Source organism: Cyprinus carpio, chromosome A21 (genome assembly GCF_018340385.1).
Source record: "Cyprinus carpio isolate SPL01 chromosome A21, ASM1834038v1, whole genome shotgun sequence".
In the NCBI taxonomy this organism is placed as follows: Eukaryota; Metazoa; Chordata; class Actinopteri; order Cypriniformes; family Cyprinidae; genus Cyprinus; species Cyprinus carpio.
The window spans coordinates 21,745,051-21,816,482 of record NC_056592.1 but is presented as its reverse complement, the minus strand read 5'-3'; the positions used below and the strand labels follow the sequence as shown (position 1 = coordinate 21,816,482).

At 40.8% G+C, this 71,432-nt stretch overlaps 4 protein-coding genes across 6 annotated transcripts; 3 read left to right on the top strand and 1 right to left on the bottom strand.

Annotated features, from left to right (window-relative positions):
* Positions 1-3,075: 3,075 nt before the first annotated feature.
* Positions 3,076-5,641, bottom strand: irf1b (interferon regulatory factor 1b). 2 transcript variants are annotated; one of them, XM_019071133.2, is made up of 9 exons: positions 5,488-5,640; positions 4,970-5,060; positions 4,782-4,881; positions 4,494-4,702; positions 4,325-4,406; positions 4,130-4,237; positions 4,013-4,041; positions 3,739-3,868; positions 3,076-3,647 (listed from the first exon to the last, which is right to left on the bottom strand). In XM_019071133.2, the coding sequence occupies exons 2-9, from the start codon at positions 5,054-5,056 to the stop codon at positions 3,526-3,528; spliced, it is 867 nt and encodes a 288-aa protein (XP_018926678.1). In that variant the 5' UTR covers positions 5,057-5,060; positions 5,488-5,640; the 3' UTR covers positions 3,076-3,525. The 2 variants fall into 2 exon arrangements, with proteins under 2 accessions (XP_018926678.1, XP_018926679.1); XM_019071134.2 differs by lacking the exon at positions 3,739-3,868 and having other exon boundaries at positions 5,488-5,641.
* Positions 5,642-10,420: 4,779 nt separating this feature from the next.
* LOC109078244 (long-chain-fatty-acid--CoA ligase 6-like) lies at positions 10,421-36,967 on the top strand. The gene is made up of 21 exons (XM_042711323.1): positions 10,421-10,898; positions 19,576-19,796; positions 21,142-21,256; positions 21,722-21,786; positions 22,231-22,332; positions 22,419-22,518; positions 22,995-23,173; positions 23,586-23,618; positions 23,919-23,970; positions 26,715-26,788; positions 26,878-26,955; positions 28,210-28,344; positions 30,381-30,515; positions 30,592-30,687; positions 30,767-30,839; positions 32,479-32,567; positions 33,506-33,622; positions 33,925-34,068; positions 34,147-34,248; positions 34,336-34,407; positions 35,498-36,967. The coding sequence occupies exons 1-21, from the start codon at positions 10,853-10,855 to the stop codon at positions 35,636-35,638; spliced, it is 2,169 nt and encodes a 722-aa protein (XP_042567257.1). The 5' UTR covers positions 10,421-10,852; the 3' UTR covers positions 35,639-36,967.
* A 9,294-nt stretch (positions 36,968-46,261) lies between these two features.
* On the top strand, positions 46,262-60,201 carry LOC109059189 (polypeptide N-acetylgalactosaminyltransferase 10-like). 2 transcript variants are annotated; one of them, XM_042711322.1, is made up of 12 exons: positions 46,266-46,583; positions 49,158-49,242; positions 49,318-49,456; positions 51,958-52,124; positions 53,052-53,237; positions 53,396-53,579; positions 55,413-55,530; positions 56,327-56,434; positions 57,513-57,734; positions 58,068-58,184; positions 58,401-58,550; positions 59,811-60,201. In XM_042711322.1, exons 1-12 carry the CDS (start codon positions 46,437-46,439, stop codon positions 59,976-59,978), a joined length of 1,791 nt encoding a protein of 596 aa, XP_042567256.1. In that variant the 5' UTR covers positions 46,266-46,436; the 3' UTR covers positions 59,979-60,201. The 2 variants fall into 2 exon arrangements, 1 of the variants encoding a protein (XP_042567256.1); XR_006153062.1 differs by lacking the exon at positions 59,811-60,201 and having other exon boundaries at positions 46,262-46,583; positions 58,068-58,262; positions 58,401-58,542.
* A 1,996-nt stretch (positions 60,202-62,197) lies between these two features.
* Positions 62,198-71,199, top strand: LOC109053827 (histone deacetylase complex subunit SAP30L). Its single transcript, XM_019071132.2, has 4 exons — positions 62,198-62,694; positions 62,962-63,084; positions 68,989-69,087; positions 70,555-71,199. Exons 1-4 carry the CDS (start codon positions 62,509-62,511, stop codon positions 70,681-70,683), a joined length of 537 nt encoding a protein of 178 aa, XP_018926677.1. The 5' UTR covers positions 62,198-62,508; the 3' UTR covers positions 70,684-71,199.
* The last annotated feature ends 233 nt before the right edge of the window (positions 71,200-71,432 follow it).

Here is a 71,432-nt window from a genome sequence, read left to right as displayed (position 1 = left end):
AAGTTTGAGTCGTGTCTGATAACTGAATATGCTTTAGTTTGTTTTTGGATGAGCTAGGAGAATTTTTCTTGTAACCCTCCTAAACAACATGTGATGATGTTCTGTTTGGTTGGAAATTCTTAATTATTGTCCTGATGGTGGAAATGGGAATTTTCACTGCTCTAGCTCTTTTCTTAAAGCCACTTCACCAATTTGTGAAGCTCAATTATCTTTTGCTGCACATCAGAAATATATTCTTTGGTTTTTCTCATTGTGATGGATGATTCAGGGAATTTGGGCTTTGTTTTCCCTCATATTTATATTTCTGTGAAACAGGAAGCCTTGGCTCGATAATTTCATGTTCATAATCACCCTGGAGTGCCCAAAATTGTGAATATGAATGGGAATATACTTCTGAGATATATTACTCATAAGAATTTCTAGGGGTGCCAATAATTGTGCCCAATGTGTATTAGAGAAAAACTTTCATTTCATAATGATATTTCCCCCCATTTTAAATTCTTATTATCCAATGAAAGGTTGGATTTTTGTGAATTTTTAAAAATAAAAGATCAAAAGGATTAACAATGCAGATTAATTTTCACTGCCTTCTTTGATCATATTTACCAAGGGTGTCGATATTTTTGGCCATGACTGTATTTATTACAGACGGAATCCCGTTTATCGTTAGAATGTACATCAAGTAATCAAGCCAACAGCCCTCGTCTTTTTGTCATAGCCTACTTCGGTTTAACAACTTTAAAACAGTTTCATTTGATAACTTGTGTAAGCTATATATGAATACATATGTACTCTTTATGAATGTTTTGTTGCTGTTTGTTTTTTTCTTTACAATTTTAATTATACAAATATGAATTGCATTTATCTTATGATCATGTTACATATTTTTTTATGAAAATTGTTAAAGTTGTACTTTTTTTCCCCCATCCAGTTCAGCAAATGGTCAAAAAGGGTTACATAATGTACTTTTATGAGACGCTTTTATCCAAAGCGACTTACAGTCTATACATTTCTGTTATTTATTCACCAGCATGTGTGTTCCCAGCGAATTGAACCCATGACCTTTCATCTGTTAACATAGTGCTCTACCACCGAGCCACAGGAACACTTGAAGCATCAGGAACACTAATGTACTGTATGTAACATGTTGGCTGGCTTACTGGAAAAATGCATCATCTTTTGAATTTAAGTCTGTTATCTGTATAATGAGCCTGAAACTATCATATGGCACAAAACAATTAGAACAGTGTGTAGACACCTGCTGAAATCCCTCTCACGTCTTCTCCATATACACATTTGTGATTAAACATTTATCACCAAATACCTTGCTCTATTTATTGTATTCATAAATTAAAAATGCCCCACAAGTGACTTTTATCTTATCTATTACATTTACAGTCAACAAACTCATTACTGTGGGGTTGATTATTTTAGTCACTTGTATCTAAAATGTAAACTTTTGAATTATGTAAGCATGTACTGTAGAATAGGACTAAAACATTCTGAAATTAAAGCATGGTTTTAATTTACCCTTTGTGAATTAATTAAAAAGACTAACAATAACAGTAACATTTATTTAATATTAAAGTCTGGTTGAAGTTATGTAAGCTACCAACTAAACAAACAATGAGTGATGACACAGAATTATCACAACATGAACTTTATTATGCCACCAAAGGTGCATTTATACCAGTTATCAACAGTTTTACAGACTCTCAAAGTAAAACTTCTGTGATCCGCAGAGCACTAATTATTTTAGTGACACTTTAACACGGAATGGGAAACTCATGAATATTCATGTAGGCTCCACCCAGTGTCACAGGAACTCTCAGACACTGAATATTTCAGATCACCTGACTGACCCCTATTAGCATAGCTCCGCCCTCAGTGGCTTTGACACCATGTGTTATAGAATAAAGCATTGTAGAAATAAAGGTGACTTCTATGTCATTTTTGTTGAAATGTAAATATCATGTGTTTAAATCTGTTTATATTTACACATTTGCTAAGATTTGCAATTTAATAAATTTTTTTTAAATATACTAACTTTAAATGTAATATTGCATAAAAACTACAGTTACAGTTCTAATCAAGTGCGTTACATTAGCTTTAGTGTTAGTCACACATCAGAATAAGTGCACTTCTTAAAAGCATGACACAAGATTATTAAAACAATGATTTCAAAATGCTTTAATAAAAAGTACTTTAATGAAAAACTTAAAAGTGCACTTTTTAAGTGTCCATGAAACTGAGTTCACTAAGTGGCATTTTATTTCATTAATATTACGTTTGTCTGCAAGTATTTTTTAAAAAAATATACTTTAAAGATATGAAGTACACGGCAGTGTACGGAAGTGCACATTCAGTGTAATTAAGCACACTTCTTTTCACAAGGTGAGGCCAGATCAAATATGGCGACGTGTCAATAACATCAAGCCTCATCGGTTCTTGCGAGTCACATGACTTACTGTCACTTCAGAAGATTAAACCACAGCAGTTACATAAATGACTTTACAATAGCTTTATGTCCTTTGTGACGCTAGCAGCTAAACACAGTCAAAATATTTTATTTTGTGTTGATATGAGGGTGTGTAAATGATGACAAGATTGTCATTTTGGGTGAACTAATCCTTAAAAGGGAAAATTATGGCTGCTTTCTGTCTGCACTGCAAAAAGTGACTTGATCTATTTCTGTCTGATTTAACCCATAAAGCTGATTTCGTTTGCATTGATTTGTGTATTTAGATTGATTCAGTAATGTTAAATAATATTTTCTTGACTTGAATAAAACCAGTTAATTTAGATGTAACCAATTTTATGTTTGCAACTATTTTTATAACTGTGATTATACCACTATGCTTTATATTATGAATTAGTTTTCATTTTAACTTTAGTAAACATTTACATTCAGGCTATCCCCTTTTAACCAGTATGTGTGTTCCCTGGGAACTGAACCCACGACCTTCTGCGCTGTCAACACAATGCTCTACCACTAAAAATAGCTGAAATAAGTTTAATTTAAATGAATGAGCCAAAAGATCCCTCTCAAGAAACCATAACACCAACAACAGCAAATAAATGCATTTTGTTTTTTATTACAAATAAATATTTACAGTATTTACAGTGAAGAACCCCTTCCCATTCTCAGACTAACAGCTTCAGCTGATTCATGTGTTATATGAATAAATTGTTAAGAAACCCCTGACATGATGAGCACATAACGGAATCGGTCCAATTCACATTACATGAGATTACATGGTCACAAAACTGTACAACTGGAAAGAAAGATTCGCTTCTGGAAGATCCTTCTGTGAAAGCACATCACACTTTACACAAACCAGGTCGCTTCTGACCACGACGAAGCTCAGTGAATCCCTTGAGGATAGCGAGAGTCAAACAGCAGAATCCAGACACATGAACGATCGAGACTGAGGTACGAGGTTGAGTGGAGGTTGGAATGAAGTCCATTGTCCATGAGTGAGAAGATGTGCGTGAGACAGAGTCCGAGGAGCGAGACGAGCGCTCTCAGAGAGGACACATGGTCTGTGGCATGGAGCTGCTGTTCCACAGCTCTGTGTAGGTGCAGAGAGAGTCTTCACGCAGGTCTGGGGTCAGTTCAGTGTAGAGCCGAAACTCCAGCTCTTCTCCTGGAGCAACATGACAGAAACAAACACTTGAGTTTCTGCTCATTTCAGAAAAGCGTTTGTGGCTCGTCTAAACAGCTCACGCAACAGTTACCTGAGCTTTCACTCCATTGGCTCTCTGGACTCAGAGATTCTGTTGTGGCTACTTCATTGGCCAGGAACCCCTTTCCACAGAAATTGTTCTGCAGCCACTGCGTACTTTCTCGTTCCAATTGCCGTGTGAGCTGCAAGAGCAAAACACAGAACTTGTAAGCGACTGGGTTTTGCTTGTTCTTTTATTTCAGTTTATCAGCAATGAGCCAATATCAGAACGGGGTATTCCTGTCAATGAAAAAGCACAAAAGACAAAGAGCAACTCTGAAACTCACCTCAAAGATAGCTTCGTTCTCCTCCAAGTCTGAGGGGGGAGAGATGGAGAAAACACACAGTGAGTACCAGCCGTGTTATGAAGAAACTTTCTAAAGTGAGACGTGAGCTTCTGTTACCTGTCGAATGCACCGGTGACACCTGGAACTTGCTGATGTACAGTTCTTCTGGACAGTTTGCGATTTCCACCTCATATGCGGGGGTGTCATTGGAGGGGCTGACGGTGCCTCAGGAAAAAGGAAACACGTGATGAATATCACCTCGGTGGTGAACATCTCACCTAGTGCCTAGTCTGGTCAAATCTAAAAACTCACTTAGATTGACGGTGCTGTCGATGGTGTTCTCCTGAGTCATTTCTGTGTGCATCTCGTGAGCATCAGTCTCCTCCGTCTTGACCTGAAGGACACACACACACACGTCTTTAATGCTACAGTCCAGATGTACAGATTGGATTTGCACCTGCGCTCCAGACTCCAGACTTACCTTGCGTTTGCGGCTGTCGCGGCTCTTGCATCTCTTGACTTTCTTCTTGGTGACGGCGGGAAGCATGCGGTAGACTCTCACCGCACCGCAGCCTTTGTTGATGCTCTTGTCCTTCACCTCTTCGATGTCGGGGAGCGAGTTCATGGCACAGCGGAAATTGGCTTTCCAGGTTTTGGGGTCAGGTGCGGTAAATCCCTCCTTGTATTTACCTGAGGAACACAAGAGCAGTTTCAGCACATCTGCAGTGTGATTGTGATCTCAGTCGCGTGCGCTCGAGCGATCGCTCACCTGTGTGAATGGCCCACTGCTTGAACAGACAGGCGTCTTTGTCCACCTCCCAGCCGTGCCGAGCCGCGTGTTTCCACGGGATGGAGAACATCTTCTCTTCCTGAAAGCATTGCAGATCCATTAGAACACTGCTGCGGTGTCCAGATGCTTATCTGGATAGTTGTGAGTAGATGATCATATTTCTTTACCTTGTTGACCCACACGAGTCCAGCGATGGTGTTGGAGTCGATTCTGCTCTCCAGCCAGGGTCGCATGCGCATTCTGGACACAGGCATGTTGCTGTAGAAGGAGATAGAAGCTGGTTTATTTTCTGCCAAGCGCTCTGTGCATCTGGTGGGAGGCGCTTTGAAAAGTTCATGACCAGGAAACAGGCGGTTTGTTTTTCTTCTCAGACAGATTTTTACTATGCAAAATTCTCAAGCTTTACTAAATATTTATTTTATCATGTGTTCATGTGGTTTGCTCAGTCAGTTTTACAGCTAAGAAAAAGTACACGAAAGCAAATTTAAAAGTAACTTTTGATGCCGTTGTTGTTTTGCAACATAACTTGCATTAATTACTAGCAATCGAAATAATCAGCGTATCACGTTATTTATTTAACCAGTAAATCAACACTCGTCTAAAAGTGCAGCGAACCATGTCTGAGCATAAATGCAATAATAATATTAAATGCAATAAAACGTTTCATATTATCCTAGGCACTTACAGTATAGTCCGATGTTGTATCCAAATCAGAAAACTGCAAAAAGAGTATGTCCTGTAAAAGGCGTCAATCCACTCTCAGAACTACAGCTGAAGTTCTGTCTAGATCAGCTCGAGCTTACTGTACAGAAGAAGCGCGCGACAGACAGTATATATAAGCGCTGGCGCATGCGCACACAGAGCAGGCGCTCTACAACTTCACCAGGCTGATTTCCGAGAAATCATGCTGTTATGAGATACAAGGGCTACGTGCGGAAGACATTTCAGTTTGGATAAACAGACATACACACACCCTCAACATGGCACCACAGAATATCACCTACACATGAACATATATTCATGTTTAATCCCACAAACAAAAATAATAAAAAGTTGACAGAATTAACCGCTAATACTACTACTACTACTACTGCTGATCATCATCATCATTGTTGTTGTTGTTAATTATACCATTCACTTCACAAATATACGGCGAATTCAGGCAAACTGGGAGACTTTAACCCGTGCCGCTTAACCTGAATTAACCCTGTTTGGGGATATGCATAATATATATATCTCGTTAATGTAAAGCTATGAGACACCAGCAGCAATGTTTAGTTCATGAAAGCATCTACCCACTGTGAATGTAAATACAACGAATGTGTCTTCCTTCTACAGATGAGTTATTTGAGTGTGTTATGAATACAGTATAAAGGGTACAGTGTCAGGGTTCGGTCCATCAGAGAGGTCAGCAGTTTTCCGGGAAATGTGCGCGGGCTGCAGCGCCAGAGGGCGCACTCGGGCGGAAGCGCTTTACTGTAAGAGCCGCAGTTTCAAAGAAACACTCGGCTGATGTCAGTCCTGGATTATTATACATGAGCTTTGGCATGTTAGGTTTCGTGATTTGTAATTATGCCCAAGGGGGGAGTGTGTTGTTTGCAGACAGAAGCAGGACGAGTTAAACCCAGCGCGCCGCGGGGGTCTCGAGAGGTTAACAACATGCTTTAAAAGTGTGCGTTTGTGTCCGCGCAGAACCGCTGTCCGAGTCTAATGAGTACAGACTGACCACAAGGACGAGCTCATGAGAGAACGCAGAGACGCGTCCAGTAACGCGACGCGAGCGTCATGATGTAATCGCGCTGGCAGCAGGAGGCGTGTCGCGCGCGGAGGCGGTGTTTTCCTGCGGAGTTTCTGCTCCGTGTATTCCTGGGTTTTCCCAAGGATCGTCCAGCGATATTCCCCTCGAAGCCCGAGCCTCCGGCACATCGACGGTCTTAAAGCCCGTCAGCTCGAGACCAGCGCTGATGACGCGACGCACGAGTCCAGAATGCGTCCTTGGGGCAGAACAGACACTTTTAAGTTTTAATAGAGCTGGGTTATCTGGTGTTTATTTTTCAGTTGTAATGCACTCTTCAATATCATACCGTTTATTTTAAGTCAGGCACCTTCACCAACTCTTCTGCAAGAACAGAAGAACAGTGCAGGCAGAGATGGGCACAAATACATCAAGTTACACAAATTACAAATGCTTGCTCATCATATGTATTTACTTTAAAATACAAAATACTGATGTGATAAATGCATTTAAAATCATTTGAAGTGTAAGAGACAGTGCAATTACATTGAGCAATACTGGAGTTAGATAAAGAGAAGCGCTTCCCCTCCTTGAACAACTTATGAACAACATACACTACACTCTATCTGAAGATGCCACTGTTACATACAAGTGAGCAGAATAATACAATAACTGGCAGAAGAACTGGAGAAATTCCAGACAGAGAATGAGATCATTGTTTAAAGAAAGAGTATAAAAGTGTGATTTGTGAGTGAGACGGTCAGATGTTCTGAAGGCATCTTGGCTTTGTTGTTTTGACCAGTGAAGTCTGATTTTGGCACCTAGAACTCTTTGACATGAGATATCTCATAAAGAGAGAAGTCTTCCAAAAAAAAAAAAAAAAAAAAAAAAAAATTGTTGTAATTACATTATATTACACTTATATAAAAACCCATAGTCAGACTAAAATGACTTTTTAATGATTACATTCATGCAATGGCAGTATATTATTCATCATTTATTATTTTCCCTCATTCTTCCTCTTCCCCTTTCCTTCTTAATAATACTACCACACACACACACACAAACACACACACACACACACAAACACTCACACACACACACACACACACACACACACACACACACACACACACACACACACACACACACACACACACACACACACACACACACACACACACACACACACACACACAGGGTTAGGTTGACTCCTAACCCTAAGGTTGTGGGTTCGAGTCTCGGCCCGGCAAATCCATCAACTGAGGTGTCCTTGAGCAAGGCACCAAAGCATAAATGATACCCACTGCTCCGGGTGTGTGTTCACGGTGTGTGTGTGTGTTCACAGCTGTGTGTGTGCACTTTGGATGGGTTAAATGCAGAGCATGAATTCTGAGTATGGGTCGCCATACTTGGCTGTATGTCACATCACTTTCACTTTTTTTTTTTTTTTTTTTTTTACACAGTGTGCAGTCTGACTGTTTATGTGACAGTTTCTGGTCCCCATTGACTTTCATAGTATTTTTTTCCATGTTTTTTAAGTCAGTGGTGTTAGATCATGCCTCCACACCAGAAATATCAGATCCAGCCCCGGACGCCAGATCCTGTCTGAAAATATTTGTTTTGTCTGGTAACAAAACAACTAGTCAGCAGTCTTCAAGAAGATGACTGAGCAAAGCCAGAGAAGAGCACTAGAGCAGAAGCAGCAGACGAAGTGATGATGATAAAAAAAAAAGCAGCAGAGTTTAATGAATAATCTTAGTTGTGTATGTGTCAGTCCTCAGACTTCATCTGAACAGCACAAATCCAACAAGTGTTATTATACCACAGGCAATAGCAGTGGAGTATTACTGCTTCCCATAAACCTTGAGTTTCCATAACCATTCTCTCTTATCTCTTATTCATGAAGACAAACAGCCCTTGAAACCACACAACCATAAGATTAAACAGTGGAAGCAAAACACAGTTTGCATTTGAGGTTCCTCGGATCCTTCAGTGGTCACCAGCAAGTGTTTGATTAACCACATTCTGCAAAAGATCTTCTTCTGTGTTCAGCAGATAAAGAAAGTCATACGGTTTTGGAACAGCTTGAGGATGAGTAAACGATGACACAGTTTTCATTTCTGTGTGAACCATCCTTTTAACAGTAACACGTTAGATTAGAGCACACATTCTTTATGAATTCATATTTTCTCCTCAGTAAACTCTTAATTTGCTGCTCAGTGATATGTTTAGGTGTGGGGTGGGTTAAGGGATCTAGAATATGGTCATGTGTTTATATGTGCTTTATAAGTACTAAACACCCTATGTGCTTGTAATATGCATGTTAATAAGTAACTAGTTAATGGGGAATAGTGTTCCTTATAATCTAAAGTTTTACCTTTAACTGTTTCTTCTGTCTTCTCCAGATGTTAACTGATGGACTGGAGTGCTGTGGATTACTTGTGGATTATTGTGATGTTTTTATCAGCTGTTTGGACTCTCATTCTGACGGCACCCATTCACTGCAGAGCATCCATTGCTGAAACACTGATGCAGTGCTACATTTCTACAAACCTGATGAAGACACACACTCATCCTGATCTCAGATGAACTGAGGATGAGCACATTTTCAACACGTTCATTTTTGGGTGAACTATTAGCATTGTTTACATTGTTATATGCTTTCATGTTTTTGTAATGAAAAAGCTTTAGGTTTTGATCCTAAAGGGTTGATTAGATTTTTGATGAAGCTAATCGATTTTCATTTTAGAAACATGTTTGAAACTGTTTAAATTTCAGATCCTTTATTGATAAAATAAAGAGGTTTTCTGAACCATTTCTGCATGAGAATGAGACAGAGATTGATCGGTGGCCTTCTCACACGCACACACACACACACACACACACACACACACACACACACTAACTTCTTATCAGGTTTCACACATTACTGTGTCTATAGATCTCCACTGTATTGTTCTGTATGACCTTTGATTTTTGATATAGTTGATGAAGCTTTTGGACTCAAGCAGAATTGCCCTTCCATGTTAACTGATTAATGTTTAATAATCTGTTAATAATCTAATATTTTATTGTAGTCTAGGTGAAGCAGTTTTCCACATTGTACGATTTTCATTTTAGAAACGTGTTTGAAACTGTTTAAATTTCAGATCCTTTATTTATAGATTTTCTGGGCCATTTCTGCATGAGAATGAGAAATGGCTCAGAAGCGTTCACACACACACACACACACACACACACACACACACATGCACACACTCACACTCACACACTAAACTTATCAGGTTTCACACTTTATTGTGTCTATAGATCTCCACTTTATTGTTCTGTATGACCTGCTGTCATTATAAAGTAAAACACAGCAAAAGGAACGCTCGAGGAATTTGTCCCAGGAAAAGGCCTGAACTGGAATGGCACTAGTTTATCAAGCATTATTAGTTGCACATGATGGACTGGCGTTCCTAATCAGGAAACAACAGTGTTTATGTGTCAGTAGGCTGTATGAAGGAGGGCGGAGCGGCTTGAGTAAATCTCCGCTGGCCATCTGCTTTGACAGCTCGGTGACATTGGATTGAGTGACAAATCCACAGCAGCTGCGTCACTGTCCAGCCTGCCCTTCCCTCAGACACAGGCCTTCATCTTCCAGATCCATCTGATCTTACACAACAAGGGAGGAGAAGTGTCTCAGCACTAGTATGTAATGCATCCTAACATGCATGAAATACACGACTGGAGACTTTGAGCTTTGAACGCGTCACGTGATCCGTTCTGGATGGATGTGCAGAAGGAGAGCGATTCAAGGTTAAACCGGGGGAGGAGGAGCATGCGTGTCACGTGACGCGCTATTCCTCTGGGAATTGGTGGATGGCTGATGGAGCAAAAGATAGACTGAGCGTCATAAGATAACACTTCATTCCCCCCCAAAACAAACAAACAAACTCAGATGTAAATCATAACCTCGTATTATTCCGTTTCTGGTAGCTACAAAAATAGTCTGTGAAAATTAATCTAAAACTAAAGATGTGATTTGTCATAAATGTGATTATCTTACAAGAATCAAAGCTGGTTTTATAAGTGGCTATGTTCGCACATGACGTTAGGAATCATCCAGCAGCATCTGCAGCCCTCATAGGTGCTCCCTCCTCCTCTTCCTCCTCATCACGGTGAGGGAGGAGACAGCAGACCTGTCGCTCATCCGCTCTCTCTCCGGCCGGTGAAGCAGCAGCATCTCTCCGTCGCCTGTGCGTCTCAGCTCGGCTCCATGCAGGACAGATGAACGCTGCGACATCTCTCTCTCTCTCATGACTGAGACATGCTCGCCTTCGCTTTAGTCGCTGGCTCTGTCTGGGTTGTACTAGGTGAGTTCTCCTCATGCTCGTTCTGCAGCGGAATATCACTCGGTCTGATGACGAAACACAGGCTGAAAGAGTCGGACATTATGAGATGCTCATTAATGAAAATCATTTGCGGGTCTCGACGCATTAAGGACCTCGGCAGCGTGACTTATCGGTCATGTCTTTAATATAACCTGTAGAAACGCAGTTCTGTTGATATTCGCCTCTGATTTAACGTTCACGAGCGTTTTCGTGTAGAGGAGGCGCGTGAGTTGCTGACGGGGATGGTTTTGCGTTATGCGGCACACAGAGCTGAAAATCTCGTGCGTCGCGTTACAGCGTGTGAATGACTTTCTGTGCGCTCGAGTGATGTGGGACAGTGACTCGGGACACTTTGAGTCGTATATATGAGTTCTGCATTTTGTGGGGCATGGTTTAAAACGGCTGGTTTGCCGGTATCCTGCTTCATTGAACTACGCAGAGGCCGGTGACGTCACGGCGAGCGCCGCACCTGATTGGCAGGAGCTGTCCAGCGAGGGGTTCTGAAACGTCACTGCATCCGGCCGAGTGGAAAGCGCACTGCTTAGGGCACTGCACAGCTCACTTTACTACGCTCTCTGCAGCCTGTTTCAGGTTTCAGTGTTTGCAGAATCCATGACATGCTCTGCTACAGGAACTTCTCACAATAATTTCTCCCTTTTATGAGTTTCAGTTCAAAGTGGTCAATACGTGCAGGGTTGCACCTTCTGATCTTACTTAAAACTTTTAAAGGGAAGATGTTCTTTACAGTGTAACCTTCACCTCATGCATTTTTCATAGCCATGTGCTATCGAACAGCACATGGACACCCAAAGCTCACCGTGTCCAACCCGAGTCCTCAGCTGCCATGTGCTGCGTATGAATTATGCATTGAGTCCGGTTGGACCTAATCTTTCACCCCGTCCTCTATAATTTAAAGATTTAGACTTACTATGTGACACACTGCAGTAACTTGAAGTTGCTACCTTTTAAAGGAATAATTCGTCCAAAAAAAAAGAGAGAATTTGTCATCATTTATTCTTCCTGAAGTTGTTATAAAGTTTCTTTACTCTGCTGAACACAAAAGAAGATATGTTAAAGGATGTTGGTAACCAAACAGTTGATGGTAGCCATTGACTGCCATAGTATGGAAGAAATGCTGTGAAAGTCAATGGCTACCAGCAAGTGTTTGGTTACCAACATTCTTCAACACATTTTTAACTTGAATAAAACCAGTTAACTTAGAAGTTACCATTTTTCAGTGCAGGTTTGATAGACAGCTTTGCATTGACTTTAATTAGTGTACAGGACAAGCAAACTTGCAAGATCTCAATCCATATTAGATCAGTAAGCATACTGAAAGAAATAAAAAACATTATCCAGTATCATAAGAGATTTATCTTTAATCACAAGACAACCGAAAGTAAGTCTTGGGAATCTCTCACAGTCTGTTGCTCAATCGTCACTTCTGCTTTACAGCAGGGCACAGAAAGCTGGCCATTTATAGGAACTTTAGAGAAGCACTGAGATCCTCTTTTGGCAGCAGTCACGTGTGTCTACATGTCGGACGGTTTAACCACAGCACATCTCACTGGGTTTTGCGGAGTGTTGAATAGGGAAGATTGATTTTTATGATTGTGTGGACAACAGAAATGCTGCTTAGTGAGCAGAATAAACCTGCTGAGTGAATAGGGCGTCTCGTGCAGCACATGCCAGCTGGGTTAGTTGGTTAGGGCTTGTGTGAGGCTGGAAGCGCTAGTCGTTTTGATTACTCTCACGCTGGTAATGATGTGCACTTCTGGTTTCATTCAATGTGGTTTAATATGAATATGAATTAGTGTTCCTGTGGCTCAATGGTAGAGCATTGCATTCGCAGCGCTAAAGGTTATGGGTACCATTCCCAGGGAACACACATACTGGTTAACAATGGTTACATTGAGAAAAATCAAGGCAACAACTGCATGTGTTGCCCTATAGAGCTGTTTGTACCTGATTTAACCAATACATTGAGTTGTGTTTGTATAAATGAGTGTATTTAGATTCAGCGATGTAGATGTGTATAAATGTGCATGGCAGAGTGTGTTTGATTTTTAATGTGTTCTGTATCTCTCAGCCGGTGTGTCTGTGAGCTGTAAGCTAAGACTGTGTATCATGTAGTCAAGGGTAGACAGAGAGCAGTGGATTATGGGATGGAGGGAGGGGTTGAGCGGAGCCGCATCTGCTGAGGGTGGTGTGATACGGTGGCCGCGAGGTTCAGCGTTTTGATAATCACAGCCTGACTAACAGCACACCGCGAGCGGCTGGCCAGTGTGTGTGTGACACTGCGCTGCTTCTCTCATTAAATGAACGATCAGTGATTCTCAACTGGTTTTGCATCAGTTTTACAACACAAACTCAAAAATGTGAAGGAAACAAAAAATGCCCTTAGATTCAGTAACTGTGGTGCATTAATATTAACAGCTCAAACCCATCAGTGTGCATGTGTGTGTGTGTGTGTGTGTGTGTGTATGAGAGAGAGAGCATGTGTGTGTGTGTGTGTGTATGTATGAGAGAGAGAGCATGTGTGTGTGTGTGTGTGTGTGTGTGTGAAAGTGGCAACCTGTTTCTAACCCATGAAAATGACTTTTGTTGGTGTAAATTAGTGCATTAGGTTGATTGAGTGATGCTAATAAAACTAGCTCCTTTAGATGTTAGTATTTTAGGTTCATATTTCTGTCAGCGTACAGTTATGTCTCATTAGTTAACCTAAACTAGTAGTGAGCAATATATTTTTACAGTACTTGTTCATAATATTTGTTAATGTTATTTAATAAAATTGTGAAGTGTTTGTTCATGCTATAGTTCACATTAAAATGGTATTAGGAAATGTTGCAGTTAACGTTAACTGAGATTCATAAATGCTGTAGAAGTATTTTAACTAATGAAACCTTATTGTCTTAAGTCTTATCTAATTATTAATTGTGCAATTACACTGATCTAAGTTTTTATGAGTTAAATCAGGTAGAAAAAATAGTTCTTTAAGGCAACAGTGCAGAGGAAGAAATATCTTCAGGAAGTCAGTACATGTGAGGAGGGAAAGGTGGACAGACTTTAAATAGCCAGTGGAAAGCAAGGGTTACTCCTGTCCATCTGTTTTCTGGACTAATAGGCCGTAATCTCCTGTGACAGCGCAAGCTAATTGCTAGTGATGCCTTTGTGGGGTGGGGTGGGGAGGCGGAGCCTTTCTCTCCTGATCCCGCCTTCAAGATGCACAGCAGCCAATCGTCACTGTTCACAAGCTATATGAGGATCTGAACGTCCATTTGTGTGACATACATGAAGAAGGTCATCTAAAGACTAGAGCTCAGATACAATGCATGTGACGGTACTTGAACAAATTCATAAAATAATAAAGTTTTATCACCCAGAGGGAGACACAGTGCTATTAAATGACAACACAAACACAGTAGATTCTTGAAAAGATTCGATCAGTCAGTCTGTTTGTTATTATTCAGCTTGGCCTGGCTGTTCCAGCTGATTGTGGGATTAATTATCCAGTGTCAAGTGTTTAATAGTAGTCTTCTCTCAGTGTCATTGCTTTGGTAGTGTGTCTCTCTCACACTGGACTTTAGACCAACTCTCATTTGTTACAGCCAAATTGATTCTTTCTCAAATTATATTTATATTTAAACAAACAAACAAAAAAAAAAACATCTTTTCCCAAAGATAAAATACAGTCATGCAAAAAAAAGATGACCATACCATACTTAATCATTGTAGACTTTTAGACTTTAATTTCACCAGAAATAAATCTAAATTAGCTATAAAATGAAAGTAGAATTTTTCACTGGAGATAAAACTGCATGAGAAACACTACTGTTACAGTATGTAATGCCATACAGATCCTCATCATAAATGTTCAAATGCAGTCTTTGAATATGCATCAACTACATGAAATGGTTGGTCAGAATAAGAATATATTATCTTGAATATCCTGCAGACGGTCTATATTTAGTGCTGATGATCCCCTGATAATCTAGAGTGTATAAATGAACACTTGTGCATTAGGAGACCGTCTGCAAGTCCATGCATCAGATAATGTCTGTCGATTCCCAGGAGACATTAGTCAGTCTAGATCAGTGTTTCCCAAACCTCTCCATGAAGTACCCCCAGCACTGCACATTTGAAGGTCTTCCTCATCTATCACAACTGATTCAACTCATCAGCTCATTAGTGGAGACTGCAGGACCAGAAGTGGCTGTGTCAGATATAGGAAGACATACAAAACATGCAGTGCTGGGGGACCACTGGTAAGTGGTTTGTGAATAAGTCTGCCAACATAACTACAGTATTACAGTGGTTTGTTTCTTATGTGCAGTTATTTATGAGTGCATTTGAAGTACATTGAGTAAATTCAATCACCGTCATGAAGAAGCTTAAAATATATAGACTTTAAAAGGCTTCACAAATGAAACATCAGCAGTTCTGTTTCTGGAAACAACCAAAAGAGCCATATGTATTAGTGACAAGTATAAGCATTACTGGTAACACTTTAGTTTAGGGACCAAATATCACTATTATACATGCATATTACTAACATATTGGCTGTTTATTAGTACTTATTAAGCACATATTAATGCATGACCATATTCCAAGATCCCTGAACCCGACCCAAAACCTAAACACATCACTATAAGCAGCCATCAGGAGTTTATTGAGGGAAAACTCTTAGTGAATATGTGTTCCCTCATCTAAAGTGCACTTGTCTTTTTCTCCTCTGTTGTGTATAAACAACACTTATTATGGAGATGGCGTTTTAAGATGAAGACGGTCTCCTGAGATTCCTCAAATGAGAAATGAATTCTAGGATGAATTAGGCAAGACAAATGATAAATATGCTTTAAGAATTAAAATAGTTAAGTGTCATTACAAATCTGTTATTTTATCCAGTATTTGTGTGAACTGAGCAAAAGTCTGTCTGTGTAGAACCTTGAGAAAAAAGAAGTGCTCTTAACTGCACCGAATGAGTGCTTGTAGTGTAAATCTTAACAGTATATTCTTAAAAACTGTACTTGCACTTAATATAATATAAATGAAATAAAAGGCCTCGAGTGCCTTAAAGAGAGACTCTATCATGTTCACTTTTAAAATGTGCACTTAACAATAATGTAAAATTTACTTTAAAGTACAATTTAAATCATTATGGTTAAATAATCTTTAGTCGTGCTTTAAAGAAGTGCACATGTGTTGCTAAAGCACACGTTTTCACGAATCACACGGGGAGCACGGGAACAGAGGAGCGAGGAGTAAAGTAAACCCAAAGTCTGTAATGCAAACAAAACAGAGAACAAAGGAACACGAGACACACTGAGAACATGAAATGACGTTTAACAACGAGGGGCAAACTTTAACAGGAAAAAAACAAACATGGGCGTAAACATTAAACTGGAGCAGGTGGGGGAGACATGGAACAGATTCTGACACATGTAGAGTTCTTGAAAATAAATAAACTTTAAATTCAAAAAATTCAATCTATTTAAATTCATGACAAATATTTGATATTAAAGTGAATATTTTTTAAATGTACTAAATTGCAGCTTCATCATTACAAATGTGTCAATTTATTTAAATTCATGACAAATAGGTTTCAGTAGGAATGACATTAAAGTGTATTTTAGCTTGTAAGTACATTCAGCAGCACTTGAGCCATTTAAAAAAAAAATACACAAAGATGTGCTTAAGTCCTACTTAAGTGGGTCAAAAACAGTCTTAAGTTCAACTAATCGCATTTGAGATGAATTTCAACTAAAACAGATTTTCATTCATTGTAAACTAAGCCCATCACAACTGAGTTCTGAGGCAAGATGAGTGCCGTCTTATAAGCGTCTGGACTTCACTGGGTCTCAGAACGCAGCTCCATTCATCCATTGCTCTTCTAGACACTTGAAATCATTTCATTCACTCCATTTATCAAAGAAAAGATCTCAGCTAATGTGTGAAAACAATCTGCTGTATGAAAATCTGCAGTAGAAGCACATGTAGAGCTCTGTGTTTTTAGATCCAGCAGTGATTGGTCAAATCAGACAGAGCGGACGTCTGAATCCTCCACGAGTTACTCTGATCATACTCTCAAAAGTCCCCAGATTCACAGCAGTGTTTATGTGATAGATACTGTATATTCAGAGATTGTGGACTCGCGGGTCACAGAGATGACAGCTAGAAATCGAGTTCATGTTGAATTAACATCAAGACGTTTTTAGGAGTGTTTAGAAATCAAGTCCACAAATGAAGCACAGAATCAATGCAATTCAAGTTTATTTGTATAGGGCTTTTTATGATACAAATCATTGCAAAGCAACTTTACAGAAAAATAAGTTTCTACAATATTAAGTAGTAGCTTATCAGTGATGACTGTCAGTTTATGTGCATACGGCAGAAATGTTCAGAAAAATCAATTAAAGACGTAATCAAACAGACAATGAACGCTATTAACAGCAATTATTACAGTTTTTTACAGACGCTAGGACACATTTCTCAATACTTAGGTCACTTTTGCAAAACTCTTCACACAGTTCTCCTAACCAACTTTCAGCTTGGCAAAGCAGTTCATTTCACATTCAAAATGCACTACAACTACCAAAACACTTTATTCAGGTCTCAAATCAACTCATTCTTCCAGAACACTAGCAAAGATTGACAGACGACAAACACACTTTGTCTCCCACAAAACAATGACCTAAAAAACACTAACAACATGTAGCATTATACAGTGTTTTCTTGTGTAAAACAAGGACACATCTCTGTTTATAATTCACTGCAATATATGTTACTGGAATGAATCAGACATGATGCAGAATGGACAGAAGTTTGTTAATTTTTTTTTTTTTTGCACTGAGTAATTCCAAAATACAAGAATTTGTATACACACCATCCACTGATACAGACACAATAGTAATGCTAATCTACTCGGTCTTCTCCATTTGGCCACAGGTTCTCATCCACATCACATCTTATGTCATCTAGAGCAATACACCTAGGAGAGAATCTTCTGGCATGCCTGATCCATCCCTGGCGATCTTCTGCTGATATGTCCAGGCATCCAGCATTCATTGCGTCCAGGAGGGACATTTGATCATGTGGATGGTCATATTTATAATTGTTTTTATAGCATTTAATTTTAAGATTTAAAATATATTTCATTAAAATATTACTGTAGAAATGTAGCAGATTGCTGTCTTATTCAGTTTTGTATTATGTTATTGTTTTGAACATCAGTTTAACAGTTTTGGAAACAGTATGTAAGCATGTGCAAATTGGCCCATATGTACAAAGAGTTTTGGCAGTTGTTGTGTCTGAGTGAGAAAAGAATTCATGAAATTTGAGAGATGTAGTCATTGAATGCATTTTGTGCCAAAGCAATGATAATTGATCCTCAGTTTAGCCCACATAGACTTCTGTTGTGCTCACTGTGTGAAGAGTTCTGCAAAAGTGACCGAAGTATTGAGAAATGTGTCCTAGCGTCTGTAAAAACTGTATATGATGCAATCAAACTTATAGCAAAATTTGGTAGTTCTGTATGTTGTTTTGGGGTTAGCATCATCTGAGGTGCTCTGGATCAGTGGAGCTCAGACTGGGTTAATCAGTGTTTAGACACTGTTCAGAGATCAGCAGACACACAGATCTTCTGTGCTGTGAGTGGGTTTGCATGAGTTCATCATGCTGAGATTGAAATGATTTCACTGGCTGCAGATTAAACTCTGGATAGATGCCACATAAAGCACGAGATACAGTCAGATTCAGCACGTCGTCACGAGACTCTCGGAGAACAGCTCTTTATACTTCATTTTTATACTAAATTACACTGTAAGAAGTGGCCAATTGTTTTTTGCAAACAAAATATTGTTGTTATAAATGAATGTATTTAATAATATTTTGGACTCGAATAAAACCAGTTCATTTCATTGTTACCCTTCTTTCAGTGTATAGGGTATATATAATTATATATACACTATATACTGTTTTGGGGGCAATAAGATTTAAATTAATTTATTAATTTTGTTCATTTATTTATACCGACAACACTAATAATTGTGGGTTAAATCAGCCCAGCTGACAAAAATATGCTCAAAGAAAGTTTTGCTAACAAACTTTATTCAAAAATGTCCAGTTTATTTTATGTATTTAGAATGTTCTGGTTACACAAACATTAGATGAATATTCCATTCTAATATTTTTAAATGTTATGAGAATGTTACATCTGAATGTTATTTAAAAATGTTTCCTCTCAATATTATGAGGACATAAAACAAATATTAAAAATATTATAAGAGTATTTCATAAACATAATTGTAAGAATATTTTATCCTAACATTTACATAACTTAAAAAAAAAAAAAAAAAAAAAAGTTCCCTGTTAGCTGGGAGGGAGAAATAGCTGTGTGAGGTGAGAGCTGCAGGTTAACATTTTATAGAGTGAAGAGGACCTTAGTGAGAACAGGATGTGGGCGTCGGTTAGTGTGAGTGTGTGGGTGGGTGAGTGAGTGTGTGTGTGTGTATGTGTGTGTGTGTGTGTGTGTGTGTTTGTGTGTGTACACATTCAGGCGCATTCTGTGACTCTGGGCTTTCAGATTTATCTTTACACACACATGATCATGCATGTTGGATCTGGTCTAATCTGTGTGTGTGTGTGTGTGTGTGTGTGTCAGAGCTCAGCTCCACGTTTATGGAGAAGATGCAGTCTCGGGATCTGCTGCTGGGTCTTCAGCTGCCTGAGCTGGATGATCTGGGTCAGTTCCTCCGCTCTCTGCCCACCTCCACACTGCTGGGTCTGGGCGCCCTGACCGCTGTACTGGCCTACTGGATCTCCACTCGACCGCGGCCCATCACGCCACCCTGCGACCTCCGGCTCCAGTCACAGGAAGTGCAGGTAGGCCACAGATCAGGTGTTCAGCGCTGACCAATCAAATGTGTGACGATAATCATCCTGCCAGTCAATCAGACAAACCTCTGGCTCTCGAGCAGGGGCCCGGGACCCTCTGAGGAGCCGCAAGGCTTTACATTCTAACAAGACAAAACAAGGTTTAAATAAATTTTACTTCAGCTAGTTGCCAATGAAACATTTCTCATTTGAATTTAGTTAAACTTGATGTACTAAAATTACTAAAAAAAAAAAAAAACACCTAATAAAAATTTGTTTAAAAATTTAACTAAAAACAAACACTGACCTAACCCTAACCCTAACTGAAAACATAAATAAAAACTAATTCAATATATTAACTATAGTTATATCTAAATGATACTAAAATAATACTGGTAAAAAAATAATAAAACTAGAAAAGTAATGTTAATTCATTAGTAATAGAAAGTGTAAACCATGTAGAACATACAGTTACTGGGGTTATGAAATGTAATTATTTCTAATTATTATAAATATTTTATTGATTTCTTTTGATATATTGCATAGTTTCTGTAAATAAAAAGTCTGAAAATGAGCAGCTTTGACATTATAGCAGAAATATTATAAATATATATATTTTTTGTTTTTGACGGTAAATAGCTTTGGAGTCATAAAGCTTGAGAAGCGCTGATCTAAAGGCTTCTGCTCACATGACCAATACTTAGTTATTAATCGTGATGAAGTGTTCATCACACGCTCCTCCTTCACTAGTGTGCAAAAGTGTCCCATGATGCACCTGATGAATGTGCAGTGAGCAGAGCTGATATAAACTTACACCGAAGAGAGTTTTCATGAGTGTCACATATATGTGACTTAGTTTTCAACATTACGCTTTTATCACTTCAATGATAAATCCTCAAATTAAATGTGAGTTCAGGTTCACGCTGTCTTGTGATGATCTGTCCTTTGTGTTCAAATCTGGCTCAGACCTGAGATTTTTGCATAAGCAAAACATTTGTGGCAGCTGGCCTAAAAACAATATGATCATCACCATATATATATATATATATATATGTATATAAAATCCAATACTCTCTTTTCAAATGCGATTCAGGGGAAGATAATATTTCCTGCAATGTAGTCCTTTTGAAAGCTCTCCACATGCAGCAAGGGTTTGGTTTTAAACAATGGCATTATGGTCGCAGATAAAAGCCCTGAAGCTTTCTTAACACGAATGCAAACACGAATGCAAACACGAATGCAAACATGAATGCAAACATGAATGCAAACAAGTACTACACAACCAGTCCAACAATGCATCTTTCATACGGTTAATGAAATGGGATTTAGAGAAGAGCGTCCTTCTCTTTTCCAGATGGAAGATGGCGCTCGAAGGTCCATGATGGGCGACAGCTCCACGCTGCTCTCGCACTACCACGAGGACGCCAAGACCATGTACGAGGTGTTTCAGCGAGGTCTGCACATCACCGGTGAGCGTCGAATGCACGTACTGCCACATGATTTATACTGGTGCATGGCATACGCCACACGTGTGAACCCTGAGTCGTGCAAATCACGTGATGAACAAACAGCAGACAGATGTCGTGATTGAGCGACTGTCCACATTTGGACACACCATTGACTTTATCTGAGCAGTTGAGTTATACACAGAGGTGTGTTAAAACATGTTTGGCATAAATTAATATAGTTATTAATAATGCTCTAGAATTTCAATCACTTACAGTATAAAAAAACTGTTGTTGTAATGATATTTCACAGTATAGTATTTTTGATCGTGTAAAAACAGCTTTGGTGAAAACACTAAAATAATCGTAATCATTCCAATCTTTTGGTTGGTAATGATCTGCATGAGAAGAGAGATGTAGACGTGTTTGAGATGATCTTCAGACTGGATGAGTGTGAAGATCTGACGTCTCTCTGGTGTTTCTGAGCAGGTGACGGACCCTTTTTAGGCTCCAGACTCCCCAATCAACCCTACAAATGGCTGTCCTACAGAGAGGTGAGTGTCAGTCCCATCACAAGTAGACGAGCGAGACACATTCCCCCGTTTACACCCGCTGTTTCTCTTACCAACACGGGTGCGTGGATGGGCTTCTTCTCATCTTTTGTTCTAATATTGCGAAATAATCTCTCACAATTTATTCATGTGAAAGGAGACAACAGAAAGCACTACGGAGAGCAGCAGCTCTGAAAGCCTGCGCTTTGACTGCAAACAGAACATTGAAATTTTTACATTTTATTTACCTTCAAACCAAACTTACGATTTCAGATTCAGGGAACAGTAATTAAACGACACTAACTAATAATGCAATTACATCAGAAGTAACTGTGAATAAGTAATCATTTACTTTTTCAAGGGAACAGTAATTAAACGACAGTAATGGATGGCTTGGTAATGCACTCCACTGATGCGGATGGTTGCATGTGTATGTGCGTCCTGCAGGTGTCCAGCAGGGCGGAGCACTTGGGCTCTGGTTTGCTGTCTCAGGGATGTCAGCCCAATCCGGATCAGTTCATCGGGGTGTTTGCTCAGAACAGGCCTGAGGTAAAACACCAAACACCGAAACATGAAGCTGCCAGAAGCAGTGAACAGAAACTCATGAGCTCCTCCTTCTTCTTCATGGTTTGCAGTGGATCATCTCTGAGCTGGCGTGCTACACGTACTCCATGGTGGTGGTGCCGCTGTATGACACTCTGGGACCCGACGCCATCCGCTATATCATCAACACAGGTGAGGCTCCACCGTCACCCCATACATTCATTTCTGAACTCCTCCCAATAAAGATAACAAAAGTCAAAACACAATAACCATCACATCACCACAAAACAAGATCAATTCAAGTCAAGTCACTTTTATTGTCACATCACCACAGCACATGTGCCTTGGTGAGTGAAATTCTTGGATTTTTTAAAAAGCTTGTGTCTATCGTGGACAGTTATACAAACAACATCCAACCACTAGGACAACAAAATAACAAGTAAAACAAACGAAAAACTGCAAAGTCTACTCGGAGCTCGCAACACTCTTGCCACAAAATCTGAATGGGCCAATTCTTAATAAAACGAATAAAGTACATAACGTGAAGAACTTTTAAATATTACAAATAACCTCTATCTATAACACGGATGTTGAAGGTTCTTTGTGGAACCATACAGATGTCAATAATGTTGCTGTCCCTCTTTGACGGTGAACATTTGATTTTTCAGCTGAGATCTCCACAGTGATCTGTGATAAAGCACAGAAAGCCGCGGTGCTCCTGGAGAACGTCCAGCGAGGAGAGACGCCGGGTCTGAAGATGATCATCCTCATGGATGCCTTTGACACTCAGCTCCTGGAAGAAGCTCAGAAATGCAGCGTTCACATCCGGGCCCTCAGAGATGTGGAGGTGAGATGTGTTCAGCTTCACTGTACTGAAAAGAGCGTGCAGGAAAGTCACCTAAAGATCACAGAAAAGACAGAAAGGATGGGTTTTGGAGATCCTTTAATGGTTGGTAAGGAATGAGCTGGTTCTCCCATAATGCATCTCACGCTGAGTCCAGCAGAAGGATGTGGCTGATGGTTGAGGGAGGGTTGTTTTCCTCAGTAGTTTATCTGACGATCGCTCTGAGACAACATTCCTGAATGCAGTCTGATGGCAACAGGCCTGGGCTTGTTCCATCGGCTCTTTATAATTAACGGCATTCACATTAAACACGCTGGAGAAAACATGAAAATGCAGAATGAATCATGTGGGCCTATTTTGAGGCTTGACTAACGTCTCAGGAAGTTGTTTGTTGATGTCTTGATGTTGTTTTTAGGCTCTGGGTCGAGAGCACTACAGGAAACCTGTGGTAAGTGTGCAACTAGTGTCTCACCGGCACTTTTTAATCACAGAACACATTGTGCTTGTCAAAGCTGACACACGTTTGAGAGATGTGAGACTGCAAGCAATAAATTCCTTGGAAAATTTCTTCAAAAAACATCCTTTAAAATGTGATATATATAAAACCATACACTGTATAAAGGGGCAGCCTACGATTTCTACCTGATTTAACCCCCAGCGTTAACAGACCATTGCATAGTGAATAGTGTTTCAGTGTTTAAATCTGTGCAGTTCACTGAGATGGACGTGTGTTCATATGTTCCTGTAGCCTCCCGGAGCAGATGATCTGTCCATCGTCTGCTTCACCAGCGGAACCACAGGTGAGCTCTGTTCTCTTCTGTCACACTGGAAAACCTGTACATGTTCCCTGAAAGAGCCGGTTTAACCCACTTAAATGAGTTTTGTTGGTGTAAATGAATGTTTTTAGGGTAATTCAAATGCTAAATGTTATTTCTGACTTGAATTAACCAGTTCATTTAGATGTCTCTAACATGCTTTAACCCAGTTCTGCATATGATGCTAGAACATATATTTTGCTTTGAAAAGATATAAAGGATATTTTTATCTTTTTTTTCTTATGAATGTATGCGAGCAGGAACACATACAGTATCAGTGTTTTGTTGTGTTTGTATGCTGTCACAAATTTCCACCAAATCTTGCTGCTTTAAATTTTTTAAGTATAATTGAATTGGCTGTAAAGTCATTTCAACTCATTTTTTAAATCTTCTTTACTGTTTGTTTGGGATATGATAGCAGAATCCTGAATTTCCCACAATGCAATGGGCCTGACTTGACTTACATTTCCAGTGCAGTGAATGAACTTGAGATTTTAACATCTCCTCTTTGATTTCTGAAATCCAATTTTTATTTTGAGTTGTTTATGAGAGGTTCATAATAGGTAGTTAATAAATACTTAGCTGGTATTTGATAGTCCAGTTAGCCACTGCTGGCAAATGCTACGTATCTATCAGCACATATATATATATATATGAATGCATACTCACAATATCAGTCAAATAAAACAGAATGTAGTACAAGTCCGAAATGAGCAGCTCCTTCAGGGGAGTGTGAGTAGATCACCTGCTGTACGCACACACACAGCACATGCACAGCTGGAAGTGTGTGTGTGTGTGTGTGTGTGTGTGTATGGCACACTCCTCAAATAGTTCATAATCCTCACACATATAACTGTCCATTCTCATGCTTCTCTCAGGAGTCCTGATGCTCCCTTCCTCCCTTCCTGTCATTGTGTTTATCTCAAGAGTGCTAAAGAATTCAGAGTATTTTCAGAAGACCTGAAGGGAGTGAATGAGGAAGAATTACTGATCTCTCACTTCTGTCTGAATGTAATTCCACACTTTTAAAACAAAACGTTCAGTGTTGAAGATGTTGAAGCTCAATGAAATACATTTTTGAACCTAAAAATATATTTAGTTCTGTCATGACTCTAGAAGGGATTGGCATGGTTATGTACATAACAATGTTAATGTATTTGGTCTTGGCGGAATAGATCTGCTACACTGCTGCTATGGCAGAGCAAGTACCGAGACTTTCTACTGCCAATACATCCACAACATACTGCTGTGAGCTTGTAAGAAATATTGCTGCTGCAAATATAACATACATACAAAGCAGGAATACAAAACATAGAAGGAACAATACATGCCAAAACAAGAACAAAACACCTCCCAACAAGCAGATCTATCGCCAAGACACATATACTGCTGCCGCTCCGCAGAGCCATGTGAACCACGTGTATTACTATCTATGTGAGCCTGGGCTACCACGGCGACTGGCTTAACAGTAGTTGGCTATGACTATGTGAGCCTGGGCTACCACGCCAACCATCTTAACAGTAGTTGGCTATGACTATGTGAGCCTGGGCTACCACGCCGACCATCTTAACAATAGTGGGCTATGACTATGTGAGCCTGGGCTGCCACGCCGACCATCTTAACAATAGTGGGCTATGACTATGTGAGCCTTGGCTACCACGCCGATTGGCTTAACCCTAGTGGTCTATGGCTATGTGAGCCTTGGCTACCACGCCGATTGGCTTAACAATAGTGGGCTTATGACTATATGAGCCTGAGCTACCACGCCCGACCGCCTTAACAACAATGACCTATTAATACTTGACCACCACCCACAACGCCTTAACTCTACTCAATAGTTGGCTATGACTATGTGAGCCTGGGCTACCATGCTGACCGGCTTAACTCTAATTAGACGCGCACTATGTGTAAGGTGTAATTAACAAAATGGATATACGTTGCAATCCGATATATAAGACCCCAGCACCCTCCTGAGCAAAATTTCTGAAGCAAGCTGCACTGCTACGGCAAGCTCTAGTCATATATTTGAATGTTGAGCAGCGGGCTCATTGGTTACCAATACAGGAGAGAACCAATCAGCTGTGTCATGTGATAATGATGTCATTACGTCAGATTGAGTTAGACCTATCAGACTGCGTCATCAGAGTTTCATGCAAGAACTCTGTATTTTTAACCTTTAAGTACCAAAATACATTTTATGTTTTTGTGGGGTAAAAAAAAAAATAATAAAAAAAAATAAAAACATTTCCAATCTTGATTGCAGTAAATTATAAACTGGTGGAAATGAGACTGCTTGTATTAAATATTATTTTTATATATTTTTATATTAATTTTAATATTTTTATATAGGTACTGTATATTGTATATTTTATTTTTAAAGTATGTTCTAGCTGATTTTTATTCAAATGTGTTCACACATGTTGTATACAACAAATAAAATTTTGCTTGGAATGTGAGGTGAAATATACTGAGGGCAAATATATTTTCAAAAATATACCAAAATACCAAATGGCCGAAACAGCAAATATGTTTATGTAAATATATCTTTAAGTATATTTTAGCAAATATATTTTGCCCATTTTTAAATTCATATTTTTTGCCGTATGGGCCTGTTATATCTGTAATGCCTTAGAGCAAGATTTTAAGGTCAAGTGGCTTTTATCTATTAGAGAGTCACTTCATTACATTCACTAAAATTAGCGTGACTCTTGTGTGTGTTTGTCCTTCAGGAAACCCTAAGGGAGTGATGCTGACCCATGGGAACGTCGTGGCCGACTTCAGTGGCTTCTTGAAAGTAACAGATGTGAGTGTTTTGTGTTCGTATCCCCTCTGCAGAGTGTTGACTGGTTCTTATCAGACTTACCACAGCATTTTTTATTTGTGCCGCTGCAGAAGGTGATCTTTCCAAACCAAGATGACATTCTCATTTCCTTCCTGCCTCTTGCTCACATGTTCGAGAGGCTGATTGAGGTGAGACACGTGTGAGAAAACATCTGCCTGTGTTTCCTGTGACATATTCTGATGCAGTAGCTCAGCTTGGCTCATTCAGAGCTCAAACACAAACACACACACACACACACACACACACACACACACACACACACACACACACACACACACACACACACCCTCCAGCACAAACTTTAGCTCTGCTGGATCAGTTACAGTTTGGATCTGTGTCAGCAGTGAACATTATTAAGGGCATGAAACCACACCCACGAGCACACCAAAACATGCACTTCCTCTTTCTCAGACGCTTCAGTCCTTATATGACCTGCTGATCTCTATCTCTTAAAGGAGCCACCGGTTTTTTTCCTTAATGCAGTTGAAACAGAACAGCCTATCGACTCTATCATGACGCTGTGATTCTGTTAAAGGGATAGTTCACCCAAAAATAAAAATTTGATGTTTATCTGCTTACCCCCAGGGCATCCAAAATGTAGGTGACTTTGTTTCTTCAGTAGAACACAAACTGAGACTTTTAACTCAAACCGTTGCAGTCTGTCAGTCTTGTTTGTGTTCTACTGAAGAAACAAAGTCACCTACATCTTGGATGCCCTGGGGGTAAGCAGATAAACATCAAATTTTAATTTTTAGGTGAACTATCCCTTTAACGTGAAAACTGCACTGTGATGAAACACATTTTTTATGAATAGTCAAGTCACAGATTTCTCTGTAGTGCTTTAAACAATATAGACGCATTCACAGCAGCTTCATAGCTAACAGGGAAGGTTCAAAACAGTCTTAAAATAATGTTTATGGAACATTGATTTCTTACAGCATTATTTTATCATTAATAATAATACTGGTAATGTTAAAAGGAAATGTTCTTAAAATATAAAAAATGGGTGATTTAAACATTGAAAGAACATTCAAATGTAACGTTCTCATAACATTTTTAAAGTGATAGAATGTAATCTTTGCATAACTAATTAAAAAAACTGGACGTTAAGAACATTGTAAAAGATATTCAGAAGTAACATTTTCATAACTTAATAGAATAAATGTAAGCAAAATGTTCCAAGAATGCATTTTTGTTAGCTGGATTCACAGTAATAAACAGGAAAATATTAATATTTTATATATATTAATGTTGCACAAATCATCCATTATGAAACTTAAATTTCAGTCTGAATTTTGTTCTCATCTCATATTGTCAGTCAGTACAGTCAAATATTTCTGAGTATTTCTGGTCACTAACAGTCTGCTGTTCTTGATCTCCAGGCGGTGGTTATCTGCCACGGCGGGAGGATTGGGTTTTTCCAAGGCGATATCCGTCTGCTTCCGGATGACATGAAGGCTCTCCGGCCCACAATATTTCCAGTGGTGCCTCGACTCCTGAACCGCATGTATGACAAGGTGAGAGCCTGACCGCTTTCTGTGGGATTCGGGATATGAACGTCGTCCACCAACTGACTGATTCACAAACACATTATTTACTAAAGAGTAATAATACACAGTCACTCAGGTTGCTATTTGCTTGCTTGCTATTGCTCAGTTCAGTTCCATAACTCTGTACAGTTCATAAGTTGAACATACATACTGTATATCCTGTGTTTTGAATGAAGTGTTTGCTTTTGCTAGATATGTGTGATGTTTTGCATGTTGTGTGTGTGTTTTGTGGTTTTGTGTGTAGGATTTTGAGAAATGGAGCCATAGGTTCAAAAACTGTGTGTAAGCATTTTTAAAAAACTGTAACTAGTTAATTTACATGTTACCATTTTTAGTTTACTGTTTTTATTGTGGTCTTCCTGGCAAATGACAAACAGCAGATGTGCAGAGCTCTGACCTTTATAGAATGTTTTTGATAATATTTGCTGTTTATTTTGTTGAATGGTCCCCATGAACAAATATTTATAATAACATGAGTATTACAACGTCAACATGATTTATGCTGTTTACTGTTCCTGTGTCCCTGTAAACCAAATGGTTTAAAAAAACAAACTAAATTGTGTTTTTTTTTTTTTTTTTTTTTTTTGAGAATCTAAAAAAAGCCTGTAGTCTTGTGTGAGGGGTAGGTTTAGGTGTAGGATTAGTGTAAGGGGATAGAAAACACAGTGTTTGAGACAAGGGAGTGAGTGTTGTGTTAAGGGTGCTTATGAGAAACTCCTGTTAAATCTGATACTGACGCCTGATTTGTTCACGTTCACGTAGCTGCACGAACAAATGGCGCACCTGTAATGAGGGCTCCTAAAAACCATGAAACAAATATGAGACCCAAGGCACAAGATATACGAGACCCTCTCCATTAATCTAGGGGATCAGGTAATTTAAGCTGACGGGCAGGGACGTCCAGGTTATAAAATCTGGAGAAGGTAGAAGGTGAAGACCAACCAGCTGCTGTGCAAATATCATCAAATGAAACTCCGCTGCACTGAGCCCACGAGGAGGTCTTTCCACTGGTGGAGTGGGCCCTCACTCCGATAGGACACTGTAGGCCTGCTGAGGCGTAAGACAGGGCTATAGCATCAACTATCCAGTGAGATTGTGACTGATGCACACAAAGAGCTGCTCTGAACAACATACACTCTTAAGAGCCTGAACTGGCCAGTTGATTGGGACTCTGTTCAGCCTCTGAAATTGAAAGAGCTAGAAGGGTAATGACTTGTGCTCTGAACGTGGAGAGCTCTTTCAGCACATAGCCGTGTCTCGGTTTGAGGATGATTCTACAGTCATTAGGCCCAAACTCAAGGCATGAGGCACTGATTAACAGTGCATGCAGGTCGCCCACTCGCTTGACCAATGCTAAAAGGAGGGCGATCTTAAGCATCAGGGGCCGTAAATGGGCCGACTGGAGCAGCTCAAAGGGAGGGCCCTCTAGGGCAGAGAGGACTATGGATGAGTCCCAGGTCAGCACAGTATGAGGACAAGGCGGGTTCAGCTCTGATGCAGCGGTGGTTTACCTTGAGATGAAAGCATCCCAGATGCCAAATGTGGGGTGGTACATGGGCTTTTCCAGGCAATAAGCAGTGCTGCAGGAAATGTGTTCTTTGTGATCACTCCAGGGGAGAAGGCGCTGAAGAGGAGCATCTTCCCACTGCCAGGGCTCCTCCACGGTGAGCAGCAGGCTTCAAGCTTCCTGCTTCTTTCTTTAGAGTTCAGTGAGGAGATGATCCTCGTGCTGAAGAAGAAACTTCTGACAAATGGCGCTCAGAGCTGACTTATATAGCAGGTGGCTCCACCTCATTTTGGTGGGCTGATGCACCATTTGTTAGTGCAGCCACACGAAAGTGAACAAATCCGGCTCCAGTATCAGAGTGAAGAGGAGTTTCTCATAAGCGTCTTCGACACAGCGGGAGAGACAGTTTGATAGGGAAACGATTAGGCCTCTGGAATGAACCCATAAAACATGTGTGTGTGGCAGTTTGAGCACATTCGTCTATGTTGTCGCTCAGATCTTCAGTCAGGCCAACACCTCGCTCAAGCGCTGGCTGCTGAACTTCGCGGCTAAGAGGAAAGGGCTGGAGGTGTGCCGCGGCGTGATCCGCAGCGATAGTGTATGGGACAAGATCTTCTTCCACAAGATCCAGGTGCGTGAAGCAGCTCCAGTGAGACATGAAGCTGCAGCCGTGCTGATGTCTGACCGATCATGTGATCTCCTCACAGGCCAGTCTGGGCGGCAGGTTACGGATGATCATCACCGGAGCGGCTCCCGCTTCCCCGATCGTCCTGGACTTCCTGAGAGCGGCGCTCGGCTGTCAGGTGAGATCCCATGCTGCCGGCCACAGCTGCTGGTGCTTAGCGCTGGTGTTTTCTCACAAGGCCGGTGCTCTGTGTGCAGGTGTACGAGGCGTACGGTCAGACGGAGTGCACCGCCGGATGCACCTTCACCACCCCTGGAGACTGGACGGCCGGTGAGACTCCAGACACAGCTTCTCATGAACTCCATCACATAATCAATCACACCTGGCACATGCTCTGATACATTTAAACAACATTTTTATATTGGTCTAATAAAATTTTGGTTCCGTTTTGTTCAGTTTGTCTAAAAGCAAATAACACTCCTCGAAGAATAAAATAAAAAGAAATATTATTATTACACACACTGGATCGCTTTACTGACCACATAAACTACACTGTAAATACTGCGAACCTACATCTGTTACCTCAAAGAGCTATTTTAACTGATTTAACCATAAAGCATAGTTTTGTTGGTATAAACTGATTTATATATGTTGGTTCAGTGATAAATAGTATTTATAACTTGGGAAAAACAAAACAAAAACAGGTAATTTAAAACCAAATGAATAAAACCCACAATGCACTGAAAAATGCCTATAATTTAATAGTTTTTTTTTTTCTGATGTTGTTTTGTTGGTACAAAACAGAAAATATGATGTATATTTTAAAAGGCAATCACTTTATACACTACAGAAGTTGCCTTTATTTACAGTAAGTAATCTAAATTAAACAGTGACTAACAAAATATGTTTTATTGATATTAAATCCAGTTTTAAGGTTTAAACGAAACCAGGAACTAATTTAACAAATTGGAGTATGATTTATTTCAGTTTGGTGTTATTATAAGGTTTAACAAAAACCATAAGGAAGAAAAATGTGCACTGCATCGCTGCAATCCTACAAGCTAAAGGTTTGTTTTAATTTGAATTTCTGTTTATAATTTTTCATATAACACCAGTTCACATGTCAGAGTTCAGCAAACCTGAATTTTGGAGCACAGTGAGCTTGTTTTTCCTTGTCTCCAGCAGGACCCAAGTGTAGTGTGCTGGACCGACCGGTCAGACATACGCCTTTAATAATCTAGATTATATCCTCCAGATGTGCACTCAGTCCAGCTGAACAGGGTGCAGCAGTATGAAGTAACTGTGTGAAACAGATGGTTCAGAGTCTGTACCCATGGTGCCAGCAAACACAGGCAACTGTATGGAAAGCTCTCCCTCTGCTGGCTGGTTTCTACATAACATTTGATTTTGCTCTCAGTAGTGAGGTGTTTTATAGTCTGTCCTCTCTGTTTTTCAGTCATTACCTCCTTTAAACATTCATTTGCAGAATAATCTGTAACTCACACTGTATTTATGTTTTTGAGAACATGGAAACAGCTGAAATACACCAGATAATACATGATATCACTCTTTGTCTAGGGGATTGTTTTATATGTATATAGAGTTTCATGAGGAGATTCTGCAGAAAACTGGACATAGGGACAACATGCTATATAGCATGCTAACTTCACGTGTTGCTATAGAAAGCACACAACAAAGGAGTAGAATTAACAAAGAGTTTCTTATAATAATTCCACAAGGAGGAAAACACTGGAGAATAACATGAAATCAACATCAATACCAGACAAAGGCTTCAATAACAGATCAGTGAGCGCAGGGAGAAGCAGAACAAGTGTGGAGCTAATTAACAGCTGAGGAAACAGATTAACAAGAGAACACAGAAACTGAACCAAAACAGAACTAAACATGATAATTGTGATGAAGTTATTCAGGTCTTTTGTCCACGTTCTCCTTCTGTGTGTTTCTGCAGGCCATGTAGGCGCTCCGCTGCCCTGTAATCTCATTAAACTGCTGGATGTGGCTGAGAAGAACTACTTTGCTGCTAAAGGAGAGGGAGAGGTTTGTTAAAACTATCTGAGCAAGGAGAAATCCTCTCAAAAGCTACTTCACACTGGGGAAAGAGAAAAGTAAAAAATCTTTTAAATCTACTTACATTTGCAGAAATGTAGCACTGCATCAGTGTCTCATCAATGGATGCTCTGCAGTGAATGGGTGCCGTCAGAATGAAAGTCCAAACAGCTGATAAAAACATCACAATAATCCACAAAGTAATCCACAGCACTCCAGTCCATCAGTTAACATCTGGAGAAGACAAAAGATGAAACAAATCCAGCATTAAGATGTTTTTAACTCAAATACATAGAGTCTATAATCCATAATAACACTTCCTCCAGTGAAAAAGTGTTCTGGTGTGAATCAGGAGAGAAATCTGCACAGATCAAGCAGTGTTTAAACAGCTCTAAACAAATATGTGTCTGGATTTTGATGTGAGAGACAACAGGAGATGCACTTTTTCACTGGAGGAAGTGTTATTATGGATTATAGACTCTATGTATTTGAGTTAAAAACGTCTTAATGCTGGATGTGTTTCATCTTCTGTCTTCTCCAGATGTTCACTGATGGACTGGAGTGCTGTGGATTACTTGTGGATTATTGTGATGTTTTTATCATTTGTTTGGACTCTCATTCTGACGGCACCCATTCACTGCAGAGCATCCAATTCTTATACACTGATGAACTACTACATTTATACAAAACTGATAAAGAAACAAACTCATCATCATAACAAACAAACTAAGAAAGAACACATTTACAGCACGTGTTCATGTTTGGCTGAACTATTGCTTTCACACCATTATGCATCTGTCTTTAAGCGGTAACTGTGACAAAGGACGAAAAAACTCCATATGATGGTCTCCATAAGAGTTTTCGTTCACCAAACAAACTAATAACATTCAAAATAAAACATCTCCCATGTTGTTTCTTTCTTGATTCAGATTTGTGTGAAAGGCCCAAACGTCTTCAAGGGTTATCTGAAAGATCCTGTGAGGACGGCTGAGACGCTGGACGCAGACGGATGGCTTCACACTGGAGACATTGGCAAATGGCTGCCGGTATGTCGGCCTTTTCATGAAGACCATGATGAACGTGACCTTCCCTTTGCCACTAGATATCTGTATCCTGTGTCAACATGATGTTGTGACGTTATGATCTATCCAGATAGAAATCTGACAGATATTGCTTGACTTGAGATCTTGTGCTTCAAGAAACATTAACACCAGCACTGAGTAGACTTAAACCAACCCAAAACCATAGAGAGATGAAGTGATGGCTTCTTTCAAGAACATTGCACATTTTGGACCATCCATGTCACTCAGACAGCTAAGTGATGGCTTCTTTCATTTGTTCCCATCAGAACGGCACGCTGAAGATCATCGACAGGAAGAAGCACATCTTCAAGTTAGCTCAAGGTGAATATATTTCCCCGGAGAAGATCGAGAGCATCTACATCCGCAGTGAACCTGTGTCTCAGCTCTACGTCCACGGAGACAGCCTGCAGGTCAGTGGCTCACGTTATTAGTGCGTCACGAGAGTTAGCAGCGCTGCGGTTCATAACGCCGGATGATTGTGTGTGCAGTCGTGTCTGGTGGGTATCATCGTCCCGGATCCAGAGGTTTTACCCTCGTGGGCTCAGAAGAAAGGCTTCGGGGGATGCTATGACGAGCTGTGTGGAAATAAAGTAAGGCTCACCCTGAACACTTGTGGCACAGATGTGTTGCTCTCACCACGCTAGCGTTTGTTGACCGTTGTCTCTTTCACATCTGAAGAAATTAAGAAAGCCATTCTGGATGATATGGTGCGCTTGGGAAAAGCTAGTGGCCTCCATTCATTCGAACAGGTGCGTTTGCAACAGACTAATAATAAGATTACTGCACATTCTTGTGTTCAGTGGAAAGAGCAAATTCATTGGTTCTCAAAACCATGATCAGCAATGCAACGGCAAGACAGAGGTGTAATGACATCAATAATTGTGCAGAAGTCATATAAACACGTGTATACTCGTCTAAAGTGGAACATTGCATCATTCCATTGTTTTTATATACAGCTAGTTCTAAATATTATATTTTAACCCTAAACCACACACTCACTCTAACAGAAACTTTAAAAACTTTATTTATTTATACCATTTTCACAAACGAAGATGTCCCAGAAAAAGTTTTGGGAGATTTTGTCAGGTTTAAATCACTTCTGGGTGCAAATTTGTCCTCAGCAAAATATTTTAAAATAAATGAAATGTTTAGTTTTTTTCCCCCTCTAACATCGTAGTATTTCAACAGGCTTTACATGTTTTACTTCAAAGAGTTTTCATGTAAAATACCTGAGATTGTGGTTTTTCTGCATTGACATAAATTAAGGCTCAACATAAAGCCCGAGTTATTAAATGCCCTGGAAACTATGCAAAAATCATGATCATTTTTTGGAGGACAGTTTTCTAATGGCGCAGCAGCAGAAAGCTCTCAGCATCTCGTGTGCTGTGTCAGATCTCTCCATAACCCTAAATAAGATGATGCTGTAATTATTCCCTCACCAGTAAAGCTCACAGTAACTGAAGTCTGTGTTCACTGGCCACACATTGCTGTTGTTATTATTATAATATGCTTGATCCAGTGTAGTTATTATGGGCCAAAACAAGCAGATTGCAGTTCGGTGCCAGAAGTTGCACATTTAAAATAGTCAAGAATCAAATGCCTACACTCTTAAAATAAACATTTTTCACAGCAGTGCCACAGAAGAAATTTTTGGTTCCCCTTTTAGTGAACAGTTCTTAAAATAACTATTTTCCCCTGAGTGTGAATATTTTAGTCATCTAAAGACCACTTTTCCATTATAGAACCATTTTCCATGATGCGGTTCATGCCAACACAGAGTGAGCATGTAGAGTCCTGCTTGACTTAATAATCCACAATGATTTCTTTGACTCCTGCCAGGTTAAAGACATCCACATCCATAAAGAAATGTTCTCCATACAAAACGGATTGCTGACCCCCACTTTAAAAGCCAAGAGACCGGAGCTGAAGGAGTATTTCAAGACGGAAATCGAGCAGCTGTACAGCAACATCTCCATGTAATCGCTCGTCTCCAGCAGATGAGGACGGTCCATCATTCCTTCACTATTTGTTCTTCTTCATTGAAAACTAGCTGGCACTAAACGCTCGGAACGAGCCACGGGCACGAGACCAAGCATGAGCTTTACTCGCTATAAGAGTATTTAAACGAGTAATTCCCCTTTGGCTGTGAATGTCAACAGTTGGTGTGCCTTTAGAAATGTGGCAGAGCTGCAACCAAATCGAGTCGTCCTCCGAAAGCGGAAGTGGTTCCAGCTAGCATGCATGCTTCATTCGTTCTCCGGTGGGCCGAGGAGGGCAAAGGTCATCCGTGTCCATTCACCTTTCCTTTAGGGGTCTGAAGGGAATTCGATTGGCAAAGCCAGCACATTTTTGGCTAAAAGCCATGCATGCTGTGTGCCGGCGCTCCATGTTTGACATTCCCAGGCCCTTTGAGACATTTTGCATATAAACCTCATGACCATAGGATGCTTGTCTAGGTAGTAAAGGTCTACAAATGTGGCTCCCTTGATCAAAGTGAGCACGTCACACAATCTTGGCCCGACTCGACGGATCAACTAGCTTTTCAGTTCCTTTCCATCCCAAAGTATTTCAATCGTAGCATACTTGTTGAAGAAATTTAGATGTGAAACTATTTAAGCAATGGTTTGAAGTGTAGAGAAACCAATAAGATTTGAATCTGCTCTTGAATGACATCAGAACTTTATCTTTGTGTTTCATGAAGGGATATGAATGGGGACGAATCTGCAGAGATGTTCATTTATTCTCGGTTACTTTAGCTTTTGTTTTATGGCATTCAAACACACTGTATTTCACCTGCCCCCTTTCAGTCTGCCTGGTCAGCCTCTATTGTGTTTTTGTCTGTTTGCTAGAATGTTGTTGACTTGTTAGCTAATTTAATGATCAGGGTTGTTCTATTACTCGTTTATTTATTGCTATCAGAGGTTATTCTCCATTTGGATGCTCTTTATGCTTACAGATCAACACAAGTGTAGATTCCTCCTAATTTCGGTCAGACTGAAGAATAATGCCCAACGTCTGTCTTCACGTCATTCAGACGTCTTCAGAGTCTCTCAGCCAAACAGCTATTAGACAGTCAGAACATGTGAGCCTTACACATTTTGCATTATGTTAAAATTTGAAGATAAAAGCAAGAGGTTTTCCCCCAGTTTAGACCAACAGTTTGTTGTTTGTGTTTTGGTTATTGAACCCGTTCACTTGCATCTTTTCCTGATAATAAAGTCTTTTATGTGCATGTACATCTCTGCATATACACAAAAATAGTGATGAGTGTGTGCAAAACATGTAAAAATAAAGAAAAATTCTTTGTAATTCTATTGTTATTCTTTTGGTCTATATATATATATATATATGATGCCTTCTCGCTCAAATCATAGACATGACTGTTGAATATATTGATCTGACCGTTAACGGTTTGCTATTTCCATATATGATCGATCATCATCTCTCGATGAGGTGCTTATCAATCACTGTCCATAGCCGACTGTCCTCCTGTCGTCCAGCTGGAAGAATCAGATTACTTTCTTCTAGGAAGTTACAAACGTCTCGGACCGCAGGCAGGAAACAGGATGGATGCACTGAGACTTTTCATCTTTTAATAAAAACAGCTTGATTTTATCCACACTGCGTCCCCATCCATCATGACTATATGGTGAGTTGTTTGTTCCCATCATTTATAAATAAATGTGCTCCAAAGTTTGAAACTATAGTGTGCAACTTTAATAATACAATAATTGCTTTAGTAAGAGTGACTCTCAACGACCTCCTAAAAATACCTTTTGGAGCCCTCACATTCAAGTCAACATTTACTTTTTAGTGCTAGCACTGCTTATTATGCTATTTTTATAAGTATGGTGATTTTTAATTCCAGTCCATAATCCATAATAACACTTCCTGCAGTGAAAAAGTGCATCTCCTGTTGTCTCTCACATCAAAATCCAGACACATATTTGTTTAGAGCTGTTTAAACACTGCTTGATCTGTGCAGATTTCTCTCCTGATTCACACCAGAACACTTTTTCACTGGAGGAAGTGTTATTATGGATTATGGACTCATATTTAAGTTAAAAACATCTTAATGCTGGATTTGTCTCAGCTTTTGTCTTCTCCAGATGTTGTGATGTTTTTATCAGCTGTTTGGGCTCTCATTCTGACGGCACCCGATGTGTTTTGCCAGTTTAGAAATCCCGGCCAGGACAGGTCTGGGAAAAATAGAATGGTCACCCTACATTTATTAATGTGATTGAGTTAAAAAATGGCAGGCTATGGTAAAATCTCTAGTGGTCCACACATTTCTACTCGCTCAGCCCTACTTGAGATTAATGAAAATAACTCAAACCATTTTACATACAGCATTATCATCATGAGCAGGAACAAAACTAGACAACAGAATGAATTCCCACTAATCAGCTGAATGAAAGCATCATAGGACAATCAACCACATCCAAAATAAATCAATCTAACTATAGTCTGGTCTGCCAAATGCAGAAATCCGGACTGCTCTTCTGTGCAGCTGAAGAAGCAGGTCAGATTTGTTCAGGTGACTCTGTGGTGAGGCTTCTTTAAAAACATTTTTTTTAGCAAACTTTTGACAGATTTGTGCAAATTCCTACGTATATGAAAGTTCTTCCATTTATTTGTGAATATGAAACATGAAACTGTGTCCTCTTGTACAGCAGCTCGATGAGGTCACGGCTGTAATGAGACTGGTTATCCAGGCATTAGTCTTTCTCCAATGGCAGGTTGCTACTGTATCTCCTCATAATAATCTCTGCTACTGCGTACATTTAATATGTGACAGTCGCATAAGTTCTGTACTGGAAACCAAAATGTGTTACAGACTTACAGAACCTTCTTTAAATACGAGCGGTTAGTGCCCCTTACAGCTACAGTTTCTGGCCTCAGATTTTAGCTTCTGTATTTCTTACAATGTATAACTTTGTGATTATGTCTGTCATGATGATTTTTATTTTTTTTCTTTGATAACATTTGTCTGTGTGATGGGAAAAATCCCATTCAAACTCAGTCCTAAACTGTTTACAGGGGATTCACAAATGTTAACTTCTCTTCAGAACAACATCATAAAGCATAAGCTATGAGGAAACCCCATACTATTGACTTGACTATTGAATTGATTTTTAAATTAATTAAAATAAAATACTTTTTGAAGAAATTAGTTAACCGCTTGACTGGGTCTCCTGGTCCGATTTCTTTTATTTATCTGTCCCATGTAAATGTGGACGAGGTGATCAAGGTCTGTGTACTGTAAGATGTGTTCTGTTCGCTCGGCCAGTTTGGCGGTGCTTGAGCCCCACCTTTGGATAAATCTGACGGAGAACTTCCTAGACTCTCCAGTCTCTCCCAAGGGACTGTTTGGTCCTGCTGTGAATGGTTTTGCTGAGCAGTTTACAGTGGCACAGAAATCATCGCAGGCAATGCATCACTTCCTGCCAAAGTGCTCCTGTGCAGTGGCTGTTTAATCACCAGAAGGCTCCATCCTCTCAGCAGCCTGTCAAGACCTAGCTTAAGTCTGAGCTTGGGCTTCAGCAGTGCCCCTGGACAGCAAAACAATATCCCTTTCCCAGGTGTCAAGGTCCCTGCCCCAGAGTGACACTGGACCCTGAGCCTCAGAAGCCATCCTGATCCCAACATAGAGAGGAAGAGGAGAGGGTCAGTTCTCGCCTCGGCCGGAACTCCCTCGAAGAAGTTTTGTGCTCGCTCTCCATTCCTCCGCTTAACTCTGAGCAATGGAAGCTCCATTCAAGCTGGGTCCGTCCTTCCCATTCAGTGCGCGCCCAAGCAAAATACCACTGTGATAGCAGCCCACATACTCAAAAGATCATTTCTCCTCTCCTCATTACCACGAATGTCAGTTCCCTGCTCCTGTGAGCTGAGCTGCCACTTAAAAAACATTAAATGAGGTTACTCGCTCCAGTTCCCTCGCAGGCCACCTCGCTTCAGAGGTATTATTTAAACTTTGGTACGGGCCAATGATGCTCAAGTTCTCCAGTCCAGAGTGCAAACACTGCTTGCAATAGGAGCCATGGAAATGGTTCCTCTAGCAAACAGCGAGTCTGGCTTTTACTGACGTTATTTCCTCATTCCCGAGGAAGATGGCAGGTTCAGGCTCAGGCTCATTCTCGATCTCAGGCATCTGAACCACATGCTTATGAGATGGCCGTTCAAGATGCTGACTTTGAAACAGATCCTCACACAAATATGCCCCGGGGACTGGTTTTTATTGGTGGATCTGAAAGACGCTTATTTTCACATACAGATAGCCCCCATTACAGACTGTTTTTGAGATTTGTGTTCGAGGGGGTGGCTTATCAATGTATAGTCCTGCCATTCTGACTGTCTCTGGCCCCACACACTTTAAGGAAGTGCATGGACGCAGCTCTTTCTCCTCTGAGGCAGATGGGAATCCTCATCTTGAACTATCTTGACAACTGATTGGCTGATTTTAGCCAGATCAGAACGGGAACTCATCGCACACCGATCAGTCTGCAGCGCTGCTTGAGGACGAACACACCTATTGGGTTCCACTGAGTGGAGTTTAAATGAACATTCATGAGCATCCTCTGTTGTGGCCGTGTCCTTGAGACAATGCACCAGAAATTTCAGCATACACTCCTCAAATCACAACGATGGATTATTTCAAAACAGTAATACATTTTAATTTTTTTAATTTTTCAGTTCACATTTTCAAAACGATTCATAGTTTGTATAATATGATCAATCATCTGAGATGTTTTGCCTTATGATGTTAGCCTTAGATGTTAGTCAGTCTGATAAATAATCAATAAATAATTAATTTCTTCTCTTATTATATTGGATATAATTTACTTTACAATTAACTACATAAGCTACATACTGAATAAAAATATTCTTAAACTTATAGTCATTATACTTAACATTGTGTTGTTAAAATGAATGTTAAAAAGCCAAGAGTTAAACCAACCATAAAAGTGTAACATTTTAAAGTAATATAAAAGTGATGAATCATGATGAAAAATGAGTTGATGATGGTGATGCACCAGAGCAATGTCTACGAAGATCTGGTGAGAAATGTAATGATAATACATCTCTACCACAGTAAAGCCAATTACCACAGACAATTAATGTTGTAGACTGTTAGAGAACAGTCTCACATTTTACTCCAACTAACTGGGAGACATTTTTCAAGTACTCATGAACTGTTTGAAATCATCAGTATGGAGTGATACAACACTGACTCTTCCTTCCATAAAAATCTGTCTGCAAGTTCACCCACACGGCTTAAAGGGGTCAAATCAGGGCTTGACATTAAGCTTTGACATGTGCTTGCCCTTCGGACAAATAAATCAGTCATTCACTTGTCCAAGTAAAAAAGTTACTTGTCTGGGGGAAAAAAGTTGTTTTGTTTTGTTTTGTTTTGTTTTTTTATTGGCACAAATGTGTCACGGTTGGTAAACCGTGATCTCTGGGTGTTGGCACTTTGTGGTGAAGTCTGTGTGTTTCGCGTCTGCACTGATTAGTTTTTTTGGGCGTCTCCATTAATTGTCATCAGCAACAGCTGTCACTCATTACTCATCCCCTATATATTGGCTTGTCTCACATCTTGTGTTTGTGAGATCGTTGTTTTTATGTTGCTTACCCTGTGTTTGTTTTGGCTTCAGTGTTGTCTGCGGTGGATGTTCGTGTTTTCCCGGAACCTCATCCACTCTACGCACTTCCACTCAGCCACAAATACTTACCTTCGGCTCTATTCCCCCGCAGTTCCTGTGCCATCCTCTCCTGCTGCCTTCTCACCCGTCATCATCCGGATTCCTCACCACCTCACCACCATCTTGGATTTTTGTCTTCCCAGCATCATTGTCTTTTCCCTGTTTGTTTATTTATTTTCATTAAAAACCCATAACTCGCTATTGTTTCCAGTCCTTCCTTCACCCAGCCGTCACAAAATGTAATTTATTCTGAAGCAATAGTCTCATCAGTGCTCTTTCAGGTATTACTTTAATCAGCATATTTGTGATATTTGCCTTAAATTGATTGCTGTTACACTGTTTAACTTTATGAAGGACAATATTTTCCTAAACCGATTAAATGTACGTTGCCATTTACATCAAATTTTAAAATTTGATCAATACATTAAGTTAGAATAATAAGACGCTATATGGTTGTTACCATTCAAATGCAATCAGTATCAACAAACTTCATCTTTCCACTTCAGAGGAAATACAGAAGTTGCATCGAAAGTGCAATTTAGATGCATTTACTCAGACTGTTTAATGAAGATAAGAGGTTCCATTAACTAATTTACTCAAAACTGGAAATGCATTATGTTATTAGATTAATGTTTTACTTTTTTGACATATAAATATGAAATGTTGGAAAAATGCAATGATACTTTTAAATATGAAATTAAACCACCAGTAGGTGGTGGTCTTAATGAGTGATCATTGATTCAACCGATTCCTTCAGACGGATGATTCATTCAATAAATGAAGCAAGTGACACTCTTTATGACTGGCTCACTGAATCATTGACTCATTCAAACATACTGAATCATTCAGTAACTAAAGACTGTTGTGTGTTGCTCGGAGATGCTCGATCTGCTGTGGTTTTTCTTAGAACTATTTTTGTTAGCGAAATGGAGCAAAAACGATTAATAAATTAATTATGTGTCTAAAATGTAAGTCAGTTAATATTACTTGTTTATTGAACTAAAGTTGTATAAAATCAATATCACATTTGCAATCATGCTGAAAGTCGGGGAAACATGACTCTTGGTCGTGTGATGTTGCATATATTATATAGAATACTTATCTTTATTTCTACCGCAGTATGTGTGTTCATGTTTGTTTCTTTGTGTGTGCTGTTGCTCTTATAGTTCTGATTTCTCCTTGAGTCAGACAGACTGCATGAGCCTCAGCTGACGAGACCTTGAAACTGTCAATGCATTATCTGTTATTAGTCACTGTTTACACTGAAAGTAATAAAATCTGAATCATTCTCGCCAAAGTTTCCGTGCTGTCCTATTTATTGTTTGTTATTAAAATTTTAATCAGGTTACTTGACCGGTCAGGCAAGTAAAATTCTCTTTCACTTGCCCCTTCACGAAATCCACTCGTCCCGGACAAGCATTCATGTCGAGCCCTGGGTCATATGATGTTGCTAAAAATAACTTTATTTGGTGTATTAGGTGTAATGAAATGTGTTTATGCAGTTTAAGGTTCAAAAAGCACATTATTTTCCACATACTGTACATTACAGTTTCTCCTCTATGCCCTGCCTTCTGAAACACGTCGATTTTTACAAAGCTCATTGGTCTGAAAAGCGAGGTATGCTCTGATTAGCCAGCTATCCAGTGCATTGTGATTGGCTGAATACCTCAAGCGTGTGACGGAAATGTTATGCCCCTCACCATACTGTGATGCCATGTGTCCCGGCGGGAGTGACAAGACAAAAACATTAAAACCCATTATAAACTAGGCATTTGTTGCATCCAGTGGGGACATAATTACTGATTATAATGACTTATACTGTATTTTTACACGTTGCGTTGCATCGCGCCACGTAAACATAAAACTATGTCTGCATTTGTGATCGGAGAAACGACAAACAACAAGCACTAACAGTTACTCTACACTGCTCAAAACTCATGTTTGAATCATCAGTGGCAAATCCTTTCAATATGAAAACGTACTTACAGACTGTGAGTCTGAGAGTACTTGCAAAGTTGGAACTGCCCCACTTTATAGAAACAGACACGTATTGTAGGCTACTCTCACAGGAAACAGTCCTCCATAAAATGCACTGCATCTGAATATTTGTGTTGAACTGTTCTGGAACAGTGTTGAAATACAACTGAACCACTGATTTCTAGTCGTGTCCTCTTTTGGAAGAACAAACAAAGTAGTTTCACTTTCACAACGAAACACACAGCGTCTACACAACATGGCGCCGGCGGCATCAGAGAGAATCAAAGCTACGCCTTCTTTCTTTGCGTGAACATTTGGGCAGCGTTATGCAAATCTTCCCTCATAGTGACGTAGAGATGTGGGGGCGTGTTAGAACGAGCCATTTTAGGAGGGTGTGGTTAACTCTTAACTTCTATAAAGAATATCTCTTTCGATTTGAGACTTTAGTCTTTGCAACTTTACAGATCTTCTTTATTCACCAAGAGCTTGTAACACTCCAAAGAGGAAGGAAAACTTGAAATCACATCATATGACCCTTTTAAACATTTAAAGAAAACGAAGGGGAAGACCGTCCTGTATTAAATTACTTCATCTAGAGTATTTGTGCAATTCTTGCTGATGTCCTGACCAGTGGTTTGTGGTTATTTTGGTAAAATGTGCACCATTAAAAGCTAAATAGGAATGTGTATATCACAGAGGTCTGAGTGTCTTTGCCAGGTTTCACTCATCTGCAGTTCTCCATTCTTTAGGAAGGAGGCCCTCATTTATAAATCCAACCACTTCTTTAATTTTTTTAAATATATAATTTATCATATCCTTTCCTGGTGAAGTATTTCTTTGAGTAATTGATAGATGCTCTTAATTCAGAAGTTTTACCTCTTAATTCAGAAATTTTGCCAAGCTTGCCTTTTTGTACATATTATGCTCTTTTTCTGTGGTAATCTGTGACTGCTTCTTGGCTCATTGTTCTTTTTAGAGAACTTGAAATGCCTTCTTCCTGTCTCTGATTGCTCTGAATAATATAATATGATAAACATTTCTAATGTATTTTATTTAATATAAAATTCTATAATATATTATGTGAAATAATCTTTGAATAATAGAACAGAATAGAATAGAAATGAATAGTAATGTCTTGAGTTGCAGGGTGTTATGTCTTTTAATAAAGTTAAACAGCATAAACACCATCATCAGCTCGAGTTCAGTCCGCGTCCTGACCGGAGCCCAGATGCTCACACGGAGCTCGGTAAAGTATAGCACAGCGAATCGTTAATCAGCAGGTTCACATTAAATCTATTTCAGTGGCGGCTCGTGGGTTTTAAAACAGAGGAGGCACACTAACTGTATTGGTCTGGGATCCCTGTCGATTATTATTATTATTATTTGCTTAACCACTTTAAAATGGCTTTTTGGCTGCTTTTAGTCAGAAAACGTAAAGAAAACGACACACATACAACACCTGAAGCAAACATTCATTCCTTAAAAGTCTGTGTTAAAAGAGAGCTGCCTGTTAAGCCGACTGCTGTAGTCTATATCCAGCTTAGACGTGTTTTCACTTTAAAAAAAAATGTACATATACTGTTTGAATGACAGCTTGGTAAATCTGTTGGAGATCAAATATGAAATATCGCTACTCATCATAAGTACTTGGATCATTATCAACTCTCGCGAGACAAATAAGCAACCGCAGCTTCAAAAACAAGCCCAAAACAAGCCCAATATTTTTTGATAATTTATTATCATCACAATTATTTATTTCCAATAGCTGAGCCTGCAACATATTAAACTGAAATTATCCCTTTATCTGAAAAGCAAAAACACAAGTTATTTTACAAAAATCAGCAAACTGCAACAAAGCAGGAACAAAACTCATCTCCAGTCACCTGTGAAGAGTAGGATTGGAGAGATGGAAAAGGCCAAATATAAAATATACAAAAAAACAAATATTCTCTTAGTATTAGTAGGCTATAGGCCTACTTGTTTTTTATTACAGTGATAACAAAACATTGATACAAAACATTGTAAAAAAAAAAAAAAAAAAAAAACAACAACAACATTATGCTGCCTTATAAATTAAAGAATGTCATCCCACTCCTCTACATCTGCTACTATCATTGCTTGGATTACAACAAGAAAAATCACGTTTAAAAAAGGTGTCTGAGAAGGGGGCAGAATATTTGGCAAATTATGCTTCAGCGCTTATATTTTTGCACTGATTGGCTATTAACTGTGAGCAGACAGAGTGTCAATCAATGCATTGGCGAATACAGTTAAGTTAAATGAAAAGAAACGAAGTTGCTTGTCAGGTTTTCCTAACAAGCAACCATATTTTATAAAATAAGTCCCAAAAAACGCAACCCGCGACCCGGGATTTTTTCACGCAACTTTACAAAAAAAGAAGCCCAAAGTTGCGTATAATACGCAGATTTGGCAACTATGAGCGCGAGACGTTCAAACTAATAGCACGTAATTACGTCTCTGTGATGATTGGTTGATACCAGAAGGTACGAGGTTTCTTTTCTCAACACTCCTCAGCACTGAAAGTGAACACTCGATGCTGATTGGCTAATTTTTTTACTAACTGAGGCACGACAGCATAGACATATAAATATTTATAAGTATTTATATGTCTATGCACGACAGCACAACTCTCCTCCCTTCTCTGTCACCTAGCGGTTGTAATACATCAGCAGATTCGGCACATTCGCGATAGAAAAGCAGAGCTTTCCAACTTCAATAACATGTTATGGTATTACAGCTGTGAAATTACAAACAAAAAATACACATTCTGAGACATGAACTGAAATGAATTGTGAATTATATTTACATTAAATAGTCCTCCTCCCACTTTCAATTGACAATTTTGGGGAGGCTGCCGCCACTGATCTTTACTAGAATTCTTATGAAGTAACCGAGTGTATTGTGTGGCGCTCGTGCTGAACTTTCTCCCCCAGTGCACGAGGCTGAAGTGGTTCAGTCCATGACAGCGGAAGTGCTGACAGCGGACCTGAGAGAGAGCGAGTCGAGTTCCAGACGCTCGGTCGAGTTTGTGTTGATTTATGTAAGACGACACAGAAGCGGCACGCAGAGACTCCGAGATGCGGCGAAAGCAGAAGAGACTGCTGCAGATCGCGCTGCTGCTGCTGCTGGCCTTCCTGCTGCTGCCGAACATCGGCTTGTGGTCCGCGTCTCTGGAGCGAATGTTTGACAGCTCCGCGGACGCCGCCGCGCTCTCGCACGCGCAGGTACGACAGCGTCATAAAGCGTTCACTCAGCTCGCATACACTCTGCTTCTTCAGCATCGCAGCACAAACTCTTTACTCGCTGTTGCGTGCCTAGAAGCGTCTTTGACTTCTTGACGCTCCGACGAACGCGACGCGACTAGAACGCGTTGTAGTTTTGTCGCTGTACACAGGCTTATCAACGTGCTATTAAGTTATTATCGGATCAGTTATTATATGGTACTTTTGAACACAGACCGATAACGATTTGACTGAACATGATTAGAGTTCTGTCGTGTAATTCTGTGGAAATCAAAACACGTCTAGTATACAGAATTATTCACATTAAACTTGTTCACTTTTCTGTTTTATGGCTGTTGGGTCAAATAGAATTATCAGTATAAACCTGGACATTAAATATGAAAATGAAAGAAAAGCGTTGTTTAGCACTATTCTCTGCTTTAGAGCAATATTGATTATTTTGAGAAAGTATTTTAGTAGCTCCTTTTGATTTTAGCATAAGGACAAATCAAAGCCATTTATTTGATTTTGGAAAAATAAATAAATACTTAAAAGCACACTATTAAAGCCACACAACTAGATGATTCTCTGTTTACTTCATTGTGTTTGAATGGAGCACTTCAGTTATATAAAGTATAAGCATTGTGTGGGCATGATTTTCTATAATTTCTGAGTAAATTAAAGGAATCGTTCACACAAAAATATGACTCACAGTGTTATTTTCTTCATTTCTTACTGAATATCCGATTGAATTTAATACAGCGTCAACTCTTTTTATGTCTGGAAATGAGAGCTGAGAGTGTCGCTGGACTTCATTAATACTCTGCAAAAATGAAAATTCTGTCATTTACTCAATCTCAAGTTGTTTTAAACCTGAATGAGTTTCTTTCCTCTGCTGAACATAAAAGTTATTTTGAAGAACAGTTGCTGGTCTCCATTGACTTCCATAGTACCCCCCCCCCCCCCACACACACACTTCTGTCACAGTTAATGGGCACCAGCAACTGTTTGGTTACCCACATTCTTCAAAATATCTTCTTTTGTGTTCAGCACAAGAAAGAAATTAATACAGAGTAAATAGTGGCAGAATTTTCATTTTTGGGTGTACTATCCCTTTAATGACAAGCTGAAGCATGTTTAGTAAAATTAGTCTGCTGTCACTTTAAGAGCTGCTGCACGCATCTGTTTCTCTCTCAGTTGTTTACTTTCACTTTAGACATGACCAACTGTGTTTATATGTGAACCATGTGTGTTTTTTGACAGTAGTCCAGTAATCAGGAGCTGTTGACAGACTTCTTAGTGTGCGCACGCTTCAGGTGTACGGGCTCAGAACAAGTGCATGTCAGAACAGCACGCAAAGGAAGTGTTTAACAAAAAAACCCAACAAGTAAAAGAGTGCTTGAAGTTTTTGACTGAGCAGTTCGTTTATTTCTGTGCCTGGACTGTCAGTCTGCATTTACACACATGATGGACTGTTGACAGGAGTTTCGTGCAGTTGACCACATCGCATGCATCACACACAGCCGGCGCTCCAGAAAGCATCTTTACCACTGCAGCACTTTTGACATCAGCAGTCCGATCTGTAGGTGATATAGCCTAAACACGTACGCTGCTGTGAAAGGTTGCCCTGACTAGAGTCATGTGGGTTAGGACTGACGTGAGGATTATGAATATAATATATATCTTCTGGTGCCGCGGTCTCGTTGAGCAGCTATGAGGGGAAGAGATGGTGTTCATAGGGAAAGGCTGTACGTGGTGTTGTTGAAAGGCGGTGTTGTTCAGGCTCTTGGCTGGCTCTGGTCCAGGCCTCTGGTCTGATAGCGCCTCTGTTTCCTCGGTGCGAGAGCCTGAGCTTCAGCAGGTGCAGGAGTCACAGCTCACACATTCACTGTCAGCGCGGCTTCACTCACGAGTCACACCTGTAAGAACCTTTCATCTCACCTCCTGCACAGAAGCATCAACCATTCTGAATCCTGACTTTCTCATCTAATTCATTCTTCTGATTTACCACAACTGTTTGGCTTTATTGCTCGTTGTTAAAAGAGGTGCGGCTGTTTGCGTTTAACATCGACACGTAGCAGAAAATGATGCTGCGTCCCAATTCACCTGCTCACACTACGCTCTGAAGTATACAGTCTTCATGTGACAGAGTGTGTAGCAGAAGAGCAGAGAAGCTTTGGGACAAACTACCACCTCATAAAACCTGTCAGAAATGAGAGGATTCATGATCCTAACACCTCCATTGATCATTCTTTTAGTTTTTTGTTTCCACATGATGAGATAATTTTATATTTCAACAGAAAAAATTTTCATTCTTGCAAATGTTTCATACAGACTTTTTATACAGGTGACATTGGTCTAATAATTGGCCCTAACTCTATATTACATAAAGTAATGCATTTCATTCATTCATTCATTCATTCATTAATCGGTTCTGGTATTTTCTTAAAGATGGTTTGTTTGGTTCTCATGTTTAGACACAAGGGTTGGTCTTTCTCTCCGTCCTCTTCTGTTTCCTCTGGTATTTTTGTACTGCTTCAGAACATCACATCTCACATGCTTCATGTGTGTTTTCAGAGGATGAACACAGTGCAGAACGCGGGCGTTCGGAGAAAGGACTGGCATGACCATGCACTGATGAAGAGCGAAGCGGCACGTTCAGGTGCGTCACGTGATGCATGAAGCGTGATAGAGCGGATGCAGATGAAGGTGATGGTAACGCTGTGGTGTGTTGAAGGTGTCGGCGAGCAGGGCAGGCCGTATCCGCTGACCGACTCGGACCGCGTGGACCAGGCCTACAGGGAGAACGGATTCAACATATTCGTCAGCAACCGCATCTCTCTCAACAGATCCCTGCCTGACATCAGACACCCGAAGTGAGCCGCCTTCCTCCTCTGCAGCACACATCTGTCATGATTCCTGCGCTGCTGCTCTTTAATGCGTCTCCATTCATTACTGAACATGCACAGCAGATACGAGACAGCATTAGTTCAGCTCTGCTTGAGTTAAGGCCCGTTCACACCAAGGACGATAACTATAAAGATAAAGATATAGTTCTAAAAATCGTTCTCAAAATTAAAGAATAGCAGAGTCCACACCACAACTATAACAATAAATGCACAGAGAAACGATATCGTTGGAATCACTTTCAGAACGATTTTTCACAGCTAATGAACAATAAAAATATTGATAGCCAATCAGAATCCCTCCTGCTGTAACGAGCTCGTGAATTTAAAGAGACAGACACGCGTGCGCATAGACTAAACAGACGATATCGATCGCTGGTGTGGATACTAATATCGTTATATTATAATTATCGTTCTTGGTGTGAACGGCCCTTTACACTGAACTTCAGTGTGGGCTTGATGTGTAGAGCGTAACAGCAGTACATTATGACTGCAGTAACAGGCCTGCAATTTCTTTGCTATACCTTTATAACATATTGAATTCCTGAAAGATATAGATATAAGTCTTGAGAAGTATGTCTGTTGTCACTCTAAATTTCAGTCATGCTCTAGTCTAGAATATTTTCATTCTAAAACTTGTCTTGTGGAATAAAACTTTGATTATCATTGCACATAATAAAAAAAGATTCTGTTCAGGATGTATTCATCTAGGTAGTCAGAAATGTAAAATTTAATATTTAAATGTTTAAACTAGTGGTCGACCGATATACGGCCGATATTTGCCATTTTTTAAATATCGGCATTGGCCCTTAAGTTTTTATGTTGGCTAATGTGCTTGAGGGGGGACTTTTATTTTGACGGTGCTGAGAGCTGCAGCACCTGAACACACAGTGCACACATTCTCTTCTTGTTCGCTGTCATCGTTCTGTTCTGACTAATACAGATAAAAGTCTGTCTGATAATCAGATAGAACTGTTGAACAAATGAATTAAAAGGTATACAAAAAGTATTATTATAACGATTGCTTTTATATTATTAGTAACAGAAAGGCACACACAATGCTTCCTTGTTTGCCATCAGCATTCAGCAAATACACATCATTTAAACATACCTTTAATGACTAATGAACATTTAATTTCACAAACCTTGCAGACTCAGTCGAATCCAGCCGTGAGATCTTGTGAAGCGTGTGTGTGTATATTGTCTGATCGCGTGTGCTCTGCGTGACCATCCGTGTGGATTGAATCAGGTGTCCTGACATTATCCTGCCAGGGTTTACTGCACATGCGCACTTCAATATTCTGTAGACTTTAATAAAACACAATCTTATAGGTAGAAAAAATATTTATTGTTGGTTTGCTGTAGCTGTATCCCTTCTAGCTACAACCGTGAATATAACACATTGCGTTACTGTAAGGGCAGGTTTGGGTTGTGGTAGGTGTAGACATTAATAAACCATAACTTTACAGGTAGCATTTTTCATTGTTGAATTGTACTATCCACTGTTTTAATGGGAGGTAGCTTCACTGGAGACGCGCGATCAACTTTAAACTCGTGATTTCAAACTATGCTGATTTATGCATTTGCACACTGTCATATTCACGTCATATTTACTGTGTGCTGCGTGTAAAAAGAGTGTTAGCTTGGCTTTAGTTGAAAAAATATGATTCCCAATACTCACAAACTTCCCAGATTACCAAGTGCCCTGTTGGTTACAGTGTTTAATTTCTTTTTGTAAAATATTTCTTTATTTGTTAAAAATACTGTAGTAGAATTATAGACCAGGAAGTTATCATCTAAAGTATAAGTGTTTATTTTACACATTATTTTTTAATATAATTCATTTTCAAATTGTTTCAAGTTTCTCAAACATGAATTAAAATAACTAAAAATTATAATTAAAATAAAAAAATATACTTATGTATACCAGCTTTATATCGGCCGTCTGCGACCCTTCTCTCTAAGATATCGGCATCAAAAGAAATGCATTTACAGGTCAGTCTGGCTCGTTTCCCTGTCTTGTGGTCATAGTAAGATGCCTGACGTGTGTCAGACAGTTAGTGAAGAGAACTGGCAGCGTTCCTGATGACCTCGGTCCTGTTCTTCATGACTCTCCTCCACAGGCACAGAGTCCTCCCCGATATTTACAAATGGATAGATTATCCAAAATATTTCATTTTCTTGATGCTGCTCTGCTGCACTTCACTACACACGGATCTGTTTAGGAAGAACACTTTTAGTCTAACAGCACTCATCAATGTCAGAACGATTGAAACTGATGTTTTTGATTGACTGTCGACACATTGTGATATAGATTTAATGCAGCGGTTAATATCCATAACTTCAGTGTGAGACTAAAAGAAAACAGTTTCAGAGGGAAGCTTTAACTGTATCTGTCAGAACAGAATCACGGCCATCACGAGTGCTTCTGATCACGTCACACTGACTGCCGGTTCCTTTGTGTGCCGCAGCTGTAAGATGAAGCTGTATGCAGAAGATCTTCCCAACACCAGCATCATCATCCCCTTCCATAACGAGGGCTGGTCGTCTCTGCTGCGCACGGTTCACAGCGTGCTCAACCGCTCGCCGCCGCAGCTCATCGCCGAGATCATCCTCGTGGACGACTTCAGCGACAAAGGTACGAGCCGCCGGAGAGACTTCAGCAGCTCCTTCATTCAGAGCAACTCAGGATGTTCTGTGGGGCTCATGTTTGAGTAGTACGTGTGGACGAGGATCATCAGAAACATTAGAGACACTGGGCTGGAGGTCATGATGAAGTCAGCGTGTTTGATGGTATGACAGACTGTGAGCTTCTGTTTCTGTTCGGATGATCCTCCTTCGTCCCTGTGTCACACGTTTGCATAAGCGTCAGATTATGACAGCCGTAATCCTCTCTCTGTGAGGCCGCCGCTCGTCTTTATCAAACATGGAAACAGGTTTCAGTATTTGGGTTTCATCTCACTCGTCCACACTATAATCATGTCTGGATCTGATGTGGGACCGGCCGGACAAACACTGGAACACTGCAGAAAAACTGCATGTATTTATAACATAGAGATATGAAGTAAATGATCTGTGATGATAACACATTTGATGAACATGTTTATTTACAGTATATATTATTTTATATTAATGTTGCCTATGTCTGCTGTGACACAAACACATCACAATAAATCACAGTACATCACAAAGCACTGACACCCAGGCCACTATTCAGGATTCAGTATCTGACTGAAATAAGTCCCATTTGAATCATGATAGATTAACTCAATCACAGCTTGTGTTTAATGATCTAATCACATCTGAAGTATTTTCAGCACTGAGAGAGGAAGAGGGTTCGATATTGAGCTTTATCGACGGTCTTCGAAAGTCACATGAAGGTTTTATGTGAAGAACAGATCATTATTTTTGGGATTTGTGCCACATGTTTCAGTTTTCTGCATCACAAGCTGTAATGCCAGACCTGAAATCTGAACATGACTGTACGGTAAATGAATTAAGGCAGGTGCGAGCTGCTTCTGTAAGGAGGGGTGTGTGATGGATGGGTGGTGTCTCTGTCCTCTAGAGCATCTGAAGGCTCCTCTGGAGGAGTACATGGTGCGGCTGCCGAAGGTTCGAATCCTGCGCACGAAGAAGCGTGAGGGTCTGATCCGGACCAGACTGCTGGGCGCGGCGGCTGCGAAGGGTCAGGTCATCACGTTCCTGGACTCACACTGCGAGGCCAACGTCAACTGGCTGCCGCCGTTACTGGGTGAGAGAGAAGTTCATCAACACTCTTATTATCTGTTTATTATTATCAAGAGGCCCTGAAACGATACGAGTGCATGAAGCGCTGTAGAAGTGAAGGAGACGTGATTTGATTGTTCAGCTCAAGCTGTTATTTGATGGCAGTGAATGTTTGGTTTTCAGATCGCATCGCGGAGAACCGGAAGACGATCGTGTGTCCGATGATCGATGTGATCGACCACGATAACTTCGGCTACGAGACGCAGGCCGGCGATGCGATGCGAGGGGCTTTCGACTGGGAGATGTACTACAAGCGCATCCCTATCCCAGCGCAGCTGCAGAAACCAGACCCCAGCGACCCGTTTGAGTGAGTGTGTGTGTGTGTGTGTGTGTGTGTGTGTGTGTGTGTGTGTGTGAGTGTGTGTGGGGGGGTGTGTGAGTGTGTGTGTGAGTGTGTGTGTGTGTGTGTGTGTGTGTGTGTGTGTGTGTGTGTGTGTGTGTGTGTGTGTGTGTGTGTGTGTGTGTGTGTGTGTGTGTGTGTGTGTGTGTGTGTGTGTGTGTGTGTGTGTGTGTGTGTGTGTGTGTTTGTGAGTGTGTGTGTGTGTGTGTGTGTGTTTGTTTTCATTCAGTGTGTGTGTGTGTGTGTGTGTGTGTGTGTGTGTGTGTGTGTGTGTGTGTGTGGTGTGTGTGTGTGTGTGTGTGTGTGTGTGTGTGTGTATGTTGTGTCCTGTGTGTCCTGTGTGTGTGTGTGTGTGTGTGGTGTGAGTGTGTGTGAGGTGAGTGAGGTGTGTGAGTGTGTGTGTGTGTGTGTGTGTGTGTGTGTGTGTGTGTGTGTGTGTGTGTGTGTGTGTGTGTGTGTGTGTGTGTGTGTGTGTGTGAGAGTGAGTGTGAGTGTAAGTGTGAGTGTATGCATGTGTGTGTGTGTGTGTGCGTGTGTGTATTTGTGTGTGTGTGCATTTGAGTGTGTGTGTGTGTGTATCTGTGTGTGAGTGTGTGTGTGAGTGAGTGAACACATATGAACACATACTTTAATTATACTTATTTAAATATAATTAATTTAATTATACTTACTTTACACATACACTACTGTGCAAAAGTCTTACCCCAAAGAATAGTGTTCGTCCAGTTATTTCTATCTTTTGCTGTCGTGTGTCTGTTTGCTGTAGAGACATTTAGTGTGTCTCAGTTTCATCTGTGTCTTCATGTAATCACAGACAGATCTGATGATGGTGAGATCAGATCTCTGTGTGGAGCACCGGCTGTTGTCAGACTGCTTGTGCATTCAACAATCTCACTAGATTATTATTAAAAAACTGATATTTACTACTGACACACTACAGCAAAAGATATAAATAACTGGCATAAAACCCTTTTTTGGGGTGAAAATACTAATGTGCCTAAGACTTTTGCACAGTACTGTACTTTATAAATGACATTGTTGCTGCTTTATAAAGACTGACCATACAGTCATTCACAGAACTGATTAAAGACCGTGACAGACGGCACTCATTATAACTAAATATCAGAGTGATTGACAGAGATACAGTAGATACATTATGTGTGGTTTTGTGTTAAATAATGACCCAGATCATGAAATACATTTATTAGCCTTTGAGTAAGGGAAGCACAACTTGGGGAATAAGAGCATCCAAGGAGCGCGTGAACGCTATGGATTTATTTTAAATATTTTGAATGTTTTTTATGTTATCCAGTTTTTTTATGGCTCCTTTTTTTTTTTTTTTTTTTTTTTTTAAGTATCGGTTCAGGCACCATTTAGGTATCATTTTAAAAGTATCGAAATGGCACCGGTATCATAAAAAACCCAATCGATACCCAACCCTAGTCACTTCCTGCATCTTGATCAGTCATGTCATTATCTGATACGTTTAACTGACACTGGGTCACTCATCAAAACTGATATAAATCTAATCATCGATATCCATGCTATTTGCTAGTTCAGTGGAGTTCACTTCACAAACTCAGAGATGTTATGTGGTGTTGTTGCATGTTCTGTCATCAGCGAGTCAGCCGGGAGAACATTGGGCTCAGCATCAGAAGGCTTTCATGAGCAGCTGAAACAGTCAGTCGGCTGAATATTCTCAGTAAAGCAGTATTTGTGTGCTGCTCAGTGTTTCAGTGCTCATGTTTTACTCTGGGTTTTTAGGTGAGTTTGAGTGGTGTCTCTTTTTCTTCTCGGTAAGTCTCCGGTGATGGCAGGCGGTCTCTTCGCTGTGGACAGGAAGTGGTTCTGGGAGCTGGGAGGATATGACACGGGTCTGGAGATCTGGGGAGGAGAGCAGTACGAGATCTCCTTCAAGGTAATCGTTGTGGCACAGGCCCAATGCACCTGCTTACAGTCGACAGCCAATCAGATCGCAGTGATACTGTTGTGACGGTTATAACACTTTTAAGAAAGAAATATTATGAATGAAACTTGATCGACAGCAACAGTCGCTATGTCATTATTATTATGAATGATAATTCGAACACTAAAAATATTATGAATGAAACTTGATCGACAGCAACAGTCGCTATGTCATTATTCTAGTGAATGTTATTTTGATCTCTCACGTGTTTCTATTTCATTCATTAAACGCATGATAAACTCGAACACAAAGCGGGTGCTGTGATAACGAATAACAATAGTAAAGAAACATCCCACATCTGAGAATATAACCAGAGCCGTGTGTATTATATTTCTGTGTTGTTTTAGATCAGTATTCAGTCACTGCATTCATTCACAGTGAAGTCCGTTACAGCGACCCCTAGTGGCTTCAGGGAAACACGCTCTAAATCTAGACAGGCTTCAGAGTGAGTTTAGTGATGAAGTTTATCAGCACTACACAGTGCACATACAGCGCGTTCCCTATGGAGTGGAATAATCATTGACTTGAAGCTATTTCTGCTCACATCTGATGACGAGCGCAGGCCTGAATGTGTGACATAACTTTATAAATACATTCAGTCATATTTCATCTCTAATTGTACAAATAATTCTGCAGTGTACAGCAAAACTGCAAAAGCAGAACCGGTAGCACACATTTAGTGATGTGTGACAGAGGGTTAGTCTCGTGTTTGTGTCACTGCTGAAAGACTGTTGTCATCTTCTCTGAGGTGTGGATGTGTGGCGGCCGAATGGAGGACATTCCCTGCTCACGCGTGGGTCACATCTACAGGAAATACGTCCCTTATAAAGTGCCGGGTGGAGTGAGTCTCGCCAGGGTGAGTTTGACCGTCAGATCCAGATCCGGATCATTCTGAGATGATGCAGATCACATTCACTACATCTCTGCAGTTAAAGCAGTGAAGATCTCGAGTGTTTCTCAGACGGAAGGCTGCGTCCTCAGTCCTCAGTGTTGAACACGAGAGGGAGACGCTCGAGTAAACACTTTACATTACAACTGACTTTCTATTAATGCGACAACCGTCTGTGTCTCCCAGTGGTTTACATCAGGGGTTTTCAACCTGTAGCACGCAATCAACACATAAACAATACACATACCATTTATGAATAATAAATAAGAAATCAATAAATCTTTATCCATCCACTAGGGGGCGATCTGACTCGCACTGCTTGTAGACCGTTAGAGTATCAGTCACGATTACTGACAGTGTGAGATGAGTTACGGTTAGCCGTGTCGGCATGTTGTTATCTCAGAAACACGCTCAGCCATCACACTGAATCAGGTGAACTGGTTATATATTTATGTTCCAGTATAATAACACACATCCGTATAATGGATGCGTGCACTCTTATGTAAATAATGTTAATCAAAAAGAGCAAAAGAAAAATTGTTCATGCTTTAATGGATATTTGCGTTTGTGAATGTTAATAAAGTAATTCGGTGTGAATATGGTGGGGGGGGGGCATGTCCTAAAAGGTTGAAAACCCCTGGTTTACATTACGATTAGTTCAGCATTATGTGGTTCATTTACAACAAAACACAATGCCCTCATCTACGAAATAATTTTTCCCTTTTGAAGTTCATGATGAAGTAGCATGAGCTCAGTGCCGATTCCTTTTCTGCTCATTCTTTTTTTGTGAATTGGAATGTGTGCAAAGGATTGTGGGTGATTCTATGCATCCTTCAAAATAATGAAGGAGGTGAAAGAAGGGCTTTCGGAGGCTGATGACGCGGCCGTCTGGAGATGCAGCCTTACTGTACGCTTGAGAAACACTCCTCCGTGAGCCGGCATTAAACAGAGTAGAGGCCGGCGACCGTAGAAAGCCCTCTGCATGTCTTCAGTAACACCAGTATGTGTGTGATCTGTGTATGTGTGATCCGCCGGTGTGTGGCAGAATCTGAAGCGCGTGGCCGAGGTGTGGATGGACGAGTATGCAGAGTTTATGTACCAGCGGCGGCCGGAGTACCGGCACCTGTCCGCCGGAGACGTGTCTGCGCAGAAGGAGCTGAGGAGCCGGCTGAACTGCAGGAGCTTCAAGTGGTTCATGACGGAGGTGGCCTGGGATCTGCCCAAACACTATCCTCCGGTGGAGCCTCCGGCCGCCGCGTGGGGAGAGGTGTGTGCTAACACATCCGGCTCACTATCAAACACACATAGCTTCACTCATCAGTAATTAAACACGTTTCAACGATGCAGAAACCAGTCTGAGTGGCCAGATGATTTAATCTGGTTTCAGATAGTCTGTGTTTAGCTGGATGGCCGAAACCCTCTTAAACCAGCCTTACCAGGCTGAGAGACCTGCTAAGCCCAGACAACCAGTTTAGGCTGGTTTCAGATCAATTACATGCATAATTTTACATAAAGCATATTTTCTGTGACAAAGCTGAATGTAAGTGGCTCTGGGTAAGTGACCCGGGGGAACACGGCAGTGATGTGTGCTTGTTTCCAGCTGCGTAATGGTGCCTCCGGTCTCTGCATGGAGAGCAAACACTTCTCCTCGGGCTCCCCGATCCGTCTGGAGAAATGCCTGAAGGGAGGAGGCGAGCCGACCTGGAGTCACGGTCAGGTGAGAGACCGTCGCTAGAGCTACGATCCGTTCCCAGGGAATTCATGCACTGAAGAATGTGTTTCTCTGAAGCTAAAGGTAGATTCGGTCTTTCTCAGTGCATTATTTGGATGAGCTGGTTTCAGTTTGACAGATGTGTGTTATGAATGTACAGAGGATGCAGTGTTGCTGAATGCATTAATGCAATAACATTAAGAGTCTGTGTATGTTGTGCAGGTCTTTACGTTCGGTTGGAGAGAAGACATACGGGTGGGAGACCCGCTGCACACTAAGAAGGTCTGCTTCGACGCCGTGTCACACAACAGCCCTGTGACTCTCTACGACTGCCACGGGATGAAGGGCAACCAGCTGTGGGCCTACAGGAAGGTACATCAGCATCACATCTGAGCAGACACCTCACTCCGTGCATAGAGCTCATTCCCCATCAGCCATTAGAAACATTAGTCAGAGTAGATTACGGTGGCCAAGAAGAGCAAAACAGATTACAATTCTGAAAACTAAATGAGGAATATAATAGCAGCTGTGATTAGTCAGCGCGGGTGGTTAGGCGTGAAACCTTGGCTTTTTGACGCGATCGACCCGGGTTTGATCCCACCTTTAACCAAACTTTTTTTCCTCCCTTTTCAAATCTCGTATCACATCGTAAAATCATTTATTTTCAATAAAAATAAGCTAATAATAAAAAATGTGAAAATAAAGTATAGGGTAGGTGTAGGGAGGGCTTTATTGTACCAATAAGGTGGCATCTATTTAATCATTTGAATTAAAATTATATTTTACACTCAATACGTTATTATTGCATACTGTTTTATTATGTACTACAAAGTGCAGATAATTGCCACTATTTGCAACAAGTAGTACACATAGCAGAAAATCCTGCTATTTTACCTGTAAATAGGTATTTGCACTTAGTGTAAATAACATATTGCTAAAAATACTGCTTTTTTCACTTGGTGTAAATAGAATAGGGAGGGGAAAAAAAAAGAGGGGGATGGAGCTGACTAATCACAGCTGCTATGGGTCGATCGCGTCAAAAAGCCAAGGTTTCACGCTTAACCACCCGCGCCACTGGAGCTGACTAATCACAGCTGCTATTATATTCCTCATTTTGTTTTCAGATTCGTAATCTGTTTTGCACTGACTCCGTAGTAAATGCTTCATTTGACCTTCTCTAATGTCAGGTGAGTTTAGCATTCATAAAGTTTATTTAGAACTTCCTGCCACGCCCACATCTCAACATCCAATCAACAACCGATGCTCTGAAACAAGTCCCGCCCTACATTTTTCTTTTCCATGATGGACCTTTGTGAAAGTCGTCCTAGTCGGGTGAACGGCAGACCACATCGCATTAGCAAGAGAAAAACTCCACGATAGTGTTTTCACGACTTTCAAAAAGAGGAAAAAGTAGAGAGAGATTGATAACGGCAGTCAGAAGAGAAGACAATGTCAGATTTACCGTCACTCCCGCAGACGCTGTGTAGAAACAACCTCACCCTTCTGCACATGAGCAACACTGTGCCTGATTGTTGTCATTTTCAGCTGTAAACTGTGGCATACTGATGTGTGTGTGTGTGTGTGTGTGTGTGTGTGTGTGTGTGTGTGTGTGTGTGTGTGTGTGTGTGGCAGGATAAGAGCCTCTATCACCCCATCAGTAACAGCTGCATAGACTCTGATGCTGCACAGAAGCGGATCTTCATGAACTCCTGCGATCCCTCGTCTCCCAGCCAGCGGTGGCTCTTCCAGAACACCAACACCACGGTCTTAGACTCCTTCAACAGCGATCACAATGTGTAATCCACCGGGGCGAGAGCTTCGTGATCATGGATGTGACGCTGCTCTCTGTGCCTTTACTGAACCCATGTGCATCTAGAAACTCTTTCCTGATCGTCTGGAAAAGCTGAAGCTCTGTCCTTCTCTCCACACTCCCATCATCCTCATCACTTCTGCTGACTTTCACTCCTGAAAATGATCAGTAACAGTGCTGCAGGCTTCGGTGCGTCTGAGGGTCGTCTCTAAGACAGTGCTGCAGGCTTCGGTGCGTCTGAGGGTCGTCTCTAAGACAGTGATGATGTCACGCTAGCATTTGCATACCGAGTGATTGGATTGTGCATCTGTTCAGTCATCATCATGTCTTCACACAGAATCAGAGCCTCAGACCGCCGACTGCCTTGCAAACACGTCACCGCTCGTCCTTCAGAAATCTGACTCTGATGCTGTCCCTTGTAAAGACTGAGAGGTTTATTTATTTGACAGTCACTTCACGGAAACATGGGGTTCGTCATGAACAGCAGCCTGTGTTTCAAAACTTGATTTTATTATGCAGCTTCTCTTTATTGTGACGTATTTGTTGTTTTCATTTTAGAGGACATAATGTTTTATTACAAAGGCTTCAAGGCGGTTATGTGTCCACTCTGTAAACAGTTTCCTCATTCAGAAGCTGTTATATGTTGTTAGGTTTTTCATTGGGGATCTCAAATATTCAGTCCTGTTTCCATGATTCTGTACCGTAAACAATGCAGTTGATTAAGAATTACTTTAAAGCTCACATTGCACAGCAGAAGACTATATTCTACTAGATTATCTGCATTCTATGATGTTTTTTCCTCTGATTTAACCAGCTGAGATCCACTGGTTCTCAGTAACTGCTCGCACCCAAAGACGGATCCGTTCATGTCTCCGTGACTGAATGATGCTGCAGTCTTCAGTTTCTAATGCACATGAGCAGCACAGTGTGAAACTTGAATCCAGTCGACGTGCCTTGCTGAAAGATGCTGCTGTGGCGCACAGCACACGGTAGTCTAGTTTTTACCATGAAATATTTTTACAAGCACTTTGAAATGTTTCTTTGATCTGAAGCTGTTTTAAAGGTGGTCTGTCCAGAGCCTATTTTCGAGTATCAATGATTTTGTAATTTCTGCCGATTCTAAAGAGAGCCCGGGCTTCACGATTAATTACTCCACCACTACTACTTCATAAAAACACACAAGTAACTAAATAAATAAATAAATAACTAAAATAAATAATTAACGATCGGTTTTGGTTTGTGATTGTGTTAAACTCCTGCTTTGATGGATTTCCAGAGGTGTGTGTGTGTGTGTGGAATATGAAGATATGGTTGTAAGTGTCGGGGTGAATCTTGGGAACTGTAGTATTTTTACACTGATGCATTAAAACGGTTCTGCCACTATAGACTGCTCATCATAAATTATTATTATTCATGCACAGATAACTGTGTAGTGGGTTCGGTTCCGTTATTTCTCTTTTAATTTGTATCAATAATGTTTTGCCTCGATTCAAGTCTGAATTATTGCTAAATTATGCCATCAAGAAAAACCATTAAATCTTTTAAAATCTCCTTTAGTACAAATACTACTGTAAAACTGTTCTGGTCTTATTTTGAATAGTTTGTATTTACTCACATAATTTGCCTAAATTCAGGGTGTTTTTATAGCCTCTTAATGAAAATGAAGTTCTGTAGTGATTTAGTGGCATGTTCTTCCTGGAACAGAAGGAAGTGTTTTCTGAGGTTCTGTGTGCATGATTGTTCAGCTCTTCATCAGTCTGTGTGCAGGGAATGCTTCATTCACTGAACTCTAGACTCGTGTTATATTAGTCCTGTATTCTCAGCATCAGTGCACAGAACTGAGGAACGCTCCTCTGGAGGGTTGTTTCTCCAGCAGCACTCTCTGCTCTCTTTATTTCGCTGTTTCAGGAGGTCCAGTCTTCTGAAGGAGCAGTGGCTGGACACTGTAACGAGCACACAGCGTCAGAAATGATTATATTAAACACAGCTTCGGGTTTTACACGCAATCTTCGCATCGATAAACTGAACATGAGATTGAGTTGTAGAAGTCTCGTGAAGGGTGTGTGTGTGTGTGTGTGTGTGTGTGTGTGTGTGAGGCGTTACATGACATCGATGGTCAGGAAGTGGAGTTTGATCGACGCGCGCTCTGACCAACCGAAATCGAAGATTCAGCCTCGGAGGCCCGCCTTGGTCTGAAACCAACCAATGGGCTTTCAAAGCCAAAACTTCCGGTTTCTGGCAGGAATCGTTTCATTGTGTGTACGTTGTTGAAATGGGCTCGTAGTTTGTAGCGCGTCAAATCTGCAGTTTCGGCGCGGACACGGTCGGTTCTGCTGCTTCAGTCAAGTCGCGGGATCTTCAGCGAACCGGATCCGAAGCGTCGCGGAGATTGTCGTTCTGGACGCTTCGCTCGGCGAGCCTGCCGTTCGTTCATCCGCGGCGCGCTCGGCTCTTCGGAACGCATCGAGTTTGGCTTTCAGCTGCGTTAAACTCGACCGCCTCTCCCTGGAAGTTCCCGTTATGAACGGGTTCAGCACGGAGGAGGACAGCCACGACGGGCCGCCCGCGCCGCCGTTCTTCGGGCAGAGCTGCTGTCTGATCGAGGACGGGGAGCGCTGCGGCCGCGCGGCGGGGAACGCGTCCTTCAGCAAGCGCATCCAGAAGAGCATCAGCCAGAGGAAGCTCAAGCTGGACATCGACAAGAGCGTAAGAGTCGTTACCGGGCCGCTCTTTAATCTGTGATGCGCGCGAGGCCTACAGCCCTGATCTCAGATCAGACAAACACAGGCCTGGCTCTTTACTGTGACTTTCAGAAAGATCTCTGGCCAGAATGAGCTTGTTTTAGTTTGGTAAATGTTGTTGTATGGAGTGTAAATCGCACTGAAAACATCAGATTGTATTTTCGTGATATAGTAATGGGTTCTGCGTTCTTTAATCCAGTATTCTGGTTTTTAACACTATTTTTCCCCTCAGGTTCGGCATTTGTACATCTGTGATTTCCACAAGAACTTCATCCAGAGCGTTCGCAACAAACGCAAGAGGAAGACCAGCGATGACGGAGGAGAGTCTCCTGACCACGATGTAGAAGTGCCGGAGGTAATCAGGGTCCGTCTGTGTGCATGCTCTCGTGTTCGCTCAGCATCGCAGGTGATGATGCAGTGTTTCACTAACTTCTGAGAGGTGTGTGTCTCCGAGAACAGCATCGTGCCTGCAGCTCTTTACTCACAGCAGTGTTTGCAAGGATAAAAGAGCATTGTTCTTGTTCCATGAATTAACAGATCTACGGTTTTAAAAGGTTTAGAGATATACTGCTTGTGGTTATGGTTGGATGAGAAGCGGTATAATAATGCATTATGAATGTACCAAACCCTTGTTGTTTTACTACATAAAGTCTGTAAGAATGTACGTTTTACATCATAGTCTACATTTTAATATTAGAAACCATAATAATAGTAGGCCTATTAGTTAGATGCAAGATATTTAGTAAGCTGTGACTCTGGAGAATTGAATTTTAAAATCATAAAATCAATAAGATCACGATTCTCCCACAATTCTGAGAAAGAAAAAAAAAACCTTAGACAGAAACAAGTTAATATATAGGCTAATTCACTTAGGTTTCTTACATTTTTTTTTTCTTTATTTAATGTGATAAATGAGTCTAAAATGTTATAAATGAGCCTATTAAAAATAAAAATATGCCAGGTCTGGGCAGCCCCCCGCTTCCACGATCCGTGGCTGGATTCACCGTCACAGAGACATCAGAAATGATGCTGAGACACACACACACACACACACACACACACATACAGATCTGTGTGACGAAGTTGTGGCCCCACAAAAACATTGTTCTGTCAGGTGTTTCTGCACATCGAGTGGATTTTGTGTTATTAAGTAATTGCAGCACAGTTCAGATCTTCAGGGCAGAAGAACAGCATCAGATTGTTTTAGCTTCAGCAAGAAACCTCATACTTTTGAACTGGAGACATGAACTGACAATGAACTGTTTCTGCTGGATGAAACTCTGGATTTTACTGAAATGTTTTTCCCTTTGAACTGTTCCTCTGTGGATTAGCTGACATGTTTTGTGTAGGACTCTGTGAGACTAGTTAGCACTGGACATACTAGTCAGTTCATGTTGTTTCCAGTAGTGGCTCCTGACAGTAAATGTAGGTGTGGTGGATTCTGGGCCGTGTAATGAATGTGATTATGATGACTGTAGGTACTGGACACATGCAGACACTGTTGGCGGCGGCTGGTGTTGTTCAGCCTGAGGATGGCGCTGTAATGCTAATCGACAGTGTTAAGAGTCGAAGGATTTGAGGTTCTTTCACCGATCTATTAAGCTGCTACACACACACACACACAAGCATTTTAGATGTGTACAATACAGAATATGATTACACCAGCAAAGTAAAAAAAGGAGACAAAATGAGTAATAAATGAATAAATACAATAAAATAAAAACAGATTAGATTCAACTTTGTCATTGCACATGTAAGGTACAAGGCAACGAAATGCAGTTAGCATCTAGCCAGAAGTGCAATAAGCAGTAAGTACAGAATATACAAGGTCTACAATGTTACAAATGTACAATAAATATATGGATAAGGCAGTATTATGGACATAATTTACAGATTTTTAAATACTATCAGCATGATATACAGATAGGTGTACTATGAACATACTATACAGATGGAATATGTAATAAGTGTGTGTACACTATAAGCAGAAACTATGAGCATATGAACATCATTTACACTAGTGCAATGGACAGTAAAAAGTGCATAGAAAAATATTTCAGTGTGCAAATGGATTACTCAGTATTCTGGATGAACAGACAGTAGTGCAAGTAATAACAAGTTTACTGTTTTTTGCTTGTTTGTAAATCAGATGTAGTGATGAGGAGGGGTGACGAGTCTGTGTGTGTGTGTGTGTGCCTCAAGCAAAACAAGGAAGTCAGAGGGCAGAATTCAGTAAGGAGACAGCTGTAGGGAAAAAGCTGTTCCTGGATCTGCTGGTCCTTGTCCGGAGGCTCCTGTAGCACCTCCCGAAGGGCAGGAGGTTAAAACAGTCTGTGGTCAGGGTGAGAGGAGTCCTTAAGAATGCTGCGAGCTCGACGTAGACAGCGTTTCCTCTGGATGTCCTCAATAGCAGGAAGTGGTGTTCCTGTGATGCGTTGTGTGGTTTTCACCACCCTCTGCAGTGCCTTGTGGTCAGCCACCGAGCAGTTCCCATACCAGACTGTGATACAGCTGGTCAGGATGCTCTCGATCGCACACCGGTAAAAGTTCAGCAGTATGGCTGAAGACAGTTGGTTCTTCTTCAGTGTCCTGAGGAAGAAGAGGCGCTGGTGAGCCTTCTTGACCAGGCTGGAGGTGTTTGTGGTCCAGGACAGGTCCTCTGTGATGGTGGTTCCCAGGAACTTGAAGCTGGAGACAGGTTCAACAACTATCCCGTTTATGTGGATGGGGTCATGCGTGCTTCCTTTCTTCTTCCTGAAATCCACAATGAGCTCCTTTGTCTTGCTGGTGTTAAGGAGCAGGTTGTTGTCAGCGCACCATGCGGCCAGGTGCTGAACCTCTTCCCTGTAGGCAGTCTCATCGTTGTCACTGATGAGGCCAATCACCGTGGTGTCATCTGCGAGTTTAATGATGGAGTTGGATCCATGCACAGGCTTGCAGTCGTGGGTGTAGAGGGAGTAGAGGAATGGGCTCAGCATACAGCCCTGTGGTACGCCGGTGTTGAGTGTGATGGTGGTGAAGCGAGTGTGGCCTGACCTAACATGTCCATGATCCAGGTGCAGAGGGAGGTGTTAATGCCCAGGTCTCCAAGTTTTGTGGTCAGCTTGGAGGGAATGACGGTGTTAAATGCTGAGCTGAAGTCAACAAACCAGTTCAAACCAGGGTCCAGTGTGGGCAGGAGGCAGTCTTTGAGGTGTGCTAGAACCAGTCGCTCAAAGCACTTCATTACAATAGGTGTGAGTGCTACGGGGCGATAGTCATTCAAGCACAACGGGGAGGAGTGTTTCGGCACTGGCACAATGGATGTGAACTTAAAACATGTTGGCACAGTTGTTTGGGTGAGGGACAGGTTGAAGATGTCTGTGAAGACCCCTGCAAGCTGCTCTGCACATGCTCTAAGCACACGTCCAGGAATGCGGTCCGGGCCGGCAGCCTTGTGTGCGTTGATCCGGTTCAGTGCAGTGTGGACATCTGTGGAGGTGAGTTTGAGGGGTTGGTGATCTGCTGAGAGTGTGATCTTGGTGGCCGTCTCCTTGCTGTCGCTGTTGAAGCGAGCATGAAAGTCATTTTAGTGAGGAAGAGAGCCGGAGCGGTGTTAGCTTTAGCTTAGCTCTTAGACCCTTCACGTTTCCCCCGCCTTTGTTTACGGTCTCGACGCCGTCTTCGATCACTTCTGCCCGGCCGGGTAGAGTGCGTAGCCTCGGGTGTTCTGGAGATCTCAGAGATGAGTCGAGGATTTGTGATAAAACTGTTGGAAAAGTGCACACCAGTATCCAAAAGCTCCTGTCGGGTGTAAGATGTTAAGGCAAAGCTGTTCAGTACGAACACACCTGAGATGAGCAGGAAAAAAAACTGCAAAATTGCAAAAACTGGAGTGACGCTGAGCCTCGCGATGTGTACGCACCGCCATCTTGGTCATCCTTCACAGCAGCAAACAGTGTTTCTAATATTATTAATAATAATAACAATTATATACAATGAAGAATGTCAAGTAAAGCAAATGAATGAACCATTTCGTCTGGTGTGTATGCTGTATACATATTTTGCAGCTAGGATTTATATGATCTCATCCAGAAAAAACAATTTGAAAAGCATCAAATGGAGTCATTCAGAGAAAACAATGAACAAATCGTGGACAGAATATTTGTCTTGTGGTGTATTTGGGGAAGACAAGAAGAAAGTGTTTGATTCGGCTCACAGTGTTTGCACAGTCGCTGTTCTCTCGGTGTCCAGGACTTTTTATGTCTTCCTTTCTCTATTTCTATGTGATGGTCGCTGAGATGATATTTTGAAAGGATTCATCTTTCTTTAAATTGTTTGATTGTTAAGTAATTTGGCAATTTGTGTTTGTATGTGTTTGTGGGCCGTCACTGATTTGTTGACTCCTCCCTCTTTTTGTGAATCAGTGTATCAGTCTTGTTTTTCACCTAATAAATACTGAAGTGGTGTTTTCTTGTTTAACATTTTGAGGTCAGGGTAAAGTATTTCAAATCTGGGATGAAATGTCTTTGTAATGTGTGATAGTCAGAGCAGCGGTGAGGAAGTGTGTCTGTGGGTCAGTAAGGGCAGAAGCGGTCAGTGCTGTGGATATCTGTCCGTCTCTATAGTCAGAGTATGACTGCTCAGTCTGGACCTCCTCATCTGTCTTCTTAATTTACAGTCTTAAAATGGTAAGAGTTGGGGTCGCTCATTTTTAGGTGTGATGGCTCATTTCTCAATGTGCATTAGTAGAGTGTACTGGCCTAATTCTGCCCTGCATGCGTTGTTCGTAGTGTTCCTCTGGACTCTGAGGAGACTCTTACAGAACTCAGCATGCAGGGCTTCAATCGGATTTTTGTCCCATTTTTCAAATTCGTGATTCAGGAGAGGACCCCACACTTCACTGCCATATAATGCAATAGATTCAATGACTGATTGGAATATTTTGAGCCAGATTCTAATTGGTATTTCAATTTGGATAGATTTATTGATGGCATAAAAGGCCCTTCTCGCTTTCTCTTTCAGTTCATTCACAGCCAAATTTAGTTTACCAGTTGCACTCATCTTCAGCCCGAGGTGTGTGTAGTTTGTGGCATTTTGGTGATACCAAGAGTGAAGATGTCTCTTTTCCTGAACTCTGGGTCTTTTCTGGAATGTTAGTACTTTAGTTTTGTTAGGATTAATGGTCAGGGCCCACGGGGAAGTCGTGGCCTAGTGGTTAGAGAGTTTGAATTCTAATCCTAACGTTGGTGCTGCAGCATAAACGGCTGCCCACTGCTCTGGGTGTGTTCACGGTGTGTGTGCAGGGCTGCCCACTGCTCTGCAGCATAATGTCACATCGCTCTCTCTCACTGCCTCACTGCTCCGGCTCTCTCTCTCTCTCGTGTGTCTCTCTCACGGTGTGTGTGTCTCTCTCTCTCTCTCTCTCTCGCATACTCTGGCTGTATCTCTCCTCTCTCTCTCTCTCTCTCGCTCTCCTCTCTCTCTCTCTCTCTCTCAGCAATTCTGTGTTCTCTCACCTCTCTCTCTCTCTCTCTCTCTCTCTCTCTCTCTCTCTCTCTCTCCTCTCTCTGATGTTCACACACATTGCTGAAGTTTGATTGATTCAGAAATGGAAAGTCACTGGACTCTCATTTATAATGAATTCTGTTCTTCACCTCAGATGTACATTAGTTTAGAAATCACTCTTTCACTCATTTATAATGCTATAAAATATTGTTTATCAATCATTTCATCCAAAAAAAAAACATTAAACCTTGCTACACTGAGACTAGTTTACAGCGCTTGGATATTCTTGCCCTGCTGTTCTCCTCATTTGTAAGTCGGTTTGGATGCAAGCGTCTGCTGAATGATTAAATATAAATGTTGCCTTCCTGCTGAAGCTCAGAGCTGAAACCGGCTGGAGAAATCATTTGAGTTTGTTTACGCTTCAGTTTATATGGCACTGGACGCTTGCAGCTGCTGGATGTTGCTCAATACTTGAGGACGGATTTATGAAACCTGAACTTGAGGGAGAGTAAATGATGAGAATTTTCATCTTTGGATGAACTTTCCCTTTAAACTAAAGCATTTTAATTCCATATTTAGGGTCTAGGATTAAATGAAGTTAAAAAAATGTGTGATTGACCATACAGCTGGTTGGTTAGGCTTCTATCACTTTAACAAGCACAGTTTGTGAAGTGAGGCAGCTTTAAGGCTTGATGTGCTCTGTGTCCAGCAGAGGTTCAGAGCTGGCTGTAATGATGTGTGAGACTGATGCTGGATCTGCTCTCTCCGGCAGGTGGATCTGTTCCAGCTTCAGGTCAACACACTGAGACGCTACAAGAGGCACTACAAGATCCAGACCAGACCTGGACTCAACAAAGCCCAGCTCGCAGAGGTACTGATGAGAGGTCCTGCAGCAATCCTCCTGTGGTGGACCAATCCCTGTTCTTTCAAATACTGCTTTAAAATTTGTACAATACACTAGGGCTCTGCGATTTTTCCTGATTTTGATTCATTCGAATTTATTGTTTTGCCACGATTTTATTTTTTAGAAAATGAGGAATCACGAATTTGAATAGAAATATAACTAAATGTTAGAATTAGACACTTTGACAGTATGCCGGTGATAACAGTAAAGAGAAAAGAACGATCCGACCGCATGTCCACGCACGTGATGACCCGCTCTGTTAAGGACCAGAAATATAGCGCTAGGCGTCATTCACACGACACAGCAGTGGAGTAGCTCAAACATGCAAGATGATGGGAGTGAACTTCTTTTAACTTGAGCGCAGTGTTTTTAGAAAGTCGTTTCATGCATGAGACACTGCAAGAGACGCGAGTGCAACAGTCAAACACATCCATTGTGTACACAAAAAAACAACAGAAAAGCAGCGCAATTGCATAAAAAACCTGTACAGAACTATACTGTATGTCTGATATTTCATGTTTGCATCACGGTGACAGACTGAAAGCTGCTGTTGTTTTTAAAGAACATTTATAGTTAATAAAAGTCTACTGGTGTTATCTATTTTGAATTTGAATTACCTTGACTTTTGAGATTTTCTAAAATAATTTTCCTCGTATTATTTCTGAACACATAATACAAGTTTGTACAATATGTAGCTAAATTATTTGCATCTTTTGCATCTTTTCTGCAAAGATATTTCACAGGTGATATGATGTAGATGTAAAACAAGTGTGCTGCACTCGGAATAGAACTTTCTCTAACTAGAGGGTTAATAAAGAAAGTTACTTGAATCATGTTGTCGTTATATTTTCAAGTGGACTAGTTAGAAATTGTAAAAAAAATCGAGAATTGGTCAAACATTCTGGAAAAATCGTGATTGAATTTTTTTGCTAAATCGCCCAGCTCTACAACACTAAAATATATTTTTCCTGTGAATCTCAAGTTTTTTCTTGCATGAACTTGATGTCCAACAGCAAATCTTTCCTCCAAGTGCATACTTTAATCAGAAGCGAGCATCTGCTCACTTGTGCAGAATATAGAATATGAGTGTGTAACGTAAGTTATGGACCTCAAACCCTGTGCTTATGACTTAAAGCATCTTACATAAAACACACTCTCCAGGTTCAGCGGGAGCTAGTTCTCAGTCAGCTGTTAGTAACTAGCAGGTTAATATTGTTTGTTCTGTCTGTGTTTAGAGAATATGCTTCTCTGTGTTAATGGTGATTTCAGGAAAATCATTTCATCAGATTGAATTGTCTCGTGATGGACGTGGAGCTTCTCGAAAGTTAATCACTGAACATCTGTCAGCCAATCACAGCGCAGCACACATCTGTTCTAGTAAAATCGATGAATTCAGTGTTTTTGTTTTGAATGATCTTTCTTCTTCTTCTGCAGACCGTGAGCCGTCACTTCCGCAATATTCCAGTCAATGAGAAGGAGACGCTCACGTACTTTATTTATATGGTGAAGAGCAGTAAAAGCCGGCTGGACCAGAAACCAGACGCGAGCAAACAAGTGGAGTGACGTTCCCCAGCGAGCGGCAGAAAGCCATGATTTATGATGTGCAGATGTTAGCTGGCTTTGCAATCCTCTTTGAATACTTACTGTGTTTTTTGTCCATACGGGAGTCACTACAGTCACATGCTTGTGTAGTGATGATGATGATGATGTGCCAAACCTCACAGTAACTTTATTAAAGCGCTGGCGTTTGAGTGACGGCGAATCCGGCCTCTCTAATGCTCCAATTTCACCGCTTGTCCAGTGAGGACCTGATTGAAAGCATGACAGAGACTGAATGACTGCAGACCTGCTCTCTCGTGTCTCTCACCCCCCCCCCCCCCCCAGAAGAGCACTGTCTGAGGCTCTCTATTGTTTCTGTTGTGTTCATCTGCTGTGTTTCACATCCGTCTCTGCTTTTATATGACTGCTGCATATCTGCTGTGTATGGTGTTTTTTGTAGCTTGTAATGTTAGTTTTCTTCCTTTCTTTGTGTGAAATAATCAGTCTAAATACAGCTGTTGTGGCACTGCTCATGTTTAATGATGGTGTGTGAGGACATGCTGTTGTGTTAGTGTCAGTCTCCACTGATCTTCAGCACACAGGGTCTCATGGAAAACAACTGAATGATCAAAGACATCTGAGGCTCACTTTTATGCAGTAAGGGTTGTATTTTTTGTCTAAACACATACAGGTGATGATATTAAAATCAAAACATTTCTAAAAATGTAAATCATTAACGTAAGTGAGCTTGTTTAGTTATGCCAGCAAGAATG

Bases quoted from the DNA above. Each gene is read 5' to 3' on its own strand.
- irf1b (XM_019071133.2), bottom strand. From the start codon at position 5,056: ATGCCTGTGTCCAGAATGCGCATGCGACCCTGGCTGGAGAGCAGAATC. The intron at 4,238-4,324 runs GTGAGTTTTTAG...CTTTTTCCTGAG, and splicing joins CGACAGCACCGTCAATCTAA to GCACCGTCAGCCCCTCCAAT. The intron at 4,042-4,129 runs GTAACAGAAGCT...CTCCCCCCTCAG, and splicing joins GTCACCGGTGCATTCGACAG to ACTTGGAGGAGAACGAAGCT.
- LOC109078244 (XM_042711323.1), top strand. From the start codon at position 10,853: ATGCTCGCCTTCGCTTTAGTCGCTGGCTCTGTCTGGGTTGTACTAG. The intron at 33,623-33,924 runs GTATGTCGGCCT...TGTTCCCATCAG, and splicing joins ACATTGGCAAATGGCTGCCG to AACGGCACGCTGAAGATCAT. The intron at 34,069-34,146 runs GTCAGTGGCTCA...TTGTGTGTGCAG, and splicing joins TCCACGGAGACAGCCTGCAG to TCGTGTCTGGTGGGTATCAT.
- LOC109059189 (XM_042711322.1), top strand. From the start codon at position 46,437: ATGCGGCGAAAGCAGAAGAGACTGCTGCAGATCGCGCTGCTGCTGCTG. The intron at 49,457-51,957 runs GTGAGCCGCCTT...TGTGTGCCGCAG, and splicing joins CCTGACATCAGACACCCGAA to CTGTAAGATGAAGCTGTATG. The intron at 55,531-56,326 runs GTAATCGTTGTG...ATCTTCTCTGAG, and splicing joins AGTACGAGATCTCCTTCAAG to GTGTGGATGTGTGGCGGCCG.
- LOC109053827 (XM_019071132.2), top strand. From the start codon at position 62,509: ATGAACGGGTTCAGCACGGAGGAGGACAGCCACGACGGGCCGCCCGCG. The intron at 62,695-62,961 runs GTAAGAGTCGTT...TTTTCCCCTCAG, and splicing joins AGCTGGACATCGACAAGAGC to GTTCGGCATTTGTACATCTG. The intron at 63,085-68,988 runs GTAATCAGGGTC...TCTCTCCGGCAG, and splicing joins ACGATGTAGAAGTGCCGGAG to GTGGATCTGTTCCAGCTTCA.